Source organism: Cryptomeria japonica, chromosome 4 (assembly GCF_030272615.1).
Source record: "Cryptomeria japonica chromosome 4, Sugi_1.0, whole genome shotgun sequence".
NCBI classification, from domain to species: Eukaryota; Viridiplantae; Streptophyta; class Pinopsida; order Cupressales; family Cupressaceae; genus Cryptomeria; species Cryptomeria japonica.
This window is the reverse complement of record NC_081408.1, coordinates 181568825-181640913: the sequence shown is the minus strand read 5'-3', so window position 1 is coordinate 181640913 and position 72089 is coordinate 181568825. Positions and strand designations below refer to the sequence as shown.

Below are 72089 nucleotides of genomic sequence, written 5' to 3'. Positions count from 1 at the left end.
ATTTTTTATGCCTTATCCTTCCTCCTCTAATCCTGATTGATTAACTTGAAGGGGTGCTCCTACACCATACTCCCCGGAAGAAGAAATCTCAAGTCCACTTGAGATGAGAGCCTGCAAGTTTGCACCATGGTCTTTGATCTATTGTTCTGTCATCCAGACTATTTCAAAATCAGGTTGTCCCTTCCAAGCCATCAAATATTCCATATAAATGTTGTTCCTTGTTCTCTTTGCAACCTTGGTGTCTAAAACCTTATGCAACTTTGGTGGTTCATGTTTGGGAATGTCATCATCTACAATAACCTGAATTGTGTCTTCTCTTGAATCAACACTACATTTATAAAGAGTTAAGTCACAGGCATTAAAGATAGGTGACAAACCAAGATCAGGTGGAAGTTGAAGTTCATAAGCATTTTGGCCACATTTTTTCAATATTTGACAGTGGCCAATCTTTCTTTGCATAAGCAGATGCCTCTTAGAAGTCTTTCCTTCTTCAAGTGAACCCACACCAAGTCTCCCACATCAAACTAGACATCCCTCTTCTTCTTGTCAGCATGAGCTTTATATCTTTCTGCATATTGTTGAAGGTGAGTTTTAACTTGGTCATGGATCTCTTTATGGCGGTAGCAAAGGTTTCCCCATCAACACTAATGACTTCTCCTTGAGATAGTTCTCTTAACTCCAACACACCCCTTGGGTGGATGCCATACACAACCTTGAAGGGTGACTTACCAGGTATTCTATTCACTATATCATTAGAGGATAATTCTTCCTAAGACAATATGCTATCCCATCTCTCTCCATGTTGTCTAGTCAAACACCTTAGTAGATTTCTCAATGACATGTTTACAACTTCAATTTGGCCATTTGTTTGGGGATGGTAGGCTGAGGAGAAGGCTAAATTTGTGCCAAGCTTCCTCCAAAGGGTCCTCCAAAAGTGTCCAATAAATTTCACATCCCTATCAGAGACTATGGTCAAAGGCAAACCATGTATCTACACAATCTCCTTGAAGAATAAGTCTACAACATAAGAAGCATCACAAGTGGTTTTACATGGAAATAAATGTGCCATTTTACTAAACCTATCCACCACTACAAAAACACTATCATATCCTTTCCTTGTCCTAGGCAATCCTAAAACAAAATCCATACTTATGCTTTCCCATGGTCTTGAAGGAATGGGTAAAGGTTGATATAGGCCTACATTTGTGGACTTCCCCTTTTCCTTTTGGCATATCACACATGTCTCCACAAATCTCCTAACATTTGTCTGCAGTTTGGGCCAAAGCTAGTGCCTCTTCACTAAATCTAGTGTCTTGTCAAGGCCAAAGTGGCCTGCCATTGCTCCACAATGTTTCTCCCTGATTATATTTAGTCTCATAGAGCATTTGGGTGTGCATAACTGTGCACCCTTAAACAACAATCCATTTTGAATAAAAAATTCAGAGTAATCAACGTGAAATTTCTCATCAAATGAAGCACATACCTTATAGATCTCTCCAAAGTCTTCATCATCCTCATACATGGCTTTTAAGGAGTCTATTCCCACACTCTCCAACTAGATCTGATTTGTAGTTAGGACTCTTCTACTCAAAGCATCTGCCACCTTACTCTTGACCCCTTTCTTATGCTTAAGAGTGAAAGTGAACGCTTGTAGAGTCTCCACCCACTTCATATGCCTATGATTCAACTTTTCTTGGCTATTTATAAAACTAAGGACCTGATTGTCTATGAAGACTATGAACTCTTTTGGTAGCAAGTAGTGTCTCCACTTTTTCAAGGATTGTACTAAAGCATACATCTCTAGGTCATAGGATGAATACCTCCTCTTTGCCTCAGTTAACTTCTCACTGAAGAAGGCAATAGGCCTTCCTTCCTAACTGAGCACTACCCCAATAGCCATGTGACTGGCATCACACTCCACTTGGAAGATCTTGTTGAAATCAGGTAGGGCAAGGACCAGCTACCAAGGACCAGCTACTCTGCAACTTTTCTCTTCAATGTTTCAAAGGAGTTATCTACCTCTTCTATCCAAATGAACCTGCATTTTTGTCCTCCCTTTATTTTATCAAGCATAGGAGCACAAATATGTCTAAAGCCTCTTATAAACTTCCTATAGAATGTGGCTAAGCCATGGAAGCTTCTAACATCATTCATTGTTCTAGGTGTAGGCCAAGACAATATGGCACTCACCTTTTCTTGATCCATTTTTAACTCACCATAGGAGATTACAAATCCTTATTAGATGATCTCTTCCTTCATAAACAAACACTTTTCCAAATTGATCATTAATTTCTCTTCATGCAATCTCCTTAGGACCTAGTCTACATGTTTTAGGTGCTCTTCTTTGGTTTGACTAAAAATCAAAATGTCATCTAGGTAGACTATGACAAAATTTCCTATGAAAACCCTCAAAACCTCATTCATTAACCTCATAAAGGTACTTGGTGCATTAGATAAGCCAAAGGGCATGACTTTCCACTCATACAACCCCTCATTTGTTTTAAATGGAGTCTTCCACTCATCTCCCAGCCTAATCCTAATCTGATGATAGCCACTTTTCAAGTCAATTTTTGTAAAGTATCTAGCACCCCCCAAGCAATCTAACAAATCCTCAATCCTAGGCATTGGAAATCTATACCTGATAGTAATTTTGTTGATAGCCCTTGAGTCAATGAAAAGCCTCCAAGTGCCTTCCTTTTTGGATGCCAAGACTACAGGGACTGCACATGGGCTCAAACTTTTGCCAGTCAATCCGGACTCCAATAATTCTTCAATCTATTTTGCCATCTCAACATTCTGATTAGGTGTGATCTTGTATGCTACTTTATTAGGCAAGGTGGATCCAAGTATAGATCTATGCAATGGTTTATATCCCTCATGGGAGGTAGTGACCTTGGCATGCCATCAAAGATGACACCCTTGTATTTGTTTAGTAGTTGATGCACTGTAGAGTCAGCCAACCTCAATCTGTCTCCTTTCTTATCTTCAAACTTCTCCACCTTTGTCACTATTGGAATAGGAATAAGGGAATAACAAGCAATGCCTTCATTTGCTATGTTCTTCATGAATTGCTCTTCTTCTAACATCAACACCTTGGCCTCCTTTGGTTTGGTTTCCTCCTCACTCTCCATCAAAGGTAACAACTCAATCACTTTACCATCTTTGGTGATGTAATATGTGTTCCTAGTACCATCATGTTGTGCCTTCAAATAAAATTGCCATGGTCTCCCAAATAGGAGATGGCAAACATCCATCTTTGCAATGTCAAACAACAATCTATCCTTATAGGTTCCAATCTGGAATTCTACCCAAGCCTGCTCTTCCACAACAGCTTGTTGACCTTGGGCAAGCCATGAGACCTTGTAGGGGAAAGGGTGAGGTAGTCTCCTCAACTTTAGCAAATCCACCATTTCTAAAGACACAAAGTTTTTAGTTGAACCAGAGTCTATTAGAACCTTGCATACCTTTCCACCCACTTTGCAAGTGGTCTTGAATAAAGACTTTCTCTATGGAGGCTCTTTGTCAGCCATCTTCATGGTAGTTACTACTCTTCTGATCATCAAAGCTTCACCTCTTTCAGGGTAGCCATAACTATCAGGGGTATTGACACTTTGGTATGTGTTTTCACTTGCCATACTTTGGCAATCAGCTTCTAGAACCAAGTTACTTCTCCTTTCCCCCATGGAACTAGTGGGCTTGTCAAGACATCTATTGGCCATGTGCCCTTCTTGACTGTAGTTATAACATCTGATTGGACCTCTACCTTGAGATCTTCCCCTGAATGGTGGTCTTCTTCCTCTGAAGTTACTTCTTTGATTGTATCCTCCATTGTTATTGGAACTACTCTCTCCTTTAGTGCCTTCTTGATTGGTTTCACCTTGGTTTCCAAAACCATTTCCTTTTACCTCTGGAAAAACTTCTTCCCCCTTTTTGTTGTCTTCCTCTTCCTCTATTGTTCTTCTCTTGTCTCCTCTTGATCTTCTCTTCCACCTTGATGGAAATTTGATGGAATCTACCAACGGTATCCAGGCTAAGGAGGTTTAGTTCTTCTTGAATGTTATACCTTAATCCATTTAGGTACTGGGCAACTTTTTCACCTTTGTCTTAGACTTCATACATAGCCTTTGGAACTCCTCAGTGTAAGAGTTCACATCCATCTCCTTCTGCTTGAGATTTTGTCTCCTCTTATGAAGTTGAATTCCATAATCTTTGGGTACATAGGCCTCCTTTACTAAGGCAGCCATCCTCTTCCAAGAAACAATCTTGGGTTTGTTGTCCTTCTCTCTTTCCTCTTGGACAAAGTTCCACCAAGTTAGGGTGGCTCCCTTCAACTTGGACTTTGCAATCTTCACCTTCTGGTGTCCTGGAATGTCTTCACATTCAAAGAAACTAGACAGGGAGTCTATCCAATCTACCACTACATCTGGTTCCATCTTCCCAGTGAAAGTTCAAAAATCAATCTTTTGCTCCATGGTTCTCCTCTCCATGGATTTGAGGGTATTAAGGAAGTGCCTCTAGTCAGGAGGAATCACCTCTTCCTCTGGCATACGAATCTCATCTTCATCCCCTTCTTCACCACTACCAGTGCCTCCATCTTCCTTCCCATCTACTCTGCCCCTCAGCCTCTCTAACTCTCTCTACATTGCCTTGCAAGTAGTGGCTTTCTCTCTCACAATCTTTGCCAATTCCATGTTGGTGATCGGTCCTCTAGGGACTTCTTCTTCTTGTCCCTCTGTCATTTCTCAAATCTCTATCTCTTTACCAAAGTCGTTACTAGCTTTGATACCACTTGGTGCATAGGCCTCCTTGTATATTGCCAAACACTCCAAGATGTATGACACTGACCCCTCAAAACAACAGTAGGATCCTATCAAGGCAAGGCTCTACAACATTAGTTCAACATCTCACAATCTCCTAGACTCATACTTACTCAAATTGGGAAATTTGTTCCATCATACACCATGAATCCTCCAAGGGTTGTTGACCATTACTACACCTATTTTGGGTTAGACATGACTCACATGGACCAGATCAAACACTGGTTTTGATGATTCAACACAATATCCTATAGCACCTTCACAATTAGGCCTATTTGCTAGTAGCCCTTTGAAACGGGTAAAGGGACCTTAAGTCCAAACTTTCCCAAACACCCTAACAAAAAAATCATATATTCAAATACCCTTTTAGGTCTTACACAATTCCCCAAAAGGAAGGGTCAAGGTCTGACAAACAAAGGTCTGAAACCAGTGAAGGTCAACTGTCCTAAAGGGCTAATTAGGTCTCCATTTGTGAAGAAACTATGTCCAAATGAACAAACCATACAATCACAACCCCATGAGAATGATGGGAACCATAAACCATCATGGATTCTAGGGTTACATGCCTAGAATCTTCACCAATTGCATTCTAGGGTAACTTTGTTGTTTAAGGACTACTTAGCCACATAGAGATGTCTACCTAGGGTCAATTCAAACACACACCTCCCTTGTTCCTCCTGCAAAATTCTCTTGAAATATTAGAATAAACTGGCCATACTTTCATTTCACCCAATCCCATGAGTCTCAAATTGATAAATTGCAAGTTATGGCCATGGAGAAACAAAATCCTAGGTAAACCCTGGTTTTCTGGGCACCTACAACAAAATTGGAATAACAGGAGGAAAACAAACAATCTGAACCTCAAACCAAAGCCAAATAAAAGGTGACTCACTATTATAACAAATTCACATCATTGGAAATTGATCACAATCCGTACAATGTCGTACCCTGTACCAAAACTCCAGAATTGCAGGAAAAACTCAGAATTTCATTAGTTTGCAGTCATCAAAAATTTCCTCCGTACAGTCTAACATTAGTGTAGCGTCGTAAATTGTACGCACTCGCTAGGGTGGTACAATTTCACACCTAGTTTAGCACCTGCCTTAGTGCATTTTACATTCTGCATTGCATTTCTCCTTAAGTGCTTAATTAATCAAATTAATTAAGTCTAAGGTCCTATTTCATCATTCTCTACATCATAAGGTTGGGCCCTTTCGCTAAAGCATGCCCTTCGCATTTTATTCCTCCAATACATCACTCAATCAAAAACCCTAATTAAGTCCTATTTCAAACTTGGGGGCTTGGTTTCGGGGTCAAAACATCTCGAAATCACCTGTAACTTCAGGATTCTCTCTAAAATTATCATATCCGACGGCCCTGAAAATTTGGTGAAAAGTTGTCAGGACCGTGGCGCCCGGAGTGCACATGGTCCCAGACATTTTTCTCAAAATTTTGGGAGCATGATCCAATCATAAAATAAAGCTTAACCCCAAGAAATTGGCGGGATATTCAATCTCTAGGTTGGCCAAAAGACGAATTTACGATCTAGGGTTTCCTACATAAGAGCTCTCTTTCTTTGAAGGGATCCAATTTTTGTTTTCATGAACTTCATATGCAGTGAAAGAGCAGATCTTTGAAGACTTTAACAACATTCAACATCCTTCTATCAAACACTTATCAATTTCATTCATCCATTTAGGGCTTGGAAGACATTGAAGAACAATAGGAGATTACCGACTGAAGATTGGCTTGTACTCCTCCCTTGAGGGTTGGGTATGATTTCATGTTGTTTTCATGTCTTAGCATAAGCTTCAATACATCATTTATTCATGCTTTAGATCACATTTCATCTTGATTTAGAGCATTTACATTATCATTTACAAGCAATTAGGGTTTACTTTCTAGGTTGCTCTAGTTTGCTTTCTTGCATTTTAGGACCTTGCACACACACTAGGTCTGCACACACAATACATTTTACAAAACAACTTGGCTATTCGTGGAGTTGGAAATCACCGAAGCAGGGGTTTGACTAAGGCAAAACCCTATATAGCCGCCCATACACCCTTTTTCAGATATCATTGCAGGTTTCGGGATTCGGACAATGCCGTGGGATACAGATCCGGAGAGAGAAGGTCGAGACAGTACTCTGTGTCAAATTGCAGAGCAGAAGACTGGGACAGGGGCGCTGGGCACCCTGGTCCTGCCAGGACAGGGGCGCTGGGCACCCTGGTCCCTGGGACAGAGGCGCTGGGTGCCCTGGTCCTCCGGACAGACAGCTTTCAGACAGCTTTCCGACAGTGTTTCAGAGTGTGGAATGACAGTTTCCAGTGCAGTTTTCAGGACAGTGGCGCCTGCGCTCCCGTCCCGAACATTTTCAGTCCGATTTTGACTCCAGGTACACATCTACATTCTTATTTCATCCTTGTATTTACAGTTGTTCATTGTTTAATCTCAATTTTGCAATCTTGTTATTAGTTCATACTTGCATTTTGGGATTAGGGTTTGAACTTGCATTACTTGATCTTACAATTTCAACAAGGGAATAGAAATCCTAATAGATATCCTGTGGCTCTCTCTTTCACAAAAAGAAGTAGCCAATTGTGCGATATCTCTAGGCTCTTTCGTATTCCGTAATGTGTGTCAAAAGGTAGGATTAGGGCATGTTAACCTAGTCTCGCTTTTTCCCCTACACATTTTGGTGAACCCGATGTGAAACTATCATTGCTTCCTCTTGCATTGCATTTGTTAGATCTAGATCTAGATTTAGTGTGTTTTCATTTCATTTTCATTAAAAGAGAAAAAAAAAAAAAAAAAGTGTGTTTCTTTGGATTGTGTGTTTAAATTTTATGCAATCTTTTCAAAATGTCAGATTTTTATTTGCAAAATGTTCATGCTTTTGATGATTATTATGAGTATAGCCAAGATGAATTAGATGAAGCTTTAGATGAGTTTTTAAACCCTAAGGATGCCAAACCTTCATTTTACCAAAAACTCATAAACCTTGTTACTATGCCATTTAGGTGTGATGAGAAAGATAAGTCAAATGATTCCTCTCAAGGATACATTCCTATCAACTCTTCCCCTGAAACTAGTAACATGGTTGTTTTCAATAATCCCCCCTATGAGGAGATGTCTCCTTTTGAATCAAAAGACAAACCTTTTAACCGATATGATCATGCTTTATTGGATGATTCTCTTGATGACTTTGTGGCTTTGTCGAAATCTTTAAACAAGAACAAGACCTCTAAATTGGTTAACATGATAAACTTGAATGAACATAATAAGCCTCTCTTTGAAGTCCAAGGTGCTTATCCTTCTCCCACCTTTCAAGTTCCTAAATCACCTCTCCTTACTGTTCAAGGAGGGTATGATCATGATTCCTTTTGTACCCCGAATAAACCAATCATCACTGTGCAAGGAAGAAAACCTACGAGTCCTTACAGTTATGCTAAGCAAATAACTAGAGAGAGTTATCATGCGGTTGCCCATACTTATCATACCAGAAATAATAGGCAACCTAATCCTCCTCCTGTTATTCTAGTTTCTCTTCCTAATCCTCAACCAATCCTTCCACAAGCTCCCCGTATTTCGCAAGTTATGGGTAAGGAATATGATCTCATAGAACAACTTAAAGCTACCCCTGCTAAGATATCCCTTTGGGATTTGATTCAAACTTCTTCTGCTCATCATGGAATGTTACAAGATGACTTGAAAGATTTGAATGTTCCTCCACCGAATACATCTAGTAAAATAGCATCTTTTGTTAACTCTGTGATGAATCCTAAAGCTCAAATTGTGTTTACCCAAGATGAGTTGCCTACAAGTGAAATTCAACAACAATATGATCCCTTGATGATTGTGGTTATCATGAAAGACACTGCTATAAGACGAACACTAGTAGATAATGGCTTTGGCCTTAATGTGTGTAGTATTAATCTATTGCATAAGATGAATGTGGATACGTTTCTTATTGAGCCCGACTCTCGTCCCATTCGTGGCTTTGACAATGTGGCTAAGACTTCATTAGGTATCATCACCTTACCTCTCACAGTGGGACCTGTTACTTTGCCTACTCCTATCCATGTTATGTCGGGAAATTTAACATATAACTTGTTATTAGGGAGGCCTTGGATTCACAGCATGCAAGTTGTCCCCTCTACATTGCATAGACAAGTTAAATTCATTTATAACAATAAGACATACACTTTGATAGGTGATACTAATTTTCAAGCTTGTCTACAAACATCTAATTCCAAAGGAGATTCTTCTAAGCCATCCTCGTCTAGTGATGACTCTTTAAACAAGAAACCTAGCGATGAGTCTTCGCTCTCTGATGATCAAGATTCTTTGAATGAGTCTGGAACTCCTGAAGAAGATCCTTCTCGACTTGAAACTACACATAAGAAGGATTTTGATCCTGAGAAGGTTCTCACAGAAGATGATTGGGGATCTCTTGATTTTAACCCTACCTTTGTAGGTGAATATAAGGTTCCTTCTAGAGAAATTAAAGTTGAAAAGAAGGAAGAAGCTGAAAATCATAAAGTTGAAAAGAAAGAAGAAGCTAAAAATCAATCAACTTTACCTGAATCTATGAGTAATAATTTTGTGGCCGCTTCTCAAACTTCCTCTCCTCACACCTCCAATTATGAAGAGTTTGATTCTTTGTCTTATGAAAAACCACCTTCTCTTCCTGAAATGGCTGATCGTTATGGTTGTGGTTTTTGCATTTTTGCTAAGCATGGGTATCATGGAAAAGGTTGTGGTGCTCATGAACAAGGGATAAGAGTTCCTCTAGAGACTAATTTTCAACATTATGCTTTTGGACTTGGCTATAATCCCTGCAGACGTACTAAAGCTTCTAAAAGACCATGCATTAGTGTTAATGCTATCTCTACATCTCTATCAGTACAGCATCCTGAGTACATTGATGGGGATCCTTCAAGTGACTATGCTTTGGATATCTTCCCTACTGACGATGCTTTAGCTGAGTTCTTGGGAGCCTATGACACTCTCCCTCGTTATCATCACAATAGGGGACTCCCTTATTGTTTGAACACTGAAGCCTATTTTGGAAAAGAGATCGATAATGATGAGATTGTGAAAGAATTCCCTCAGTTAAAGGATACTCCTCAACAAAGTAATCTTCTCATAAGTGACACCACTGATGTTAAGATGGATCCTTGCAATAAAGAGAAAGTTATTAAAATTGGGAAATGTTTAGATGAAGAGGAACATAAACAATATGAAGAACTATTGCACAAATTCCCTGAGATCTTTGCTTGGACATATTCTGACATGCCTGGTATAGATCCTAAGATTGTTACTCATAATATTGTCTTAGTTCCTGATGCTAAGCCCGTGAAACAAAAGATTCGAAAAATGAATCCTAAGGTGGCTCTGCTTGTTAAGGCTGAGATTGAAAAATTATTGGAGGCTGGATTTATCCGCCCTATTGACTATTCCCCATGGATTTCAAATATTGTCATTGTGGCTAAACCAGACAACAAAATAAGAATGTGTACTAACTTTCAGGATCTAAATAAGGCTTCTTTAAAAGATGATTTCCCTCTTCCAAACATTGACATGATAGTTGATTCTACGGCAGGACATGCCTTGTTATCCTTCATGGATGGTTTTTCAGGCTACAATCAAATTTTTATTAACCCTCAAGATCAATTCAAAACCGCTTTCACCACTCCTTGGGGTACGTTTTGTTGGATAATGATGCCTTTTGGACTTAAAAATGCCAGTGCAACTTATCAACGAGCAATGACCCTTATCTTTCATGATTATATGCATAAGATTTTAGAGGATTATGTTGATGATATTTTAGCCAAATCCTTTCTTCACATGGATCATGTTAAAATCCTTCGTCAAATCTTTGAAAGAATTCATAAATATCACATGCGCTTGAATCCCCGAAAATGTGTTTTTGGTGTGGATAGTGGAAAACTATTAGGATTCATAGTTTCGCATCGTGGGATTGAGGTGGACACTAAGAAAATAGATGCTATTGTTAACATGCCACCTCCTAGAAATGTCTCTCAACTTAAAAGCTTACAAGGAAAGATTCAAGCCATTCGTAGGTTCGTGTCTCAACTTGCGGATCATACCTTTCCTTTTACTCAACTTCTTAAAAAGGATATCAATTTTCAATGGAATGAAGATTGTCAGCAAGCATTTGAAGATTTAAAATTGTATTTGGCTAGTCCTCCTATTCTTCAACCTGCCGAACCTTCTAAACCCTTCCTTCTATATACAGCTGCTTCTTCTCATGCTCTCGCAACATTGTTAGCACAACATGATAAAGATGGTAAGGAATGTTTGGTTTATTACATAAGTCGTACCTTACTTGATTATGAGACCCGATATTCTGCGATAGAAAGACAATGCTTGGCCATGGTGTTTGCGACTCAGAAATTGAGACATTATCTTTTAAATTCAGAAGTCCACGTCATGGTAAAGTTTGATCCTTTGAAGCATCTTTTCTCTAAAACTGATTTATCAGGACGTCTAGCTAAGTGGGTTATGATGTTAACTGAATTTGACCTTAAATTTGTTTCACAAAGAGCAATTAAAGGACAAGCGTTGACCGATCACTTAGTTGAGGCCCCTTCACCTTTCTCCTTCCCTAACCCTGAGTCTTTTCCTGATGACTTCATTCTTTCTATAGAGAAAGATGAAACTTGGGAGTTATACTTTGATGGCTCTAAGTGTCGTACGAGATCGGGGGCAGGTGTTGTTCTGATTTCTCTTACAAAGAAACCTATTCCCTTATCATATCGTCTAAATTTCCTGTGTACCAATAACATTGCTGAGTATGAGGCTCTTATAGCGGGAATAAAAGCAGCCTTAGCTCTGAATATAAAGCACATACATATCTATGGAGATTCGCAATTGATTATAAGACAAGTAACAGGAATGTATCAAGCAAAACAAGACAAATTATCACAATATAAAGACCTTGCTATCTCTTTATTACAAAATTTTGATTCTTATACTATGGAACCGGTTCCTCGAAAAGATAATTGACATGGTGACGCAATGGCATGTGTAGCTTCTCTTGTATCTTTAGAGGACCCTGTGGTCGATCTTAATTTTGTTATTCACAACCTTATTTCTCCAGCTATTGTAGACGATTCTAGCTTGGTAACATGTTGTGACTTTGTAGATTCAGATGAATGGTACTCGCATATCGTAAGATATTTGACCGATGGTACCTTTCCTGATTCTGCCAATAGGAACACTAGGGCTAGAATCCGCAAGCTGTCTGCTAGGTATATCATCCTTTCTAATGTCCTTTACCGAAGGGGTTATGATGGTCTTCTCCTTCGTTGTCTTAACAAATCAGAAATCCCCATTGCTCTTGAAGAGGCACATTCAGGTGCCTGTGGGGGGCATTTTGGGGGCAAATCCTTAGTTCATAGATTGCTTCGTATGGGATACTATTGGCAAACTATGCAGAAGGATTCTTTTTCATTTGTGAAGAAATGTCATCAATGTCAACAACATAATAATTTGATTCATGCTCATGCCCAAGAACTTCGTTCTCAAGTAGCTTCTTGGCCTTTCTCCGCATGGGGTTTGGATCTTATTGGTAAAATCTCTCCTCCTTCATCTCAAGGACACACCTTCATTATAACTGCAACAGATTACTTTACGAAGTGGGTAGAAGCTATTCCCCTTCGCTCCACTACTTCTGAAGTGATTTGTCAATTTCTTCTAGAAAACATCATTTCTCGATTCGGGATACCTTCCACTATTATCTCAGATAATGGGACATTGTTTAAGAACAAGGACGTGAAGAAATTCCTCGAGAAGTATCATATCAAACATCGATTTTCTACACCATACTATCCTCAGTCAAATGGCCAAGCCGAATCATCCAATAAGATAATTGAACAAATTCTTCGCAAAATCATGAATAAGCATGGTAAGGATTGGAGTAACTAGCTAATCTATGCTCTTTGGGCCTACCGAACGAGTGTACGAATTGCTACGGGAACTACTCCTTATAATCTTGTTTATGGTGCTGACGCTATTATGCCTTTAGAGTTAGAGATTCCATCACTTAGGGTTTCTCTCAAAGGTATAGTAGATGATGACTCTTATAGAGAACAACAACTTCAACAGCTTGAGATGCTTGATGAACAGCGTATAAACGCTCTTGAGCATATTCAAGCGTATCACAAAACTCTACAACGAAGCTATAATGATAAGGTTATTCAACGTTCCTTCTCAGTAGGTGACTTAGTCCTTTATGAGAATCAGCACAATGTGAATGCCTTACCTACAGAAAAGGGAAAATTTAGTCCTAATTGGCTTGGACCATATATCGTTATTGAGGATTATGGATCAGGTGCTTACAAAATAGCGGATGTAGATGGTACACCTCTTAAAGAACCTATCAATGCTATGCACTTGCGTAGATATTATGCTTAATTCTTCATTCTTCATCTATCTTCTTTTCAATTCTTCAACATTGGATAATATGTTAGTATCTCTTAATTAAAGCAAAATAGAATTAAATGTTATGTTGTTTAATCTATATTGCTTCGTTCCTGACAAGCGTGTCTTCTTACTTTATAGTTTGTCTTGAATTCATTTATGTAAATTGTAAAAGATTTACATTATCATTATGCTAGCATATTATATAGTGTCGTTATGTGTTAAGTAGAATTGTATCATGTTGTGTTTAAGTTCAAAAATTAAATCACATTAGTTATATGATTCTTAGACTTAATGCATATTTCTTCCTTATCATCAATGTTGTACTTGATTAAATATTTTAATTAAGTCACACATGTATCAATTTAATCATGGAGCATTGAGAAATCAATCACATGGAAATTAAATTCTGAACATACATGTACAGTTACCAAATGTATTAGATTTAATCAAAACAAAATATACATTGTTTTAAGCATTAAAGATAACACATTTGAGACAAAAGAGAAGCATGTATATATACATATATATATATATATGTGTGGATCGTATACAAACATAGGTCACTATATATCCAAAATGTGACCTCTCTTTTACATCATAAAATCATCTCCTATCCCTAGGGCTAGTGGCTAGAGAGTGTCGACTGGACGCTCCCTCCTAATCTGGCCGTGAAGGTGGACTCATGGGTGTGTAGCGCGATACAGACCGTGAGTGACTCCGAGAGGAACTCCTACGATCCCTATCCATAAGGATCGCACGATAGGTGGTAGCCTCGGCCTGAGCCGTTGCTAGATCTCGCCGCGCCTGTTGGAGGTCCTCTGATAGGACTCTCTCTCTCTGTCGCGCCTGCTGGAGGTCCTCTGATAGGACTCTCTCTCTCTCCCTCCATATATCTACCTATACTCAAAATGGGGAAAACAAATCCTCATGCCGACCCGCGTTCCCCTAAGGCCTATAGGCAATCTGTGAGGAACTGGGGATCTGTGCTATAATGGAAATGTCTGTCATTGCCTGTTGAATCAGGGAACGCCATTCCTACACATTAGCTGTGGTAGTAGAACAGATTTTTGTTAGTACCATTCTATATCATCAAAACATTAATCAATCAATATAAACCTACTATACCTGGATCTCCCTCGTGCCAGTAGGGATCATGATATGGTAGCATCTGTGCCTGGGAACCGCTAGGCTCCCCTCGCTCAAATAATTTGTGCACGACGGGTGTAGGCTGGACGGTACTAGGAACAGGTCTCCGTATCGCCTCATGTTCCCCCTGTTGGGAAATAAGAGGTGGATCCAGAGCTATGGTATCGTCTCCTGAATGGTGGGGAGCTGCATCCGACTCCTCCTCATCATCTCTATCCTCCTCCTTGTTGTCCTCCTCGTCATCCTCATCCTTGTCCTCATCCGCATCATCACCTGCATCCTCCTCGTCCTCCTCTCTATCTGTATCCTCCTCCTCCTCCTCCTTGGCACTAGGCTGATCGCCTGTAGGTGGATCAGGATCTCCCGCCTCCTCATGACCCTCTCCATCCTCTGGCTCCTCTGACCTGGATCCCTGGTCCTCGTCTCGGTCTCCATGTCTCCATGGGCTTGGATAGCCTATTGGATGATCTGGTGGAAAGATAGGACCTGGATATGATCTCATAAACCATGAGACGTACCTCCACTGTGCTCCAGGCTCTGCAGAATAATCAGTGACCACATCCTGATCAGATCCCTCTAAGTCTGTCGTCTCGATATCATCTATCGTCGGTCTCGCTACTGCTCTAGGTCTGGGAAGGACCCGTGAGTGTCGAGTATAGATGGGCACATCGGCTGGAACACACTGCTCTAGCCCAAACTGCCTTCGTACTCGGTCGAAGTAGAAAGGGACTATGATGTGTGAATATCGTCCCCGCAGTAGGCGGTTCCTCTGTAGGCATGCTAACTGTCTCTCCATACCATCCCATCTGTGCATCCGTAGGTAAGGTCTCCACACTATCACCTCGGCTGTCAGTCTGTCAAAAATCACTCTCCAATATAACAAATCTCCAAACCTCCACTCGCTGGTAAGTGGATAAGCAAACACCCTAGGTCGCTCAATCGCTATACTCAGTGGAAAGCCGACAGGCCTGGTGCATGTGAAGTGCTCTAAAATCCACACCTGCAGAAGTGTGCATGTCATCAAACTAAACCCCTGTCCGAATACGTACTCCTCAAGGTCGTGATAGAGATGTGCAAGCATACTCCGACCCCAAGCATACACTCTCCTGTGTCTCTCCATCGCTCTGATACACCATGTGAGGCCCCCATGCATGTGTGTCCCTCGCCCATTAGGGCAGACAGCTAGTGCTATGATGGCTATCATAAGGTGTCTCAGAAGGGGTACCTCCCCTGTAGGATGTAAGAGCCAGCTGACCATGATGCGACCTCTCGTCTCGCTCGGCATGACTCTCCCTATGCAATACACCTGCTCTCTCTGATGATCCTCCGCTGACCGATCGGTCGCGTATGTAACAGTCGCTCCTCTGATAGGAAGACGAAGTATACAGTACACATCCTCGAGTGTAAGCCGCGGAATTTGATCTCGCAAACTGCGAAGAATATGTCCCGCTGTATGCTCTCTCATGTACGGGAGACCCTGCAACACAAAATCATAACCGTAATCAGTACTCGATCATCAAAATAGCTCATGCAAACTGTCGAACATTGTCTGCCAGCCCTGAAACCCCTCGCCAAGCCCTGATTGGGGACCATGGTGCCCTGTCAGGGACCATGGCGCCTTGAGGGGACCATGGCGCCCTGAAGGGACCATGGCGCCCCTGTCAGGGACCATGGCACCCTGAGGGGACCAGGGCGCCCCACAGGGACCATGGCACCCTGGGTGGGCCCCGGTCAGCCTTCAAGGCCCGCATACGATCACAAAAAAGTCAAACATGTGAAAAATTAAAAGTCAAATGTTCAGTCAACTCACCTCGTCCAGTGGCTCGTCGTCGATCATGGCCTGGCGCAGGATCTCGATCCTCGTGGGATGCTTCGATCGTCGTGAAGGCATGATGATGGCTATGTGGGCTCCACTGCACTGAATAGTATTCTGAAATCAACAAAGTGACAAATGTAAGTGTCACTTTCAAAGTATATACTCTCATTTGTTTATCTTCACTTTTTGAAACCCTAATTCTCCTCTGTCATTCATTTTATCATAACTTGGGTTTGGGAGATGCGATTTTCGAGCCGTTTGTTGTGTTGGAATTGTATTTTCCTTCCCCTACTCTCGGGATGTTCCAAAAAGTGCTCTGATGAAGCCTATTTAGTGAACACCCCTCATCAATACTCTCTTACATAATTTGTCGCAAGTAAACATGCTACCCTGTTTCACCTCCCTAGTAAGCAAGTCGAAACAGGGGGGGCATATAACTACTCATAGATTTCATCACTTTCCCTAGTAAGCATTAGGTGATTTTGTGATCTAACGTGTGTTTTGTAGGGTGCGGTTCCTAACTGTGTACTGCAGATACCGCTGGGGGCTTCGTCCGACAACTTATGGATATATCCTTTTTCAAATAATGTTTTACTTTTCTGTACTTTAGCTTGCATATGCACGTAGTACTCATATGACCGCTAAAGTGGGGGCTAAATGTAGCGTCGTAAATTGTACGCACTCGCTAGGGTGGTACAATTTCACACCTAGTTTAGCACCCGCCTTAGTGCATTTTACATTCTGCATTGCATTTCTCCTTAAGCGCTTAATTAATCAAATTAATTAAGTCTAAGGTCCTATTTCATCATTCTCTACATCATAAAGTTGGGCCCTTTCGCTAAAGCGTGCCCTTCGCATTTTATTCCTCCAATACATCACTCAATCAAAAACCCTAATTAAGTCCTATTTCGAACTTAGGGGCTTGGTTTTGGGGTCAAAACATCTCGAAATCACCTGTAACTTTGGGATTCTCTCTAAAATTATCATATCCGACGGCCCTGAAAATTTGGTGAAAAGTTGTCGGGACCGTGGCGCCCGGAGTGCACATGGTCCCGGACATTTTTCCCGAAATTTTGGGAGCACGATCCAATCATAAAATAAAGCTTAACCCCAAGAAATTGGCAGGATATTCAATCTCTAGGTCGACCAAAAGACGAATTTACGATCTAGGGTTTCCTACATAAGAGCTCTCTTTCTTTGAAGGGATCCGATTTTTGTTTTCAGGAACTTCATATGCAGCGAAAGAGCAGATCTTTGAAGACTTTAACAACATTCAACATCCTTCTATCAAACACTTATCAATTTCATTCATCCATTTAGGGCTTGGAAGACATTGAAGAACAATAGGAGATTACCGACTGAAGATTGGCTTGTACTCCTCCCTTGAGGGTTGGGTATGATTTCATGTTGTTTTCATGTCTTAGCATAAGCTTCAATACATCATTTATTCATGCTTTAGATCACATTGCATCTTGATTTAGATCATTTACATTATCATTTACAAGCAATTAGGGTTTACTTTCTAGGTTGCTCTAGTTTGCTTTGTTGCATTTTAGGACCTTGCACACACACTAGGTCTGCACACACAATACATTTTACAAAACAACTTGGCTATTCGTGGAGGTGGAAATCACCGAAGCGGGGGTTTGACTAAGGCAAAACCCTATATAGCCACCCATACACCCTTTTTCAGATATCATTGCAGGTTTCGGGATTCAGACGACGCCGCGGGATACAGATCCGGAGAGAGAAGGTCGAGACAACACTCTGTGTCAAATTGCAGAGCAGAAGACTGGGACAGGGGCGCTGGGCGCCCTGGTCCTGCCAGGACAGGGGCATTGGGCGCCCTGGTCCCTAGGACAGAGGCGCTGGGCGCCCTGGTCCTCCGGTCAGACAGCTTTCCGATAGTGTTTCAAAGTGTGGAACGATAGTTTCCGGTGCAGTTTTCAGGACAATGGCGCCCGCGCTCCCATCCCGAACATTTTCAGTCCGATTTTGACTCCGGGTACACATTTGCATTCTTATTTCATCCTTGTATTTACAGTTGTTCATTGTTTAATCTCAATTCTGCAATCTTGTTATTAGTTCATACTTGCATTTTGGGATTAGGGTTTGAACTTGCATTACTTGATCTTACAATTTCAACAAGGGAATAGAAATCCTAATAGATATCTCGTAGCTCTCTCTTTCACAAAAAGAAGTAGCCAATTGTGTGATATCTCTAGACTCTTTCGTATTCCGTAATGTGTGTCAAAAGGTAGGATTAGGGCATGTTAACCTAGTCTCGCTTTTTCCCCTACACAATTGGGAATTGGATTCTCAAGGTGTATATACCTCTCCACAACTTCTCTCAATTGAAAACAAGAGGTTAGAGCCATTGGAGGAGTTCAAACAAACAAAAATGCAAAAATTGCATAAAAGTTGCTTATGACAACTTTTGACAAAGTTGTCAAAATGTCATTTCTCGCCTCCTAATACCTTGGGTAAAGAATAACCCCTCCTAAAAAACCCTAGAGCACTAAAAATACTAGGATAACTATGTCCTACACACAATTGATCCCCTTTTTGTCTAAAAGTCCTAATTGGCTTATCAAGATGCCAAAATAGGAGTTTGGCTCACAAGATGGGGTCTTTTATTACAAACACACAATGCATGACTGAAACACATGTAAAACATCCTAAAGACATGTTTGATTCCTTATCGTTCCTCCTCTGAGCCTGATTGATCAACTTGAAGGGGTGCTCTTGCACTAGTAATGCTGATAGTAATTTATATTATAAGATCACTGATGATGATATACTTATTATTGAAGTATTTGTTTATGACATTATTTTTGGAGGTGAAGATAGGTTGTGCATAAAATTTTCTAAAAATATGGAGAAAGAATTTGAAATGTCTATGATTGGGAAAATAAAAAATTTCTTAGGTTTGCAGATTACTCAGACTGACAAAGTTATCTTCATCTGTGAAACTAAGTATACCAGGGCATTGTTGAATAAATTTGATATGGGAGATTCTAAACCGGTAAGTACTGTGAGAATTTTCCAAGATCAAGAGGCAATGTAAAGCACAAATAAGAGAGAACAAAATAGATGATAGGAATAAACTGTATTCTATCAAGATGCAAAATATGATCAACTGGATCATTACAAGATATTTAATGAATGTTTGTGATTGTCCATACAAACAAAGTAGATGAGCCTGCTTATATAGGCAAGGCTAGGGATATGTGAGCACACAAACATGACATGTGGCTCAATAAGAAACAAGGGTAGGTAGGAAATAGGTGTGAGTAGGTAGGAGAAACAATAAAATATTCCACGTGAGGTGGAATGTAACAACAAGATAAGATCAACACCATAAAAGGTGGAAATTCTCCTACACACACTATCCCAATGTGGCACAAACACCCAAGTGTCTCATACCCAAACTATCATGAAATGCATTTCCTAAGTAAACTTAAGTAAGGTGTAATAATATCCAAGATGAATAATTATTTAGACCAACACCCCCCCTTAAGTGCAACTTAGGGGAATGAACTAAAGTCTACAATGCAACTAAGCAATGCAAGATGGGTCGCGGCTACTAGGCCATGTTAGGTACCCATGTACAAATGCAAATGCAATCTCCCATAAATAGAGAAAGAGAGAAAAACCCAATGGGAAAAAACTCTCCCCCAAAAGAGAGATGATGAAAGCACACAATGCTCTCAATGATGAATGAGAAGAACAAAAATATGTCCCTCACATAAGAGAGAAGAGAAGACCATGAAGCCCCCCCTCTATGTCGAATCTCCTGCAAGGATGGTCCAATTATGGTGACCAAAATACCTCCCCATATGGAAGAAAGAGAGTCAATGCTACACCAATAATGTCAAAGTGTGACAAAACTAGGTACCAAGTCGATGACGATGAATCACTAGCTGCAACAAAATAAAGATCAAGCATGGAGACAACCTACTTTGAGCATCATCTGGATACTCATAAATGGCAGAAATACTGGTACAATCCAAGTCTCATGAGAGCCATGCACAAATGTGTACAATCTAAGTCTCAATTGGATCCATGCACCAAGTCTCACAAGATAATCCTAATCTAAGTGTACAAGAGGATTACATTAAATAATCAACAATGATAAGATACAAAGAGGTGTGGCAGTTTATGATAGTGCAAGTACAACATTGCTCAAGCAAGAGCATACATCATGATAAAAAATTCAAATGTGGAAACATGAAAATGATGCCACCAACAAAGAAGCCCTATAGAATACTACAGATGAAGATGCCTCCGAATGGAATTTCACCAAGAGATATAAATGAACAACTAACCCCCCATAAAAAGATCATGTTGGCACTTGCAAATAATGGCAAAGTGGACTTCTGATTTCACCTTTACAACTTCTCAAAATGAGATATAAGAGACTTCAAGAAATACTGCTAGTGATCTAAACTGAGATCCAAGAAAAATACAAGTACCAAATATGCCAAAAATGGCCAAATACTGAAAGTACAATTTCTACTCAAAATCACTGCAAACTAATGGCTGATTATTAAAGTAGATGAAAAATTATGCACTTTCAAAAAAAATGGCACCTAAAAAGGAGTTCGTATGAGCCCAAATGAAGCCTCCAAAGTTGTAAAAATTGGGATTTCATGATTTCGGAAAACCCTATATTCAAAAAATAGAAAACCCTTGCACCACTGTATAGATCATGAAATTCTACCCCAAAACAAAAAAACATTCTCAAAAAAACAAGTCTGGATGAGTGAGATATCGCTATTTGAAAATTGCCTGCAAAATTATAATTTCTGGAAAATTTCCGCTGCAGCTTCAAACTTCAAATGCCTCTAGATTTGGCCTCCGAAGTCCGATTTGGATGAAACAAAAGGCAAAACTGACTTTCTTGGACCTCCTCAATCCAAAGGTTACCGCATATTTGACCCATCAAGCTTCAATAAAAACTTGCAATAGAAAGCTCCAAAATGCAAACCCCAAATAGCATCAAATTTCTCTCAATTAGCAAACCAATGACACTCTAATGGCTCTGATACCATGTGAGATTTTGCCAAGATCAAGAGGCAATGGAAAGCACAAACAAGAGAGAACAAAATAGATGATAGGAATAAACTGTATTCTATCAAGATGCAAAATATGATCAACTAGATCATTACAAGATGTTCAATGAATGTTTGTGATTGTCCATACAAACAAAGTAGATGAGCCTGCTTATATAGGCAAGGCTAGGGATATGTGAGCACACAAACATGACATGTGGCTCAATAAGAAACAAGAGTAGATAGGAAATAGGTGTGAGTAGGTAGGAGAAACAATAAAATATTCCACATGAGGTGGAATGTAACAACAAGATAAGATCAACACCATAAAAGGTGGAAATTCTCCTACACACACTATCCCAATGTGGCACAAACACCCAAGTGTCTCATACCCAAACTACTATGAAATGAATTTCCTAAGTAAACTTAAGTAAGGTGTAATAATATCCAAGATGAATAATTATTTACACCAACAAGTACTCCTATGGCTACAAGTGAGAAATTTTCAAGGAAAGATGTTTCTGCACCGGTAAAACTACAAGATACAAATCTATGATTGGAGGTCTGCTTTATTTGACTCAGACTAGGCCTGACATAATGAATGTTGTTTGTATTATATTAAGATTTCAGAGTGATCCTAGAGAAAATCATGAGAGTGTGGTGAAAAGGAATTTTAGATATTTACAAGGTACATCAGAATATGGTTTATGGTACCCTAAGGATGATAACTTTACTTTATGTGCATATATAGATGTTGATTGGGCTAGAGATGTTGATGACCGGAAAAGTACTTTCGGTGGAGTTTTCTTTCTTGGGAAGAAAATTGTTTCATAGATCAGCAAGAAATAGTCATGTACTTCTTTATCTACTACTAAAGTTAAGTATGTTGTTGCTGCTACTAACTATACATAGGTTTTATGGATGAAGCAAATGTTGAAGGATATAAAGGTGGATTGTAATGGACCGGTAGTTATTCACTGTGATAACTCTGTTGCTATTGATATATCAAAGAATCTAGTATTTTATTTTAAGACAAAACACATATCTATCAAGTATAAGTTTTTGAAGGAAAAGGTGGAAGCGAATGAAATTAGACTGGTTTATGTGAACACTAAAGAGCAGATTGCAAATGTTTTCACTAAACCTTTGCCTAAGGAATCATTTGAGTACTTCAAAGACAGATTGGGAGTTTATTCCCCTTCGGTGAAGAGTTAATTGATGCGGTTTGGCATCAATCCGGTATGCATTATCAGAGATCCTTTTCATTCTAGCATTGATGTGGGGATGCTACTGCTCAGGGGGAGTAGTTAGCTTTGTGTTTTAGTGGTTTATGTTTTTTTTACTTTGATATTTTTGTCAGATTTTTGGCATTGATGTCAAAGGGGGAGAGATACTAATGTGAAAAATAAAAGTGAAAAAGAAAGGATTTTTATGCATTAGAGAGAGATATATGTGCAATTCAGAGCTTTACAGAAATTTCATTCATAGGGGGAGTTTGGTCTTTGTTTCAAAACTTCATTGCTATATCTTTGAGTGGGAGATTGTTGGTTATCTCCAATTGGGGGAGACTTTTTGGCATTTATTGGTACTTAGATTATTTTCACATCTAGTGTTGCCATCAATGCCAAAGGGGGGTATTGTTGTCCATTTGGAGGAATTGATTATGTGTTGCATTGATGTTTTGTCATTGATGTCAACACTAGCTATTTGGATGCTTTACCGACACCCTTCTAGTCTCGATAGGTTGAGTGGTTTCTGGTTGGTTTGGATCCGACATGGTCTGGTATGCTCTGGTGTATTTTGGCTATGGAATTGGGTTTTTCATGATACTCATGTTCATATTTAGTCATTTGGTTTTGGTTTGGTGATCAGATGCTATCATGTTTGCTTAGAAGCTTGTCTTGCGGTACTGGCAAGGGTTTCACCGACAGAGATTTAATGAAGATCTTTGATGATATGCATAAGTGGTGTTGATATATCTTCTGGTGGTGATTCAGGATGTTGTTGGTGATCATATTCAAGACTTGGTAGTTGGAGATCATTGCTTTAGCGTGTGGACCTATATTAGGTCCCGGTTGATCTAGGTTATGGACTGATTTAATGTAACATGTGGATGGGACTTCTCGATACGTCTCCGAGAAATTTTATGTGTTGGATATTATTTGTTTGGTCTAAGGCCAATATGTTTTGTAATTATGTAATTAGTTTATTGTCTGGTGGCCGACCTGATTGTTTATGGTTGAGGGTTTGTATATATATGTAAGATCTCATTGTAGATTATATCATAGGTTATGGATATGGATATGTAATGTGCGAATAATGTAATAACATTCAGGTAGAAGATTTGGTCGATCATTGGATATCGAATTAGGTTTATGTAAGAGGATTTAGTCCTCCGGTATTGAGCTTAACCGAAACTGTACTCAAGTATAGGATATGCTATCTTTGCAGTTCAAACACTTCTCTGGATTGTAGTCTAGATTTATTTGTAGTCAGTGAGACTCCTTTTGTGATGAGCAGTGCGCACTAGTCTGTTGGCCTTCCTGCAAGTGCAAGCCCCTCAATTGTAATTCACATACTTACTACAGAATTATTATCTGACTTTGGGTAGGCTTCCCACTGTGGTTTTTCCCTTTACCAGGTTTTCCATGTATATATCTTAGTGTCATGTGGATGGTATTTATTCTCTCATTATAATTTATGCTTAATTGGTTTAACTGTTATTCTAATATTTGGTTTAAGCATTCTTGTATTGATGTTTTGGGTTCCGGTATTAAAGCTATAAATGCTAAATGTTCATGTAATTTGTGACAACTGATTCACCCCCTCCACCCCCCCCCTCCTCAGTTGTTTTTCAGTTATCTAAACTATCTAACAACACCTTCCTCATCTGAATAGTAACATGATTTTTTTTATGTTTCTCCTGTACTTATACTTGTTCTAATAATCATGGTTAGGCCTAAAAGATCTTCTAACTTTCTCTTCAAATCTTGAATTCCTTTCAAGACATATAGATGCAAAATGACCTATCTTATTACATGGAAAACATTTAAAAGGTGACTTTCCTTTATACTTACTTCATGTCGGACCTTTAAGTACTCTTCTATAAAATAGAGCTTCAAGTTGCTCAAACTCATCATCTTCTTTCTTCATTTCCTCCCAGTTCCTTCGCATATAAAACTTTCCAATCACTCTTGTCGGTTGATGATGCAGATGTGTGAAAAATAGATTTAGTCTTTACAACTCCTTGAGAACCAAATTCTTCAAGCTCAAAAGAAGATAATTTCCAACCAAAGTATCCCTATTAACAGAAGTGTTATCCATTGTTCTTAGCTCATTAATTGAAGTAGCCTTCATCTTGTAAGCTGGTGGCAAAGCTCTCAATACTTTAGAAACAATCTCATCTTTGCTCAAAGATCCACCACAACATTGAATTCCCATAACAAATTCATTAACTCTTTTCATAAAAGCAGTAATCCTTTCATCTTCTTCCATCTTCAGATTCTCATACCTTACCTGGTAACCATCAAGCTTAGCAATTTTAACATTAGGGTCACCTTCATTTAGAACCTCCAACTTATCCCATATAGCCTTCGCAAATGATTGGTCTATAAATCTCATAATTTGCTGATTAGAAAGTGCACTTAAGTGTGCTTCTCAAGCTCTACAATCATTCTCAATGTCCTTATCCAAGGTTGTCAGAGGAGGATTGCCAGATATCAGATTATGAGGACTATAGCCTTTCTCCGTGACCTCCCAAATTTCTTTCCCAATACATCTCAAATGAGTTTCCATCTGAATCTTCCATACCTTGTAATTTGTTGAATCGAGCTTAGGGGTTTCTCTCTAGAAAATAGATGCAATTGAACTATTAGTTGCCATAGGATCTTTCTCAAGCGGTTAAGCTTCTGTAGAGAGGACCAGCTCTGATACCAAATGTTAGGATAACTGGTGGACAACTAAGAGGGGGGTGAATCAGTTTTCAAAAGATTATAAAACTTTAAGCACACAAAACCTTTAACCGGAATGCATAAGCCAAATACCAGAATATAAGATATAACAATTAAGCATAAACATAAATCATAGAATAATTACCAACCATCCATAACACATAATACCATGATTTGTACGTGGAAAATCTGGTAGAGGGAAAAACCATGGTGGGAAGCCTACCCACAGTCAGATAATACTTCTATAGCAAGTATGTGATCATAGAAGGAGCCTCGTTGACTACAAAATAAATCGAGACTACAATCCAGAAAGATTAATGAACTGCAAGAATAACATCTGCTATGCCTAAGTACAGTTCTAGTTAAGCTCAATACTGGAGGTATTAAACCTCTTTCACAAACCCAATTCGATCACCTATGATTGACCAAAACCTCTACATATGATTACAACTTTATTTGCACGTAGATAATCCTATAGCCTTAATCCCACGATCTACAAAGAGATCTTACATCATATTTATACAAACCCGAGACCTAAACAATTAGGTCGGCCACCTAAAAGATAATACAATAGATCCATTACATAATCCTACAAACCAATGATAAACCAAGTTGGCCTAAGATTGAAACAACATAAACCAAACAATAAATCCAACCGATGACGCATCGGGAGCATCAACCAACATGTTACATAAACCGATCGAAAACCTAACAGAATAACACTAGACCCAAAATAGGTCATCATAAGCCAAATGAAACACCACGATCAACTAGAACACGAACATGATAACCATCAGCATCTTGATAAACTTGTATAAGCCACACCAACACCACTTATCGGATTCACCAAAAGATCTTCATCAAAGCGTTGTCAGTAGAACCCTTACCGGTAACCAAAAGGCTTACTAGAACATATGATAGCATCCATATCATCAAATCATGAACCAACTGAATGTGATACACATCAAGAACACATGAATAACCAATCCAAACCAATTCCAATAGCTTGATCAAAACCGGAGATAAATCTCCAAATCAACATGATAATCCAACCACTCTATCAGAAGTTGGTAGACAACAAAAAAACTAGTGTTGACATCAATGACAAACATCAATGCAACACATAATTAATTCCTCCAAATTACCAATATCTATTATGTTTCTCATCATTATGAGACATTGCTAACTCGCTTATTGGGGGCTCATTGTCATTCATGATAGTACAATTTCACGTGAAATCATACTTTGGAAGCAACATAATAGCCTATATGTGTCCCATCTCTTGTCTCTATGTATGGGGGCAATAATCATTTCAAATATCTCTCCTTCTTAGGATTAAACTTTCCCCTTTGTGAAGTAGTGTCTAATATAAGGATCTCTTATTGATTGTAGAGGTGCATATTCCTATTGGGAATTCCCTCTCTCATATTGGAACAAGTATCCCTAATGAGGATCTTAAGTACATGTCCTTAATTGGACCTCTTCCTTCATGTGGAAGTCTATAATCATTCATCAAATTCTTTTCTTCTTTGAGAGATATCTTTTATAATGAACCCTTCTATGTTGTGAATGTGCTTATCCTTGATGAGGATCTATTTCCTTCTTTTAGAAAAGTGTTTATTTTACACATGATCTCTCTTTTATTTCCTTGTCTCTATACTTGGGGAGAAATAATGGCATTTCTATCTTCTATCTCTTTTTCTAAGGATTCACCTTTCCTTTGTGGAGTTGTATTTTTTATTTGATATCATCTCTTGCATAGAATATGTGCATTCCTTATTTAGGACCTATTCTCTGTTTGAAATGGTACGTCATTCATAAACAATCTCTCCTTACTGAAAGTATGCAATCCTTTGCTAAGAACCCTCTTTTCCTAAATATTCGAGAAGGTGTGTATTCTTATTTTCCTTCTCTCCTTCAAGATGTTATCCTTATCAAAGATACCCTCTATTCTCGAAGGTGGATGTCTTTGGATAGGGATCTCTTCCTTCTTTTATTCATAAAAAAGATCCCTAATATTTAAAAGGTAATTCTTTTTTTAAACTTTGATTCTACATTTTTTTTCTGCTTAATCTTTTATCTTGTGTTAGAGAGCTCAAATTCTCACACTCTTGGTTATGTTGGAATTGTGGTTTAGTTATCTTTCTTACCAAATGATTCTCCATTAGCTTTGATCTTGTATCAAACCTTGTTGTGAGCATTTATCATCAATTTTTTTTCAGAATTCGATGTGTTAAACATGATACCTTGTTTCAACTCATTAATTAGAAAGCCGGAACAGGGGGACACATAGCTACCCTCGAATTTCATCACTTCCTTAGTAAGCATTTAGGTGATTTTGTGATTATATCTAACAAAGTGGGTTTGTAGGGTGTGGTCCTAATAGTGTACTACAGATACCATTGGGGGCTTTGTCTGACACCTTATGTGTAAAGGACGCCATAATTTGAAAATACACATAATCAAGAATAAATCATTTCCACGTGTCTAGATACACAAGGTTAGAAACATAAAATTACATATTTTGACATCAAGTTAGAGTAAGAAAATAATAAGAAGTCTGCAACCAAGGATGAACATGAACGGTCCTTGGCGGCAGGTTGGCTCTCCACTCGGGGGCTCCCAGACCTAGTGGGAAGCCCCCACATTTATTCCTGCTTGTGCCTCCATTAATGGAGAAGAACTCCGATGGCACTAGGATTAATACCCACCAAAACACCAACAATGGGTAAAAACATTTAGCCAAGTCATCCAAGGGCTCTGCACGGCCTTCCCAGACGAGGCGAGGTTCGAACCAGAGGTGGCCCAAGATGCAACAACAACTTAAACCCATGAAGAAGGTGAGGTTGCCTCGGCCCCAAGAGTCATCATTAAACCTAATTCCTCTATGACTAAATGCATTTCTAAAGAGATTTCTAGGCTTAGGGATTCTGGGATTTTTTTAGCAGCCCTTGATGTAGATAGAATACCATCTAGATAATATTTGAATAAATGGTTTCAAGATACTTGGTGTATAAAATTTGGAATTCAGTTTTCATTCTGTAGAATGTTGCAAAAAGGGTTATTTCTTTTTTTTTTAATGATAAAGAAATGCAAAGGAAGGTAGTCGATAAACAATTATGGAGTATAGGTAACGCCTATTTTAGGGTCGTTCCCTGGACCCCTCTTGCATGTAACGAGGAAATAATGGCACTCTCCAACCCTTAATGGGTAGTTATAAAAAATGTCCCCCCATTTTTATGGAACTGTATCACTAAAATCACTGAACCTCTAGGAAAAGTAATTAAAATTGATTCCTCGGCTACATTACTACCCCATATGGATGTGAGGGTTCTCATTGCTTTCAACCTCGGCTCAACTTTCCCCTCTGGAATAGATATATGTATTGAAAACCAGTTATTCTCATGTCCCTTAGAGTATTTGGGAGGGATTAATGCATGCCATAAATGTAGAAGAAGTGGGCACTTCCTTAAAAACTGCCCTCTGTTGGGAAAGAAAAATGGTACCTCCTCCAAGAAAACCTTTGTTCGAAACCACCTACACCCAGCCTCGGAAGACCCCTCGAATTCTAAACAGATTGACCCTACTCCTCACCCAGTGCACTCTACACCTCCACCTCTCGACCCATCTACTCAACCTATTGCTACTGAATCACTACCCCCATCCGAACCTACCCCCCCAACTTGTCAACCACAAGCTTGCCCTTGTCCTGCTAGTGCTCCTCCCTCAATTGCCGAATCCTTACTCAAGTATCAATTGGCCCTGAAAGAAGCTAATTTGGCTGCCAGTGAACCTAAATCACTGGAACCAGATGTAGTTAAAATCTCCACTAATAAAGGTGGACCCAGAACTCAAAATGCTCAGCAAATTGTCATGGAAAAGCTGAAAATGGCTGCAAAACATAGAAAACAGCTTGAATTAACATTAAGTAACCAAAAAAAGGAGATTGAATCCTGTACCATACCCTTCCTCCAAGAGTTGATCGAAGGGGAAGATGGTGGTGCTCATGTTACCACTAGTGCTACCGATGTGGTTAGTCACTCCCCTCAAGGGCCTGAATGTCATAAAAATGACCCTTCTGGGGATATGAGCATTCCTCAAATTGAAAATACTTCATTGGAGACTAAGGATGGAGGTGATATAGCACCACACCCCAACAAACCTCCTAAGAAGACCTCTGATAACACTGACGGGGAGATGGGGCCTACCACTTCTCCTTCTGACCAACCCCTAGAGAAAGGGCATGGTACTGAACCTGGGTTGAAGTCTGATGAAATTGTGACTAGCAGTAATGAGGGGGATACTTAATTTTCCCCTAATCCTAGAACCTTTGAGGTTGGAGCTAATAATGGGGGAGAAGACCTAGCTAGTAATAAAACAACAAAAAAAAGGAGAAAAAGGTCTCCTAAGGTCAATAAAGACACTATAGCTAGGAAAGAATCATTGGGACCTGAGCAGCTCTCTGAACTCAGGAAGAAGAGAGGTAGACCACTCTCAATAGTGGCCTTTGATGTTGGCCATCTTTCTAAACCTGAGGAATGGCCCAAGTGTTTTAAAGGGTTTAAATCCCTAGTGGACACTCCTGAATTAACCTCCTAATGCTTAAAACCATTTCATGGAACATCAGGGGATTAGAGGCCCCTGACAAGAAATATGTGGTCAAAAGATTTCTAAATATGCACAAGGAAATTGACTGCCTTATGCTCCAAGAACTAAAATCAGTGGGGTTTACCTTAGAAATTGGTCTAAAATCCATCTGGAGGGAGGCCACCCCCTTCTTCACCAATCACCCTAAAGGAAAGGGTGGAGCTGCAATATTATTAAACCCTAAATGGGCAAATAAAGTTGTCAAATGGGGACAATCCCCTTGTGATAGGGCAGTATGGGCTATCATATAGAATGAAAATTCTACATTTGGTCTATGCTCAATTTATGCATCTAATGACTACCAAGAAAGGGGGGCGATGTGGGAATGGATTACAAAATTGGAAGACATCCCCTGGCTCTTGGGAGGGGACTTTAACATGGCAATCAATGCACAAGATAAACAAGGAGGGAAAAAGGTGGAATGGAAAGGTGCTGAGAGAATACACTGGGAAAGGATGGTTAACAAGATGAGATTGACTGACCCAATAGCAGGAAAGAAGGGAGAACATAAGTCAATATGGTACACCTAGTCTAACCACCAATAGTACAATAAGAGAGTCTATTGCAGACTGGATAGATTTTACTTCAACAAAGACTTCTTTGAAATTGTTAAAAATGAGAAGGGTGTTCAATATGTTGTCATACCATATACACTATCAGATCATCACCCTATTATGATTGGGCTAAAGGTAACTAATAGTAGAGTGCCCCCACCAAGCCCTAGCTCGAACTTTAGAATGAACATTAGTCTTCTAAAGGATGATGACCTAAAATGTGCACTGTGTCTGGTCAGAATGTATAATAAGTATGGCAACAGCCATTTGTCAAACATTGATAGATGGAACCAAAATGTTATAACTTGGAATTCACTTTGTCAGGTTGTGGGTAAAAAGAAAGCTAAAGATGTCAGAGCATCTGAGATGCAATTGCATAATGCCCTACAAGTGGCTGAACTTGATCTTCAAGGGGATATTGAGAATGTAACACTCACCAATCAACTAATTAAGGCCAAAAATGACCTTAGAAGACTGCAAAATCAAAAAATCAAAGGATAGAGAACTAGGGCTAAGTTAAATTGGTTAGATACTGGGGATCAAGGATCTAAATTCTTCTTCCAGATTCTTAAAATGAAACAAGCAAGAGAGAAAATAGACACCATATGGGAAGAGAATAAAAACCTCTCTGAGCTGAATGAAATTCTAGAGTGCTTTGCTCAGTTCTACAAGCAATTGTTCTCTCCAGAACCAGTTAGGGAGGAGCAGGATAATGCAAGAAAGATAGTCATGTCTTTGGTCCCCAATATTCTTAATGAGGAAGATAGTAAGATGCTTGAAAGAACTATTTCTAAAGAAGAAATCAAGGAAGCTATATTGGCCCTCAATAATGACAAATCCCCTAGCCCTGATGGATTTTCGATAGAATTCTACAAAGAAAATATTGAATGGGTTGTGGATGATCTTCATGCTCTATATAATGAGGCTATCCACATTGGATCCCTGGGAGAAAACATTAACCAAGGTCTAATCAAGCTCATCCCTAAAGAGGGTGACAGAACCCTAATTACATTGTTGAATGTGTCATATAAAATCTTAGCAAAATTGACTGCAAGCAGATTGGAAAAAATCTTACCTAATATTATCAGTACTACTCAAACAAGGTTTGTCAAAGGATGGTATATACTGGAGAACCTAATCACATGTTGGGAATCACTCCATTGGGCAAAGGAATCAGGGCAAAATGGAGCTATGTTACTCATAGACTTTGAGAAAGCTTATGATAGAATAGAATGGGAATATATCATTTAGATGCTTCAATCACTAGGATTCCCCCCTAGGTTTTGTAAATTGGTCAAAACACTATTATGTGATGCCAATGCCTCCGTTGAAGTAAATGGGATAAGGTCCCCCAATTTTACACTGACCAGATCTATCAGGAAAGGATGTCCCTTAGCCTCAGCCCTATTTGTTCTAGTTGCTAATGCAATGTTCTATTTACTTAAAGACTCCTCTATCACTCCTCCTATTAGGGGCATGTCCTTACCTAATAGAAAGGAAATCTGTAATGTTCAATTTGTTGATGACACTGCAATTTAAATTAAACTCAAGGAAGAAAACCTTGCTGCTATGCTGAAAAATATAGATATATTTTGCCTAGCCTCTGGCAGTAAGATAGCTATGCACAAATCCAACCTACTTGGCTAGGATGACAACCCCCTGAACTGGCTTTCAAAATTTTCTCTCAACTGGTTGGGCCCTACACATATTGTAAAATATCTAGGCATCCCTTTCTCTGTCCTTCCAAATTTAAAAGAAATGTGGGAATGGGTAAGAAATAAGATAGAGAAGAAGCTCTCTAAATGGAACAGAAACTATTTGTCTTTGGCTGGAAGATTTCAGGTCTGTCAAAAGATTTTGGCATCATATAATATCTATTTCTCCTCTTCTTGGATCTTTAAAAACTACCAATTCAATCATATACAAAAATAGATTAGGGAATTCCTATGGTCAGATGGAAAAGGTACCAGGAAGCAACATGCAGTGAAATGGAAGTGGTGCACTATGCATAAGCTTTCTGGTGGGATGGGGTTAAAAGATCTCAAACTACAGGGCATTGCCCTCGCCTCCAAATGGATTCTCAAGGCCATGGATGGGGATGAGCCATGGAAAATTCTAATAAGAAACAATATTTCATCCTCAATCCCTAAGAAAGCCAAGAAATGGAAGGATCTCTCCATGATTGACTTTCTTCTTAGACAGATAGAGGTGTCCCCAGCTGGGTCTGGGGGATTTAAGTCCCTATAGAAAGCTTGGGAGTAGGTGAAACACTTGGTACACTTCAAAGTAAATGGAATTATACAAGGGCAGATTGCCAGTAACAGATCAATATGGTGGAATCTTTTTCATAAATGGGAAACCATTAGCAGCTCTTCAAGGCTACTCTGCACTAAAATGGCACAATATGGGTATTAAATGTTTTGATCAGATATTTGAGAATGGCCAAATGAGAACATGGGAGGAGCTGAAACTTACCTTCTCTATACCGATTTCCTAGAGCAAAACCTATAACATCCTTAAAATGGCCTTAGTTTCTGTTTTCCCCCCCTCTCACCCTCCTCTCCCTCATTCCCCCATCTCTGCACTCTGTTGGGCTGATGGCACTCCTCTCCCCTCCCTTAAAGCCAAATGCATATATGATTCACTTACCGAGGTTGATACCATTTTTCTTCACCTTAACAGATGCTGGGGTCTAAAATGGAAACCAAAGGAATGGAAAGATAGGTTGGGTAAGTTTTGGGTAAGTTCTGGATGACTCAAAATGAACCAAAAAAACAATTCTTTGGTTGGTGCCTACTGTTAAATAAACTCCCCATAAAAGATAAGGAGGATAATTACCTAAACTGCAAAATATGTAGAGTACCTGAAACCGTGAAACATATTTTTTTTTAATGTCACTTTGCAAAAGAAATATGGAGTTTGTTCGGCCTTAATCTGGAATCTAATTTTGTTGAAATCATAAATGTTGTTTTAGGCTACATTAAGGGTTGTAGGAAAACTGCAAATATCTTTTGGTCTTGTTTTTCTTTAGAGGTTCTTTGGCTCATTTGGAAGTACTGCAATGATGATGTCTTTAATAACAGCACTAGGCACCTCACTGAGTCTCTCAGGAGACACATTTTTTACACTGTCTCGATGCAAGTCACTGTGGTAATAAAGTTGGATTCAGACAAGTTTGATAGATGGATAAAGGAAGGTGCCACCACTGTATACATCCGAGAGTTGTCTCACGGCTTCACATGGGAGAGAGATGAACCAGGCAAGGCCACATTTGAACAAGCACTTATGGCCTTCATGAGGCAAATGGATCGTAGACACCTACACATGGAGATCTCTCGGGAGGAAGCTGACCTATTCCATGAGCGCACCTCACACCCCCACAAACAGGACATACTTGATGGCCGAGTGGAACTATGGCAGGATGGAAACCTGGGTTGGGTGGCCTGGATCCCTCCATTGGGAGCCAACTCTACACCAGAATCTGAAATCTCATTTTCCTAGTCCTTTAGGATTTGTCTATTTTGTTTTTTGTTGTTATAATTAAGATGTATCTAATGTAATCATCTTCCCACAAGTGAAGGTGCTCGTCAACTGTATATTTTTTGTGTATGCACCTTCCTTTGGTGCCTTGATACTGCTAAACTCGAACATTCTTGATGATATGTAATGTTTATATGATATCTAATCCAAAAAGAAAATAATAAGAAGACTAAACATAGAGAAAAATATACCTTTACAGTACTCCACAAGGTGAAATAAAATAAATGCATAAGCAACAAATCATGATGACCCACCTAACAGGAAACTCCATCATCTGTCTCCCTCATGCACATCACGGGCGAGAATATTGTCGGAGCATGTTTCCACCCTACCACGAAGTAGTTACACTTCCCCATAATCTTTCATGACACGAAAGATACCCAGCCCAACACAAGGAAGACTAGCAATGCAATACTGGCAAGAGAAATGGAATTTGTGCAATATGATACATTCACATTCTATCACTAGTGTATTGATATCATGACACACAAGATGCAGATGTATACATATAATGATAGATACAACAATGCTTGCTTAACCATCTAGAATCAGATTGAGTCTCAACTCTATCTCAATCACATCTATTTCAAGGGGTAAACATAACATAAATTTATCTCAACATGGAGAAAACACGATAATTCATCGATGCATATATAAGCAAATAAAGGCTACCAGAATATTAAGAGAAAGTAAGAACACATATGGCCAAACAAATGCATTAGTCTATTATGGTTTTCAACAACTCTACTTAACAAGAATTGATTTCATCTTCAACGAGCAATTATTCTAAATAGATAAATATCTAAGATAATTTACACAAGATCTTCTTCACGTTATCAAATTCACAAATCAAAACACAATCCAAATGAAATCATCATTATCATAAAAATATAGATGGACATTAATCTTCCATATTCAATGATTGAATCTTTTTTTATGTTAAACATGTATTCTTCTACACTTCACCTCTTTCTAATTTTTCAATATTAAAAATCGCATGCCTTTGAAATACTACATACATGGGAGAAAGGAGGAGCTTCTTTTGGGATAAAGGAGGAGCTTCTTTTAGTTTTGAAATAAGCATGTGCTTTTAAAAGCACTTAAACATTCACTTTCTTTAAGTTTCTTCTTATTTTTAAAGTATAATTTAAACACTTTAAATTTACCATGTGCTTTATCAAGAAATGCATGCCCTTTAAAAATCTGTCCACTATACTTTAAACTTGACTTTTGCTTAATTTTTATTTTTTGAAGTTTTAACTTAAACTTTTACGTGTGCACGTGGGCTCCTCCTAAGTCGGGCATTCCCACTTTATCACTATTTCCTTGACTTGGTTTCAAAAGTAAATAAATAAAAGTCATGCATTAGTATGAAATAAGGTAATTTAAAATTTTGTTTTATTTAGACTCAACATGCCTTTTAAGAAAAACAAATCGTTTTCTTTTTTCACTTTCTAAATAAAAGATTTTGATTTATTTATTTTAAATTTTAGTTTATTTAAAATGAATAAACATGTAATTAAAAATTCATTCTTTTCATTTAAAATATATTACAAATAATTTTTTTAATAATATTGTTAATAATTTTAAATATTAATATAATTATTTATTTTATTATATTTAGGATAAAATCAATACATATATTTATTAAATATTAAAATTTATGGAATAATAAATCATATTTTACGATTAACTAAATTATAATTAATTTAATTTATAAATTAATAAGTTTATGAAAATAATAAGGATCATGACATACTTCCCCCTAAAAAGAGTGAGGTGCTAATGAAGAGAAGGAGAGAAGACATCATATAAGGAGAGAAGACGTCATATAAAGAGATAGAAGACAACAAGAAGAAGACCCTGATGGTTTGCAGATACTAGAAGGCAGTAAAGAGATATCGGAGGGATAATATAACAAAGCAGCAGGGTGTGCATGTCAATTAGATTTTAAGTGTTACAAAACTCATCTATGACAAGGTGTCACGTTGTTTTAAATCTAATTTTCAGTCATTGTAATTTCTCTAAGTGGGTGCTCAGAGCAGGGGGGCAAGTGCTCCTTGAGTAGATGCTCAAAATTTCAGGGGTTGGTGCCCAAAAGTATATTGTAATAAGACATTTCATTGTGAGGCTGGATTGGAGTAGTAGACTCCAACAACTCTTCTCATCGAGGTTTTTCCCACAATGGGTTTCATCGTAAATTCTCGTGTTATGAGAGTTGTCTTTGTGTGTGTGTGTTTTTTATCTATTTATATTTGCACACTTTGATTTAAAATTTTAGAATATCACGGATTCACCCTCCCCCCCCCCTCTTAGTGATCACTTGTGTTCTTCAAACCCTTCATTCTAAGGCTAGGCATATATAGCCTAGGTATCATTTCATACTATAAATGTTAGAAGATGCATACTTGAAGCTTGAAAATGTACACACTAGTGAAAATATTGTAGATATGTTAATGAAATTAGTAAGTTGGGAGACACTTATGTCCTTTTCAATTTCTCTTGGTCTTCAAGCATGATAATAGAAATGAGAAACAAGCCAAGTCCAGGTGCATCAATCTAGTGGGATATGTTTGGTATGAAGTCTTATTATTTTTTAAGTGGGAGATTATTGGTACGTGTTGATTGATCATGTCATAGAGCTTAAACTTTGGTGTCCCCAAATCAATTAATGGGGGAGTGCAAGGGGGTAGAGCTTAAACTTTGGTGTCCCCAAATCAATTAATGGGGGAGTGCAAGGGGGTAGAGCCCCTCATGTGGGTTAAGGGGCCTATCCTCCTAGTGGGGGCTCAAGGGCAGAGCCCATGGTAGGGGTCTTGGGGTAGCCCCCTCAACTAGGGGCTTGGGGGTAACACCCCTAAAGTGAAAATTGTCCATAATTTTATAAATGATTCGGTTTTTATTTTGGCATGTAAACCCATCTTTGTAAACTGCCAAGCGTGACTGAAAAGTGGTTGTGGAATGTGAAAAGACATAAGATTGTAATTTGTTTCTTCACAAGATAATAGAAAAATGGACAATTATTTCTTTATGGACGCTGCACACACTGGGTGAACAACATTAAAGTTGTGTGTTTTTTTGATTTTTTGTGTTTAATTTATTTTAAATTATATTTAATATTTTTTATTCCTCTAGTCTACTTAATCCCTAACAATTGATATCAAAGTCTTGTATTTTAGTCATTTAGTAGGAGATTTCAAATACGAGTGGGAGCAATGGCAAAATAAGACAAGTGGTGATAGAAGATGTAAATGGAAGTCTATCTATAGTAAAAGGAGTGTTTCTTACCATTGGGTGAAAAATTAAAGAATCCAACAAATGTGATAGATCTAGAATAGGGTATTATTGATAGAAAGGTATTAGGAACATAAGTCTATGCCTCCCAACATTGGTGGCTTTCAATATATCAAAATAAACAATGGTGAACCTAATGTTAACAAGGTATTTCTAATGAAATATTTATTTAATATGAATATGTTAGAAGATGGGTCTATTGTTGATCATTTGAATGAGTTTAATATGGTCATTAGCCGATTAAGTTTTATAAAAGTGACATTTGATGATGAGGTTAGGGCTCTTTTGATTTTGTGTTCATTACCAGAAAGCAGGAATAGCTTGGTCACGGTTGTTAGTAATTCTATCTCTAGTTCAAACACTTTAAAGTTTGATAATGCTATTAGTGTTATCCTTAGTGAAGAAATGCAATGAAAAAGAACAAGTGAGACATTAGGTTATGCTTTGACTATGGAGAATAAGGGAAGATAGGGGCAGAGAGGAAAGAGCTCAACAAATTGTGAAAAATCTACGAAGGGTAGATTCAAATCTAGAGTAAAGCGTACGTAAGTGTTGACATTTTGAGAATAAAGGATACTTGAAGAAAAATTGTTGATCTCGAAAGACAAAACAAGGAAATGAACAACAATAAAATAATGAGAAAGAAAAACTAACAAGTAATGTTTAATCCTTTCTTTAGATAATATTACTAATTCTTGGTATATGTTCCAGTTTGGTATATTGTATAGAGGATATATGTTTTGTATTGTTTTTGTATTGTTTGGAGTTTTGATATGACATTTCGGTGTTATGGAGTCTTCATTTTAACCTAGTTATGGAACATGTGATGGCTAAGGCAGTTGCTATTGTGATTTTGCTTAATATTTGTAATATGCGCCCTTTTTGGTTATAAAATTGAGCGATGGTATGGACTGTTGATTTTGTATCCTCATTTTGTTTGGGCTGATAGAGTGGTTCTATTCTTTTGTTGCTATCTTTGGTTCCCATTTTCTATCATGATGTGCTCAATTCTATATTTGTAAACTACTTCCAATTAATTTATGCTTTTTAACATCTGTTTTATAAAATGCATTGCTAAAACTCCTTCAAGAGGTGCATTGGTGTGAAAACATGTTATCTTTTATGAAAGGCATTCTCATAACTTATCTATAAGATATGCATGTTTCTGCATAAATCAATTTTTCCAGTGGGAAGAAAATTCTTCTTTCCTCTAATTCCGGTGGTGAATCCTAGGAAGCTTCCTCTCACTGGCACATGCACCCAACTATTCAAGATGGCACCTCTTCCTGAGTACCTTGCAATCTCTTAAAGAATGTAGGTTAAAATGATGAAAATCAATTACAATCACAGATATACCTTCAATGTAATTTTGGACTACAGCCAGTGCACAAGTTTTTAACCATGTTTTAAAATAACTATTTTTCTTAACAGAAAAGAGTTTTTTAGATCCACTCCAGTTTTATATTGCTAGAAAATGCTCTTTATACATCCTAGAAGCACGATTATCCTGACGATTTTGTTGAATGTTAGGCTATGGAAAATACCAAGGGTGGAAGCATAGGAGGCAGAGTTGAGATGAAATCTCTTTGGTGGATTTTGTCATCTAATCTAATAGAATGAATTTGAGTTTCATACGCAGTTCAATTTATAGTGAGAGGAACATTAGTGCTACTGTATCCAATGTCCTCTTGGGCATGCAAGAACATTTGCATCTGAGTGATTCAATTTTTTTTTAATGGTGTATTTTGAGCATATTATTATGCTATAGAGAAAACAGTCTACATGCCTATGGTTAAGTGATTAGGAGTGCTGGCTATGACAAAAACCATATCAAGCCTATTTATTGATTAGTTACAAACAAGTGATATAAACTAGTTCCATTGGACATTTTATATCGAATAGAATGTGAGCATTGAATTAACTTTAGCTACGTCAATGCTGAGGAACTAGAATAATCATAAATTACAAATCATTATTTCTTACAAATGAAACAGATCTCACACAAGCCTTCTTCATCAGGCTCATCCTACAAAAACTCAGACTAATTGACAATCATTACAGTATATAGAATAGAACGAGAATATTTTTTATGATATCCTAGACGTGTGGGATAGAAAAGATTTTAATGATTTTTTTGACGTTTATATGCAGTTCACATAGTTGTTGCAAACAAGTTTGAGTCCATTGTATGAAATATATATATCTGAAACCCATATAAAATTCTCATGTTTCAAAAGACACCCTATACGCCACTTGTTGAATGACCAATGTGAATTATTTGAATTGACTTAATTGCAGTTGCCCATATATGACACTGCAATATCACATATTTATGACATATGTAATATAGGATCTAGCTAACTTGATTCTTGTTTATGATTCAAAACATCTACGGATACCATGCTTTTTTTCGAGGCTACTTATAAAAAAGGGAACCACTCTATTAAAACTGAGCCTCATTGACTAGAACAGTACACTGAAAATATTTTCCAGCTCCAATTTTATTCATCATCTTCAAATGCTAGATTTTCAGAGTAATCTTCCATTAACATTGTCAAATCCTTTCCCAGGCTCTCCAGTATTAGATCTTCTCTTTTCCCATCTTCTCCTTCAGAGAAGAATTGCATTCCACCACTTCTTATTAGCATTCTTTCCTCATCTCTGTCTGCCTTTGCCCGGACAACATCTTTACTCTGCAACATCATAACCATGGGGTGATTTTTATGCAAAATGTGCACAAAAATCTGACCCCCCTCTACAGTTTTTGAGTGGTTAACAAGCCTGGTATTGAAAATCTCCTTGCCATCTCTTAAAGTGCCTAGTTCTACAGCGACTGAACTAATCCCACCCTTGAACCTCACCACAAAGCATAATATAACCCCTGAACATTGTTCATTACTGTCCAATGTAACATAGAGTAAATCATCACCATTTGTTTCCATCTTCTTTTCTAAGCACTCTGGTACCCCATTTGCAGAAAAACTGAGCAACTCTGGACAATGCGTTTCCTGTGATTCCAACAGAAGATAATGGTGATTAGTATACAAGACACTATCATATTTTGAAAATGTAAATAATCTATCTTAGATGCATGTCAATCAGAATGGAACTCATCACTTTGTACTTATATATATGGTCTATGTGTCCTTAATTAAAAGACGAAAAGGTAGTGTGTGGCAAGGTACCTACTTTCCATGTTCGATATCCAAGTTGGATTCTTGGATGTCTCATGTTAGATTCTTAAATTTCCCATGTTGGACACATGAGACATCCCAAGTTGTATGTGGGGTGCTTGTCCCATAAAGCCGTTGGGTTTACTAGCTAAAACTATGAAGCTATCCATATAACCATGTGTCCTACTCCTGGATCCTTTTTACGCCATATCTCTAGGGGTTTATTACTGAAGAAAAGATTTCTAGGCCCGCTACCGATAGAATCTAGTGCTCTTGATCTTTCTTTTACTATAATATTCTGAAAGTAGTAACCAATCTATGTAACTACACTGCAAGTGGTTTATATTTGATAATCATTAGATTAAGAGGAAAATGAGAGATACCTTAATTAATTGGCAGGGTTTCAATATTGAGCTTCCTGAACCGGCCAATCTGCAACCTGTAACATGCACTCTTCTTAAGGATTTCAGTCCTTCCATTCCTTGAATACGCTTAACATTCCTACATTCTGATATTGAGAGTTCTTGCAATGACTGCAGGGACCCAATGTCAGGCAATTCAACAAGTTCCCTGCAGTTGTGTATCCTCAGAAGCTTTAGCCTCTTCATCTGTTGCATGTTAGAGATTTCCTTTAGTCCCAAACAGTCTTCAATATACAGTTCAATGAGTTCCTTTGGAAGATATGGAAGTTCTGAAAACTCCGTGCAGTGATATAGGTAGAGTTTGCTTAGTCGCAAAAGTGAGACAAAAGTTGGTGGCAAAAAGGTCATTTTATAGGATTTAAGATGCAGAATTTCTAATGATGAAAAATCTCCAACACGCTGTGGTAGAGGACAACCACTTGCTTTTAGATGCTTTAAGGAAGTAAGTCTTGAAAAGCTGGGTGGAAGACAAGATAGGCTGTAGGTTTCTTCCATTTCTAGAGTCTTTAGGCATGAAAGATTCCCAATGCTTTCTGGAAGTTCAAATAGATTGTAGCATTCATTTATCAACAGTTCTTCTAAATGGACCAGATTTCCTAACTCCTCTGGCAATCGAAACAAAGAAGTGCAGTGGTTCAGGTTCAGATGTTGTAAACAATTAAGTTGGCCTACTGTTTTAGGCAAGCTCCATATTGCTGCACAATTACTTAGAACCAACCTTTTCATGCAAACAAGATCCCCTAGCTCTGCTCCTAAGCTGATTCTTTTGCACCCAGTCATATCCAACCGGCATAAGCTTTTAAGTTCATACACTGAGTCAGGTAGAGTCTGTAAACTAGAACAACCATGTAAATCCAGATACCTCAAGTGATTCAGCTCTCCTATTGGAGGAAGGCTTCTTAATTTATAGCAAAAACGAAGAGAAAGCTTCTCCAAGGAGAACAACCATCTAAAGGAACTGGGCAAATTCTTCAAGGGTATTCCATCCAATTTGACTTTTTTTAAAACTCTTAGATGTTCAAATGAGTCAGGTAACATTCTGATGCTGTGACAATTAGATAGAAAAAGCGCCTCCAGGGATTTCAGTTTAGTTATGGTTTCAGGAAGTTGGATTAAGTTGCAGCAGTTTGACAGATCAAGGTACCTAAGCTCTGTCAGAAATTCAGTGGACTCTGGCAGTTCCCTCAACTCTTTACAACCACAGAGCTCCAGTTGTATGAGAGATCTGTGGTTGGCTAAATCTGGAAGGACTTGAAGACTTGTGCAGTAATTTAGCTTAAGTACTTTGAGGTTTTTTGGCCCCTGCAAACAAAGAAAACATATCATTAAGAACGCATCAAGCAGATATTCCTATCTATTTTTTATATCGTTAAAGCTTTTATAATTTTGCTAATCAGTGGAAAAAAGATTAAAGGATCAGTTTGTATCTGCAATATCTTTTAATTAAATTTTGTTTCTGGAATTACCTCCTTATTGGATGATTCTGGCCACACTGCCTCAATACCTTTGCTGAAGCTTAGATCGAGAACTGCTAGATGTTTCATATTCCATTCACATGGCAAGCATTTTAGAGGGCAGTTTTCCCATCTTAGCCACTTCAAATCTGGAGGCATTTTTGTATAGTCTCCCTCTATAAGAGCTCCATCAAGCCAAAGCAATTGCAAAGCACACATTCTTTGCAAATTATGAGTTTGAAGTTTTACATCTTGCTGAAGGTGGGTAATCATAAGACATCTCACCCTTTCTGTTCCCTGATCAGATTAAAATTGATAGAAATTTATAAGCATCATTATTGACCTTGAATCATGCTATGGAAAATAAAAACTACTTTTTTCCTATGTTACCCCAAGTTTTCGGGACGGGGGGGCTGATTTCCGGGATGGATTTTTTTTTGGCTATTTTTAGGGATGGTAGGGAACGGCAATAGAAAAAGTAGGAAAATTTAAAATATATAGGGAAATTTAAAATATTCATAGGACAACATTGATAAATCATTCATCGTATACATTATGCATAGCAATTGAGTTGAATTGAGAGTTCAAATGAGAGTTGAAATTCATAAATTCATATACATAATGTAACTTAATAGTTAATAGATGAGAGGACATCCCCCACCCATCCCTAGGATGTTTTCGTTTCCAGGATGCCTGGTTCTACCCAGGAAATGTGCCCCCGGGTAAGACTGCTACTTTCCTATGCAACATGTCGATAAAATACAGTGGGAAGACCAAATACAAAGATAAATTAGCACATCTCAAATGTTGAAATTGAGTGCTTCTGAATTAAACTGTGAGTTTTTTCTTATCATCAACATTTTGGATCACATTACATAATCCATCATCATTCGTTTTGCTCCCTTCATCTTATCGATAGATTGTGTAGTGTGATCTGAAATGTTGATGATAAAAAACTCACAGAATTCAATACAGAAGCACCCAATTTCAAAAATATGAACTGTGAATACATCATATTTCTGATCTCAAATACTGTCTTCAATAACATTTGGTCCAATCCATAAGGAAATTGATATCCTATCACTTCTCAGATTTAGTTTATGGACAAGAAAATATTGGGAGGAAGAATAAAGTAAATAGAATTGAAAGCCTCACCTTTCCTTCCGTCATAACTAGTTCAACCTCTTCTGGCTTCCATAATCTGCTACGCTTCCCTGGTTCTGCTGATTCCTCTTCTACAATAGCTCGTCCCATATCCCTCAGCTCACTATGCATTACAAATCTATCATGCTCATCTAATTTAATGAGTGATTTCAGCTTCAATTTTGTGAGGCCTACATTCGGACACAAATGACTGGCTTCCCAAAAGCTAATCACACTTTCCCTCTTTCTTCCAATGAATAAACAGGCCATGTCTAGAAACATCTCCTTCTCTTCAGATTCGAGGCCATCGTAACAAAGTCTAAGAATGGAATTCTTGCCATGGTAACTTGAATATTCTAGTGTTTGAATGGCTTGTTTCCAATGGCTTAAATCTCTATTATACAAATGAGCACCCAGAACTTCAAGTGAAAATGGCAACCTATTGCAAATATCCACAGATTTAAATGACAATTCTTTATAATCTTCTTCAGGTTGATCTCTCATGAAAGCATGCCAGCTAAAAAATTGAAGAGCAGGTTCCTTAGCCAGTCCCTGCAATTCATAAACAAAACTTCCATTTTCATTCTTTAGCATGTCAGGGTCAAACGTTGTTACAATCACTCTGCTACCTGGTCCAAACCAATCCCCTCGTAGAGCCTCCAACTGCTTCCAGTCATCAACGTATTCCAGAATAACAAGGGCCTTGATGGACCTCAAATGGCCCTTCATCAACATCTTTCCTTGAACCTCATCATTAACTTTATCCTTGAACTTGACAAGGTCTTTCAAGATCTGGCGCTGCATTTTAGCCACACCATTTGTATTTTGGGCTTTATGACGCACATCATATACAATGCAGGTAGCATCAAATTTGAGATAAATGTGATTGTGGATGGCCTTTGCGAGTGAGGTTTTTCCCACACCCCCATTTCCATAAATGGCAACTGTGAGGGCATTCTCATCAGAATCTGTATTGAGCATTTTTATAACTTTACTCATATGTTCTTCCATACCCATTAAGATTGTCTTTGAAATTCTAAGTGGTTCATTTCTGATCTCCTGGGGTATTGTATCTGAGGGATCTTCTTCTAAGGGCTGGGGTAGAGCTTCCTCCAGTGGGGTTGCATTTTGATCTAGTCTCTTGAAAACATCCTGAACTATAAGCTTGACGAGTTGTGCTTCAAACCTGAAAGGCAAATGAGTTTGCAAAGTAAGATATTGCCAGGTTTTTGTGCAACAACTATTTATATGTTTCCTATAACAGTTAAAAGCTCTCTTAGACTGGTTCTAATTAGTAAAATTCTGTTTAAACTGAGAACCCCTAGGACTTGTGATCTTCAAATTATACCCTTATTCTGTTTAAACTGAGAACCCCTAGGACTTGTGATCTTCAAATCATATAAGAGAAAAATTTTCTTCATCATCACTTTTAGTATACTATATTGGAAATTTTACAACATACAACAGTACCAATGAAGAAAAGGCCAATGAAAAACTTACTTCTTCTCTCTTATATTTCAATTACACCAATATATAGTTTTCATAAGCCCTCTCAGAAGGGGCTATCCATAATAATACTGCACTAAAATAAATAGCATTCATATTTTGAACTGCACTAGTATTCTTACTGTAATAAATCTATGGCTCACAGTGTAGCATGATTGCATCTTAAAGTTAGTTCTCGATGCATTTCTTTCTAATTTTACAAGAAGCAATTTTCTTACATACAAGCAACACTGATCTTACTAAGGTAAGAGTATTTGGGCATAGGTCCAATTGGGTAAGGCAAATGCTTTTTCCAGATATTCAGAGCTAGAAACTTTTGTGATTTCATGGTTCACAGAATGGAATGATTCCACCTGTAGCCAAAGGTTTTTTCTATGGCCCTTGACATCGTTAACGGAGCTCGCACATTTGATGAGTATCATCTGTCTAAGAATTTATCTGCAGCTGAGGTCAAGTAAAGGAAAATTTTTTGGCAGTTGACTTCAAAATCATGAGTTCTAAGAGCTGCATCCTAGCATTTGAGCACTGAGCCTGACCAGCTCAAATTAAATATTACCAAACTTTCCTACAATTCTTCAGAGAAGCATGAACACAATTTCTTAATACATTTCTTTCAATAGTTAGTATGACTAACAATTTTCACAAAGTAAGCAGTTAGCTTCCATACCCGGATACGTCATCTGGACACCAGCCAGAGAAAGAGGAAACTTTATGAAGAGCGCTTTCCCACTCACTTATTCTTTCCGGTATGTATCTTTGTTTCTTCTCCTCAAAAGCCTTGGCAAAGGCACCTCTCCAAGGATTCCTTACTTCTGTTGGCTTGACATCATAGAATAAGGGTATAATTATACCATTTGCTTTGCACATGTGAGTGACCTCGTCCAGGCACCAATGGGACTCTGCGAAATTCTTGGAGAAAATAGGAATGAGAATGTCACTATTGCCGATTGCCTTATTAATAGTTGAACTGATCTCATCCCCCCTTTTAATATCATGGCTATCCAGGAATGTATTAACCCCTGCATTTTTTAAGGAAGCATATAGGTGATCTACAAATGTTCTTCTCAAGTCCTCCCCTCTGAAACTTAAGAAAACATGGTATCTCCTTGATGTAGACGACAGAGTCCTGGGTGAGGGATTGTCGCTAGTCAGTGACATAATCTATCAGATTAATTACAAACAGATCACGGCTTATTGCAATGCTCTCTTCTTCTTCTGTGAAAACAAAGCACAATTCCTTTTTCCTAGTATGTAGAAATGAGAATATTACGATTCTAGTATTTGCAAGGTTGGATGTCTGTAATCTCAGAGCTTGAGATTACTGGGCTTTTAATCTTTGCAAGGGTGCTACCCATAATCTCTGAGCTATAGACTATTGGAATTCTACTGTTTGCAAAGTTGGGGTAATTTCCCCTGTCCTTAATAAAATCTCTGAGTTTGAGACCATTGGGTGGTTACTCTTGAGAATGGCTAGGGCGTTTCTTCCTGCTATTAGGTGTCATCTCCGAGTTTGAGTCTATGAGGTCTTACTATACGCAATTCTAGGGCAAATCCTCCTACTAGTAACTGTCATATGCAATTTCTGAGATGGAGTATTGGGATTGTACTCTTGGGTGTCTTATCAGTATATGTGTGATAATTGGGCCTTTACCCGTTCCCAAGGCTGGGGTGATCCAAATTAAACAACCAGATTTTTCCTTTTATGTACTGAAGAAACCAAATATGACCAGCATACAGAAAACAGCAAGAAAAGGATCACAAATCAGTTCAGCAGAGCAAATCTTTTGCCATGCTACTCAAACATCATTATATCAACATTTATAAAACAAATACCTATGATCCCAAAGTATAATTTGGAATATTCATGGAAACCCAAATGGAATATCAACTAATAACTTGTGCGGGCTGTAGCTCTATCAGTTACGCAATTTGGAACACTTACTGGGAATCTTCCCACTGGGAATCTTCCCAGTAGAAGACCTTGGAAACGGGTAAAGTGAAATTGTGGATCACAAATCTTCATGGAATCTTTAGACAATGCGATTACGTTGTATAATTTTGAATTTTCCAAGTTAGATCAAGCATTGTTGCTGCTGAAACTTCAGCGAAGTCTCCAACGAAGGGCACAGACTTCTGTGGCACCAAGATGTTCATTAAATGGACTGAAATCCAAATGTATGGCAAAGATGTGGCCTGTCCCTATCAATAGTTTATGCCATTTTCATTATGATTTATGTTTCAACTACGAAAGGTCTATAAAATCGATGAAGGTTCACGAGAATATAGTTTTCTTAGGCATGAAGCAAAAAAATGTGTATTTGAGAGAATTTTGTTATATTTTATTATGGTTAAAAAGGAGTGGAAAATTAATATACAATCGGGGAAGGTTCAAGATAATTTGTGTTTTGGGGATATTAAGCTAAAATTGTTTATTTAAGTGAATTTTGTTACAATTTATTATAGTTAAATCGGATAAAAAAGTTAATATAGAAGAGTGATAGGGGAAGGAAAAATTAGAATGATGAATACTAAGTTAAGAATTGTTAGGGTTAAAGAGGATGATGAATCTTTTCTAAGGAATTGTGTTAAGGTGTTGTGCATAGTCTATGTGTCACTGTCGATTGTCTTTTACCTTCAATACTATTTTTTTAGCATGATTTAGCATATGTATTAGTCACACTTGGTTATTATTATTTTTTGTTTCTATAGATTATAGTTTTATTATTAAGCATGACACTTTCATACTTTAATAATCTATCTAATTCACATAACACGTATAAAATGACCAAACTAATTATTATGTTCTAGTTGTTGACTTTCCTATGGGCATTTTATTGATAAGAAATTCAAGCATCGATTTTTCAATATTTTAATAATCTATTCTAATTTAGAAAGGCCAACTCTATAACTTTACCTATCCATGATAATGTTAGAAATCCTTTAACATAGACTTATGTTAGCACTAAATATGGTAAGCTATTTAGATCATGTCATGTCCCTAGACCAAGACCTATGCCTTGAGGATTCATTCAAAATGGCCCTACCTATGTATCTCTTTCTAGGAATCAAAGACTGTGTATTCCACATTAGAACTCCCGTTCCTTCCATTCCGAACAAATTTACACAACAACTCTACTATGTGAGGTTAAGAATTCAAGTTAACAATAAGTATCATAGCCCTACAATTCTATGGGGACCGCTACATTTCTATGGCTAGCGAGTTGTGGTGTTTAGTATAATAGAGGAACTACAATTCATGCCCAAAAAGATAACGTTTCCAATAATAGGTGGCAATTTTAACTTCTTGGAAGGACTATAATAGTTATAGTTGAGAATTTACTAGCTTAATTGACAAAAGTAACAACCATCAACAAGATTAGGAAATATGTTAAGTAGTAAAGACTAAGGTGCAACTACAATAAAATTATCATCATTGAATATACATAAAGTAAATGTGATAGAATTTTGATTCGACCATAATGCCAATAAAAGGTGCCTACCACCTTTCATATTCTATTCAAAATGTGTAATCTTCTATTCAAAATGTGTAAGTTGCTAAGTTAATTTTACCATGGTTGTAAGTATAAGCTTTTATTGCTTATAGACATCTTCATAACACATTTACTCTCTACTTAAATCCTCACTAAGTTATCATATGAATATAATACAATTTGTATGGCATGGTCCTATGGTGACATGGAATAGTCAATCACTAACTAAAAATACTAGCCTTAAAATTCATCTTCAGATCATAATATTTAACAACTTTTTAAAAGTACAAAGCTCTTGTAAGCAATAGCTTAGAAATCAAATTAGGAAACAAGTGCAAATGAAAAGATTTATATTCTAAACTACCATAAACCTCACATAAAGAAAATTAATTTTTAATAAAGAAAACAAATATTTCCATAAAGCTCCATTGTTGAGTATGATTTTCTCCAAATGATTGGGATGTGGATGATCTTTTTGCACATAAGTTACTTATTTTGATCTCACATTAGTTTGGATGATTAGTTTACATAGCATAATGTGTCAATTTATAGATTTTTAGGAGGGAAGATGAATGATGGAGATGAGATTATAAGATCAATAATGGATGATGAATGAGAAGCTTTTCCTAGGATTGAGAAGAGGATGAAAGGTCAAGATTAAGTCTTGTTTGAAATAAATAGTTAATATTGCATTTATTAAAAATGGTAATTTGTTGCAACCATAAGAATTTGAGAAGGAAGAACATTCAGTGGCTCCTTTATTCTTGGAAATGGTGGAAACAAAATAGCTAAATTAAATAATAAACATAATTAATTATTTTAACTACAGTCAAGGTGGAAAATGAGATAATCAAACAATAAAACTGAAAGGAAATGAAGGTAGCAAAACAACTTCCTACACTAACCTTGAGAGGAGGATTAAATGCAAAAATTTATAGATTTTTACAATAGTTATAAAAACTCAAAATAATTAAACATAAATAGCATGCATACCATAACACAATAATTTACTTGGGGAAAACCCTTTGGGAGAAAAACCCCACACTCCAAAAGTTGCCCAATATATTATTCAGGAATCAATAACAGATTACAATATACTTACAGAGCAAGTTTGTCATAGGAGTATTACCAATGAAGATATAGAGGCAAATCAACAACTATTAGACTCTCAAAATACATCACAATATATAGCCATAATACAATGCCCTCATAAGATAGGGCTTCCTTCTAGGGAAATCAAAGAACACAAAATATCCACTATTAGATATGTGACTTAATGATAAACGGTCAAGATTTAGAACAATAAATTATACATAAAATGTGGCTTTTGAGGGTGTTACACCTAAATCCTCACCAAGGTGCACGACCCCTAGACCCCACAAAGGGGATACCACCCCTCCCCCTACTCCTTGCAACCCCCTACACTCATTTATCAACATCAGCCTTTTGACATTGCAAAGTTGAGACACCATTTTCTTAACAAAAAACATGTATTTATGTGCAAGAGGAAAAATGACTACGTAAATAATAAGATAATTAAATAATAAATTGATTAATTTAATTAGGCATCAAATACTTACAAGAAATAAGTGGGCTAGATTGACTTAATTAATAAATAATTTGGTCAATGTTGTACTAGGAAAAACTTAAGTGTCTACAATACTTTCATACAATTAATGGGAACATTTATTTAATGGATATAATACAATAACAAGTATTAACGTACCACACTCTAATGAGATCATATTATTTTAGGACATCACAAAATCGCACCCAAAGATATTAAGAACAATGATCCAAAATCACTTCATTCAAGAATCTATCATAATAATATATTAGCCTAATACAAAGAACTCAAATTGCACATATATGTGTCAAGGTTTACCTAGTACCTAAGTTATTCTTCATAAATTTACCATCACCTTCCAATATTTCTATTCCAAAGAAATTAGTAGAAACGTTCCTACTATGGTTTGAATATCACAAACCCTACCTAAGTGTTTTATGCTCCCAAAGCAAGATGTCTATCGACTAATACAAATAGAACTCATGTGCCAAGCTTAAGCAATATTTGGTTAGTGTTCATTCACTAGCCTCCCATTAATTTCTTACCATATATATGAATTCAACATATCCTAAAATGTATTTATTACCTATTACAAGTGTGCTATTAGGCTCAACAAGTGAGAGGGATCTAACCATTTAACTTTATTTCTATTATTAAAGCTTCTCAACCAAAGATCCCACAAGTTAGGATGTGTTTCTTAAAGACATTCTTTGTAATATTTAATGTTATGAAATCTCATATAAGGGATAAGGAGTTTCATGTAACAATGCTTGGTGATGACATGAATTTTATCATTATGTCATACACACAATATTCATTCTTGAAATAAAGTATTTGTAATAATCCTTGTTAACAACTTTTCAATGTAAATTTATTAACGTTGAAGACAATAAGATTATGATATCAGCTCAAATTGGTGTGTTTAATTATCCATATAATTGTATTTGAGGTATCATGCTTCGAGCAACCTATAATAAACAAATATGTACTTTAATTTTGTTTACCAAGTAGAACATCCTTTAATTAATAGGAAATGAATGTTTAATATTATCTAGCAAGATTTATTTAATTTTTAATATACATTAATTAAATTTTGACAACCCATTTATTAATCCATTTTAAAATTCAAATCACTTGATTATAAAATAGAGGAGTGTGCAATTAAGGAAGTGTCACCATCCTAAAACTCTTTGGATGTCACCTTTATCGTTTGATTTTAATAAAAAATGACATTATTTCTTTTATAAAAATGTTTTTTATTAATATAAATATATTCTTTGTTAAAGAACATAAATAACACATATTTATAAACAAATTAATATGTATTTAGTTTCCAAACATAGTAGATGGTTTATGACACAATACCTATGTAAAGAGATCTTTTTTAGTGAAGACGTACATAGCCTAGAAACACCAAAACTCTACCTCCCAACTAGTTTCCTTTCTATGGAAACACCCCATCTCTTTTTAGCATTTATGACACCCTCATTTTTCCATTTAGTCAACAAGAACCCCATTTCTTTCTCCTCACCTCCCTAATTGTATTACACTTAATATACACTAATGCAATAAGATGCATACACATGAGCATAAATCAACCTAGAATAATTATTTCTAGCTGCAAGAGTAGATAATTCAAAATGAAATATATTGTTGGTAAGCACACAAAAAGGGGTATACTTAGCTATAGGAATGATGTTGAAGATATTTCTAATGTGAGCACTAAAATCCACTCTTTATCCCTAGAAATAATGAAGATTATTAGTAGAATAGGGAATGTATATTGAAGACTTGGGTGTATATGCTCTTCAAAGTTATTGTTTATAACCAAATGTAAAGGGTTAAGAAGAAGGATAGAAATTATGCAATAGATTATAGATTAAAATGGTAGGTTATAGTATATTGTAATAAATTCCAACATACATCAAATAAAATAGACATATATTAACTTGGATGACATTTTGATTTTTAGTAAGATTAAGGAGGAACACCTAGAACATGTATTAGATAAAAATTATAAAGATTGAGGGGATAAAGGTTGTTGATAAACATTAATAATAATTTAATAAAGAGTTGGTGTACCTGGGATTTCTAATCTTGATTGAAGGATTGAAGATGGGTTTGCAAAAGGCAAGATTAATATTCACTATTGGCTTCCATTAGACCTCCCTTTGAGGTTTTCAACCTAATGCAAGTTACATGCCCTTGTCTTGCCAACTAAGATATTTTTTAATGTAGGCACGAAAATTTACTCTGTAGCTCTAGAAATGCTAAGCCCATAATTTATATTAGTTCTTCCAAGAAAGAATTTTTGCAATGCTTAGGGGTTGTATTCATACAAAAATATTGACAATGGGAATGTGCACAAAAATGGGGGACAAAAAAGTGGTCAACCCACTTTTTGGCCCCCTAGAGACAATAACTCAAGTGCATTTTAACATGCTCACATTATGGTCAATTTTGACCATAAAAAGTAAAAACATCCTCAAAACCCTCTTCTTTTGTCTTTCCTCTCTACAGGTTGCAAGTTTCATGGAGTTTCAATTAATGTTCTTAGTGCATCAACAACAACCTTGTCTTTGTGTGGTAGTCTACCCGAGAACAACCAAAGAGAATTATTTTTAGGATCCTCTATTACCTCCTGCCTATCTAATGCTTTACGTAATGTTGTTCTACTTATTTTTAATGACTTACTTGTTTTTCTTATCAAACGGTCTTTTTTTTTTCTTGCTCACTGTGGTTGATGTAATAACACGTCTAGTAACATTAGAATCTTTAGTACATGATTTTGAACTAATAGCTTGATATGCATCAAATAGATTTCTCACAATAGTTCTTTTGCTATTACTTTCAAATGATCTTAGGCCTAGAATTTTCATTCTCTCTAAAATTCAAATTTTTAATCATTTCAACAATTAATTGGCCTTGCAGTTTGATTTAAGTTTTCAAAAATGTTTTGCCATATTATTTTAACCATTCTCCTACAAGTTTGTTCATTCATTTTATCGAGCATTGGCTTCAAAATATTCTCATCGATGTCAATTAGATACTTTGGTTTCCTACAAATGATTCTAGGAGGTGTTAACATTGGTGCATTGTGTGCATTATGTACATTCATCACATCAAATAGAGACGGTGTATGTTCATCATTGCATGCATTAGGTACATTCATTGCATTAGGTTCATACGGTAAATCAAATGTTGTTGGTGCATCTTCATCGTTTGTTTTATTATTCATTGTGATCTCTTCTTCAATTGCATTATGCTCATTTCGTAAATCGAATTGATATGTTGAGGATGACGTACCTTCTTGTCCCATTTCTTCATACACTACCTTTGACTTTCCTTATCATCCTCTCGTTGTCCCACTATTCCTCGCTTGTTATTTCCCATCGTTAATACCTATTGTCTTAAATAGAATCATTTTACATATATAAGTAAACAAAATTTCTTAAACAATCAAATAACCATAAAATTGAGCAATCATAACTATTAAATAACATATTATGTAAATAAAAGTTCTTAATCAAAATTATTAAACAAATCACAACAACATTGACCAAACTAATAAGAACACCAATTCAAACATTTGAAACCATGCAAAACAAAAATTTCACTTACTTCTACATATAAAAATATCACAGAAGCACAGTAACAGTTGCAGTGGGGCCTTCAACGACCTCAAAAAATTATTTTGAGGTCGTTGAGGCTATTTGGCAACTAAAACTATGTCCAAGAACCGCATACGCACTATGTTTAGTAACCTCGTGCACATTTTTAGTACCTAAAAATGTTTAGCAGACCAACGTCCATATTCCCAATACCCCGTACGTGCTTTTAACTTATCAAAACCCTGTACGCGTTACTTCTAATAAAAAAATGTGAAGGAAAAGGGAGGGAAGGAGAGAGATAGAGGGAGAGGGAAGGAGAGAGGGGTAGGAGAGAGGATGGAGAGAGAGAAAGAGAGGAAGAGAGAGGGTCAGGAGAGAGGATGGAGAGAGAGAGAGAGAGAGAGAGAGAGAGAGAGAGAGAGAGAGAGAGAGAGAGAGAGAGAGAGAGAGAGAGAGAGAGAGAGAGGGAGAAGGAGAGGGAGAGATGATGGAGAGAGAGAGAGAGAGAGAGAGAGGGAGAAGGAGAGGGAGAGATGATGGAGAGAGAGAGAGAGATAAGATTATTATGTTCCAAGTGGTATATAACGAGATGAGTAAACATAATATAGTGATGAAAGAGGCGGGAGGAGAAAGTATTGTGTTATAGGTTGCGGGTTTCATGGAGAATGACTCAAGAGTAGAACTAATAAAGGAGGAGGTAGGAGGAAAAAGCTTGAAAGTGTTTTTGAATTTTCTCTACACAAGAAAAGTGGGTGATAAGAGAGAGAGGGATGGGGTATGGAGGAAGGGAGAGAGGGGGAACATGTTGGTTTGTTATTTTTGTAATCAGTATTGGTAATTCTTTTTATATTGTAATAATGGTTCATCTTGCCACCTTACGACATCCTAATGCCATCTTGACCCCTTAGGACATCATATACTCCTAAAGGGTCATGTGGTGTTATGTGGGGTCCTGAGAGAGAGAGAGAGAGATATGGGGAGAGAGAGAGATGGGAGAGGAAGGGATCAAGGGAGGGAGGGAGAGAGAGAGAGAGGAATAAAAAAGGGAGGGAGGGAGAGAGAGAGAGAGAGGAATAAAAAAGGGAGGGAGGGAGAGAGAGAGGAATAAAAAAGGGAGGGAGGGAGATGGGGGGAGAGGAAGAGATGTCACATGATGTCGTTAAGGGTCAAGTGGGGTCCTAATTGAGCCACGCATGTGTTACAACACCATATGACCCCTTAAGACACCATATGACCCCTTAAGATATCATACATCCGAAGGGGTCATATGACATCATTGGGGGTCATGTAGGGTCATAATGGGGCCGCACATGTGTTAGAACATCATATGGTCTTAAGGGGTCATATGTGTGCTAAGGGACCTTACATGATGTCATTAGGTGTTATGTGGGGTCAATAGAGAGAGAGACAGAGAGGAGGGTAGGAATACAATGTACAATAAGATATCAAAAGACAATATATATCAATATACATGTACATGCACATACACATATACATATAATACACATAAAATATCAAAAGATAATACACACATGCATATTATATATATATATATATATATATATATATATATGTATGTATGTATGTATGTATGTATGTGTATATATTATAAACATACATATATGTATACATACATCATACACATATTATATACATATACATACATAGGTGTGTATATATATACACACATATTATATATACATAAAATATATACATATATACATATTATACATAAACACGGGTATGTGTAGGATCATGGTGTGCCAAAACAAGCCCTTAAGTGGCAATAAAATTTTTGAAAATCAGAGTTATGCAACTTGACATGAAAATTTGAATAAGTTGTGAACATTATTTTTCAAATATGTAAGAAGAGAATCTATAGAAAATTGAATGTAGTTTCTAAGCTACTAGTTGTTATTTGGAAAAAAAAAATCCTATTTAATGAAAATTTCGAATTTCAATGCAGTAGTACTAAAATTTCAGGAAAAAGATAAGAAGTAGACGTATGTCTGACCACCCTAATCACAATAAAATCATAATATTTTTTTATAATATTTATAATATAAGTATTAGCCTCGTGTCCAAATGTAAAATATTTTTTTATAATTTTTTATAAAGTAAATAATTATTTATGAATTTTTTACTACAGCTTTTCAGAAATTCAGAAACTCCTACGTCTGACCACCTTAACTTGGTCGAAACCTTATGAAATTTAATTTTTTTTAATTTTTCCCTATAGTAGATGAAGCATAGGATGTGATGCATGTTTCAGATTCAAAAATGTTATACCGTTTGAAAGTTATGAGTGTTTTTCAACCAATCTATCAATCAGGACTATTGTCAAAATTCAATTAGAAAATAAATTATTATTATTTATTAAAGTCAAAATAAGACAAGCCTTATATTGTTGGAAAGCTGAGAACGTACTTAAAAAACCCTTTTTGTTTTATCAATTTTGGCTACAAAAAAAGTCGTCAACCACCAGTGTAAAGTCTGGAAAATCTAGGAATACTGAGAAACACGTGTTTTCAGTTAACTTTCCTAGCTTGTCACTTCCAAGCCAAATCCCAAAGCATTCCTGAGCCGAAATTTGAAATTTGAAAATTTTACAACACAAATCGGATATCTGATTTTAATAAGTAAATTCACTAACTAAATTTGCACATAATTAATCTAATGTTTATTAATATATTAATATATAATATTTTAATATATTAATTTATAAATAAATTAGTATATGATATTAGGGAGAGGGAGAGGGAGAGGAGGGAGTGGAGAGAGAGAGAGAGAGAGAGAGAGAGAGAGAGAGAGAGAGAGAGAGATGGGGATAGGGAAGGGAGAGAGATATAGAGAGATATTAGGGGAGAGAGAGAGAGAGAGATGGAGAGATTAGGGAAGAGGGATAGAGAGAGATTAGGGGAGAGAGAGAGAGAAGGAGAGGGAGAGAGAGATTAGGGGAGAGAGAGATATTAGGGGAGAGGGGGAGAGAGAGAGATTAAGACACCAAATTGTGTTGTTATGGGTCATATGGTGTCCTAAGGGGTCGTAGGACACAATATGACCCCTTAGGACACCATAGGACCCATAAAGACCCAATATGGTGTCATAAGGGGTCATATTGTGTCCTAAGGGGTCTTATAATGTCTTAAAGGGGTCATATGACCCATTAGGATACAATATGACTCATAACGACACAATTTGGTGTCTTAAGGGGTCATATGGTGTCCTAAGGGGTTGTAGGACACAATATGACCCCTTAGGACACCATAGGACCCATAACGACCCAATATGGTGTCTTAAGGGGTCATATGGTGTCCTAAGGGGTTGTAGGACACCGTATGACCCCTATGGACTCCGTAGGACCCCTTATGACACCATATGGTGTCGTTAGGGGTCATATGGTGTCCTAAGGGGTCATAGGACACAATATGACCCCTTAGGACACCATAGGACCCATAATGACCCATCATGGTTTCTTAAGGGGTCATATGGTGTCCTAAGGGGTCGTAGGACACCATATGACCCCTATAGACACCATAGGACCCCTTATGACACCATATGGTGTCGTTAGGGGTCATATGGTGTCCTAAAGGGTAGTAGGACATAATATGACCCCTTAGGACACCATGGGACCCATAACAACCCAATATGGTGTTATAACGGGTCGTATGGTGTCCTAAGGGGTCATAAGGGTTCATAGGACACCATATGACCCCTTAAGACACCAAATTATGTCGTTATGGGTCATATGGTGTCTTAAGGGGTCATAGGACACAATATGACCCCTTAGAACACCATAGGACCCAAAGCGACCCAATATGGTGTCATAAGGGGTCATATTGTGTCCTAAGGGGTCATATGATGTCTTAAAGGGGTCATATGACACAATATGACCCATTAGGACACAATATGACCCACAACAACCCAATATGGTGTCTTAAGGGGTTAGATGGTATCCTAAGGGGTCCTGGGACACCATATGACCCATATGGACACCATATGACCCCTTATGACACCATATTGGGTCGTTATGGGTCATCTTGTGTCCTAATGGGTCATATTGTGTCATATGACCCCTTTAAGACATCATATGACCCCTTAGGACACAATATGACCCCTTATGACACCATATTGGTTCGTTTTCGGTCCTATGGTGTCCTAAGGGGTCATAGGACACCATAGAACCCAAAGCAACCCAATATGGTGTCATAAGGGGTAATATTGTGTTCTAAGGGGTCATATGGTGTTTTAAAGGGGTCATATGACATAATATGACCCATAACAACCAAATATGGTATCTTAAGGGGTCATATGGTGTCCTAAGAGGTAGTAGGACACCATATGACCCCTATGGACACCATAGGACCCCTTATGACACCATATGGTGTCGTTAGGGGTCATATGGTGTCCTAAGGGGTTGCAGGACATAATATGACCCCTTAGGATACCATAGGACCCATAACGACCCAATATGGTGTCATAATGGGTCGTATGGTGTCCTAAGGGGTCATTAGGGTTCATGGGACACCATATGACCCCTAAGGACTTTAAGACACCAAATTGTGTCGTTATAGGTCACATGGTGTCCTAAGGGATCGTAGGACACAATATGACCCCTTAGGACACTATAGGACCCAAAGTGACCCAATATGGTGTCATAAAGAGATCATATTGTGTCCTAAGGGGTCATATGATGTCTTAAAGGGGTCATATGACCCATTAGGACACCATAGGACCCATAATGACCCAATGTGGTGTCTTAAGGGGTCATATGGTGTCCTAAGGGGTCCTAGAACACCATATGACCCCTATGGACACCATAGGACCCCTTATGACACCATACGGTGCTATTAGGGGTCATATGGTGTCCTAAGGGGTCGCAAGACATAATATGACCCCTTAGGACACCATAGGACCCATAACGACCCCAATATGGTGTCATAATGGGTCGTATGGTGTCCTAAGGGGTCATAAGGGTTCATGGGACACCATATGATCCCTAAGGACAACATACGACCCCTTATGACACTATATGGTGTCGTTAGGGGTCATATGGTGTCCATAGGGGTCATATGGTGTCCATAGGGGTCATATGGTGTCCTAGGACACCATATGACCCCTTAAGACACCAAATTGTGTCTTTATGGGTCATATGGTGTCCTAAGGGGTCGTAGGACACAATATGACCCCTTAGGACACCATAGAACCCAAAGCGACCCAATATGGTGTCATAAGGGGCCATATTGTGTCCTAAGGGGTCATATGATGTCTTAAAGGGGTCATATGACACAATATAACCCATTAGGACACAATATGACCCATAACAACCAAATATGGTGTCTTAATGGGTCACATGGTGTCCTAAGGGGTCGTAGGACACCATATGACCCCTATGGACACCATAGGACCCCTTATAACACCATATGGTGTCATTAGGGGTCATATGGTGTCCTAAGGGGTCATAAGACACAATATGACCCATAACAACACAATTTATTTTCTTAAGGGGTCATATGGTGTCCCATGACCCCTTATGACCCCTTAGGACACCATATGTCCCCAAACGACACCATATGGTGTCATAAGGGGTCATGTGGTGTCCATAGGGGTCATATGGTGTCCTAGGATACCATATGACCCCTTAAGACACCAAATTGTGTCGTTATGGGCCATATTGTGTCCTAAGGGGTCATGGGGACACCATATGACCCCTAACGACACCATATGGTGTCTTTAGGGGTCATATGGTGTCCTAAGGGGTCATATGTTGTCCCATGACCCTTTAGGTCGTTAGGGATCATATGGTGTCCTAAGGGGTCATATGTTGTCCCATGACCCTTTAGGTCCTAAGGGGTCATATGTTGTCCCATGACCCCTTAGGTTGTTAGGGGTCATATGGTGTCCTAAGGGATCATATGTTGTCCCATGACCCTTTAGGTCGTTAGGGATCATATGGTGTCCTAAGGGGTCATATGTTGTCCCATGACCCTTTAGGTCCTAAGGGGTCATATGTTGTCCCATGACCCCTTAGGACACAATATGACGCATAACGACACAATTTGGTGTCTTAAGGGGTCCTATGGTGTCTCATGACCCCTTATGACCCCTTAGGACACCATATGACCCCTAACGACACCATATGGTGTCATAAGGGGTCATATGGTGTCCATAGGGGTCATATGGTGTCCTAAGATGTTATAAGGGGTCATAGGACACCATATGACCCCTTAAGACACTAAATTGTGTCGTTATGGGTCATATTGTGTCCTAAGGGGTCATATGTTGTCCCATGACCCCTTAGGACATAATATGACCCATAACAACACAATTTGGTGTCTTAAGGGGTCATATGGTGTCCTATGACCCCTAACGACACCATGTGGTGTCATAAGGGGTCATATGGTGTCCCCTTATGACACCATATTGGATTGTTATGGGTCATAGTGTGTCCTAATCGGTCATCCATAGGACCCCTTATGACACCATATGGTGTCGTTAGGGGTTGTGTCCTAAGGGATCATATGTTATCCCATGACCCCTTAGGACACAATATGACCCATAATGACACAATTGGGTGTCTTAAGGGGTCATGGCGTCCCATGATCCCTTATGACCCCTAATGACACCATATGGTATCCTAAGGGGTCCTATGGTGTCCTAAGGGGTCGTAGGACACAATATGACCCCTTAGGACACCATAGGACCCATAACGACCCAATATGGTATCTTAAGGGGTCATATGGTGTCCTAAGGGGTCGTAGGACACCATATGACCCCTATGGACACCATAGGACCCCTTATGACCCATAACGATACAATATGACCCATCTCTCTCTCTCTCTCCCCTAATCCTCTCTCTCTCTCCCCTAATCTCTCTATCTCCCCCTCCCCCAATCTCTCTCTCTCTCTCTCTCTCTCTCTCTAAAATATGACTAATAAAATCGGATATCGAATTTTAGCGGATATCCAATTTTTGCCATTGCCATTAATGTGGCAACAATAAAAAAAAGGCGACAATGGAAAATTTTTTTGGACCACAAATTTATACATTAAAATCGAATATCCGATAAAATAAAATCAGATATCCGATTTTTTTTGTAAATAAAAAAGAGCCTTGTGGGCCATTTTGTGGATTCCAGTGGCCCACAGTTTGCATATTTTGTTTTCTGTCGACGATTACTGATTTTCAGATAGGTTGAGACAAATTTGTGCTTTTGGGAGATTCTTAAAGTCAAATCATTTAGGAGCATCTTTGTGGAGGTAAATGGGGAGTAGTAGTCATCGGAAGTCTAAACGCAAAAGAAAACTTTCAAATGAGCAAATTGAAGTGTATAGAGAAAGAGATAGAGAAGGTCATAGGAGGAGAAGACAAGGTATGTTAAATATTGCTAATGTTACTTCAAGTGAAGAGTAAATTGATATTGAAAATGTGTCACAAGTTATTGAAAATGAAAATGTATATTTTGAAAGTGAAAATTTTGAAAATGTTGAAAGTGATAATGAAAATGCTCAACATGTGGAAAATGTTGACATAGGAGGTGAAAATATGGAAAACTTTGACATTGAAGGTGGAATTGCTCAACCAAGTGAACCATATGTAACATCTAATTACTTTAGAAATGAAGACTCTCTCATGGATGAAAGACAAATTCCAAATCCAAGACCTTCAAGAACCCCAAAATGGTTATTTGAAATCGATGAGAACATTATTGCGAATCTTGAAGGAAAGAGGTCAACAAGAACCGTTCGGTTGTGGGCTACACAACTTTTCGACCAAAATTTTAGCAATAAGGCATTGACCGAGCAATGCCAACTCTTTGTTCAATTGCTAAAGATGATAAAGATGAGACCATTTCTAAACAAATTGAAGATTCATATGAACAAGAAGATGGAGAGAAATGCTATTATTGCCAAAAATCTATTTGACGCTCTCAATTCTATTGGAAAGAATACCAAAGAAATAGATAAGAGAGCCACTTGAAGAGTGATTACAACCTCCTTAGTAAGCCATAAATTGAGGAAGGCTCGTCAAATGAGACAAATTTGTGTTGATTTTGACATAAACTGTAAAACTTTGGATAGAGCACTTGCACGAAGACAAAGACTTGATGATCCACTTCAACAAGATACATGGGCTTTTGGTGGGAGGCTTCCATGTGTTGATAGAAAGTTGATTGACAATGTGAAGGAGGAGATTCAACAATTTTGGCACTCTAATTCTAGAGTGTCACCCAATGTAAAGGACGTTTTGAAATTAAGAATCAGCAACCGAGATCACACACCGCGTCCCAAACATTTCTTGGAATCAAGCCAAACAATGTTGTACAAAAAAAATTGTGAAGTACATCCAACTTTGAAAATATCACAAAGGGCCTTTGAATCTTTGAAACCATTTTATTGTGTTCCTCTTAAGATTCACAATACTTGTTGTTACAAGTACCATGTGGAGTTTTCAATGTACCATGAACTTTTATGTCATATTCATTCTATGATGCATACTAATGAGATGTTGCAGGAGAGTGGTGCAATTCTATTTCTGAGATCATCAAGAGACTTGCAAGATCTATTTTTATGCCCTAGAGATGATGGCTACTATCTCTATAGAAATGATTGTTTGAATGAGAAGTGCTCAAAATGTGGTGGGTTGTCAAAGTTTGTTTCATGTTTTCATGAGGGCAGCGAACACAAGTTTGGAAAGAATTATGTAGAGAAAAAAGATATGAGACAGTGAAATATACTTTGAAGAGTGGAGGTGAAGGTTCTAGATGCGAATTAGTCTCAAGAGAAGTGAGTATTGTTGATTTTATTTTGGATTTTAAGGAAAATATTTTCTACAAGCATGCAAGGCACACCCATAGGTCTCAGTGGTTGGATCAACAGCTCAGGATGTGTAAGAACTCTTTCCCGGTTGGCACTATTGTATTGGTGGTTGATTTTGCAAAGAACTATACATTGCAACCACAAAATGAGGTACACTCTTAGTACTACAATTCTATCCAGATTTCTATTTTTGTTCACATTACATATAGACATGCTCCTGATAGTACAAAAGAGGACAGGAAGATAATTAGGGAGTATCATTTTTATATGAGTGATGATAGATCACACTCCTCCGAGTATGTGCAACATTCTTTCAAGATTTTTTTTGAGTTCTTGCATGAGAAAGATATTGCAATTGATCGACATATCATATGGCCAGATAACTATATGGGTCAATTCAAGAATGCCCGTATGTTTTATTGGTTGAGTAGAGTGCGTGTAGAGAGACGTATACCTCATATTTGGTGTTTTTTTGAGGTAGGGCATGGGAAGGGGGAGCATGATGGAGCGGGTGCATGTTTGAAGAGAGCTCTAGTTAAGGAGCAATTAAGGATTTCAGGTGCAAATTTCTCTGATGCACGTTCTATTGTTGATTGGTGTAGTCCAACATTGTCACATGGAGGTACTCTTGATTCAGCAATGACTAGATTATTTTGGTTGGTTGAGGAGGGCACAATGGGAGATAGATTGGATTGTCAAACAATTAAAGATTCTTCAAATATGCATTCATTTCTCAGCTCGTATGCAAGTACATGGACCATTTGGACACGAGTGTTGACTTGTTTTTGTCAGAGTTGTGTTCGGTGTGATTGGGATCAGTGAAATTCAAGTGAGTGGGTTGATACGTGGGTTTCCCAATATATAACTCCTTTATCTCAAACAATATCCTTGTCAAACAATGACATGGAAATTTCACTTGAGTATGACCGTCTATCGGATCTTGTACAACTAGGACATGTTTTTACAGCTGTTGCACCGCAAGGGAATGGAGAGAGATCAAAATATTGGTTGGCATGATGTGTACAGGGAAAACAAAAGCTAACACAACCAGTGACAGATGATGACGGGTTCACATATCCTACAGGTTCAGTTGTTGTGGGAACTTGGTTGCGAACATACATGATTAGAAAGAATGGCATACCTGCATTTGAAGACTATGAGAGACACAAAACCATTATAATGTATTCACACCTTATTATAGATACAAATGTCAAGTTGTTGAAGCATCAAGCAAAACCGAAGACCAAAGAGCCATGGACAGTGACTACTGCTGATCATGAAGCAATATTGGATACTCTTAAGCAAAGAGATGACCCTTCAGGCATACTTGAGTAGTAGGTCTTTAATGGTGCCTTATTTTTTTTATCATGAATTTCATTTCAAATAATGATCATTAAACCTTAATGTTCAAGTTTGTTACGTGTATATTAAGGATGTGTTCAAAATGCAGGTCTATTGATGAACATTTTTTTTGGCAACACGGTTTTTGCATGCACATAGCGGGTACACTTGATATAATCGAAAGAGATGTATTTTTGCAACACGACTTATTATCATGCATTTGATGAGCTTTACAATTTTTGTTATTAGAGAACACTATTTGACAATTTTTGATGATATAATTATCGCAAAAACTTTATGCTCATGCAAGTCTTTTTTGATGATATACAATAGTATCACATTATCATTTTTGCATCAACATAGTGGGTTATGTTGATATAATTCTAAGGGACGTATTTTTATGGTATATAATCCCACCTTTTCATTTATTATGCATTTCAGTTGAAGTGATTATCATAAAGCCTTTATGTTCATCCATGCATTTTATGTTTAGACTAACAATTCTTAAAAATGCAAGTTCATGCTAGATCATTCGCCATTGACAAGACCCTCTCTTGGTGATGGTACATATTCCTTTGTGCATTAATGAGATTAAATTTTGTGCATAAACATTAAGTCAAGTGAATGTATTTCTATTTAGAAATGATCATATCTACCATCGTCTTCAACCATGCAGAGAAATGTAGTGAGAAGGGCTTTAATCAACATGCGTCTTTCTTCAAAGTTATGCTTGTATACTTTGCAGAGAAACTGGTAAGTTTCATAATTATACAATCTTCTACGTCTTAAAAATGTTTCAAATGATCTATTTATAATTTGACAAACTAATTTGTATTAAGTGTTATAATTTGTTTCTTGTAGCACATTCATTCCGCATAAAAAGGTTACTTATTTTGGTCTTCATTTATATGCAGGCATTGTTGTACGTAAGCTTTTCTCTTAGGACATGAGGATGTCTGATGCAGATGAAGTGGGATGTTGTATTTGTATATTGATGTGAATTGATGTAACTTTGTTGTGATGACATACAATGTCCATGAGCAAATTGGTTTAGTTATATTGATGATATACAATATATCTGTACATGAGTACATTGGTGTAGTTGTATTGATAATGAAAAAAAAATCATGTTTGCATATCCCTTCATGGATGTCACATGCAAGTGTAATGGTAATTATGTGTATACAATACATGAAAATATTGATGATCATTATGTGTCTACAGTGTAATGCTTGTTTATCTATATTTTTCATTGAACAAGATAGGGCCACAGATTCTGAGATAGGATTTTATAGGGACCCCTCTCATGGCCCCGTAGGTTCAAACGGATCATTTGCAGGTGCCATAGATTTCGAGTTAGGGCCCGTCAAAGTTTGACAATTTTGAGCACTTAGCGCACTCAAGCGACGACGTCGGTAGGGTATGACCCCGAGCGTTTGACTGAATGGGGGGGCAAAATAGGAGCATGCATAGGGTAATAATGCCTAAATAGACATGTTGAAGCTGATGGTTCATCATCGTGATGAGTAGAATGAGAAATTGGCCACGAGACAACTTTCGAATGAATGAGACTGATGATTTTTTTGCCAACCGAAAAAATTGCTGCCCTAATTAAATCGTAGGGAAAATTGAAAAAATGAGATAGGATTTTGTAGGGACCCCTCTTGTGGCCCTATAGGTTCAAACAGATTGTTTGCAGGTGCCACAGATTTTGAGTTAGGGCCCGTCAAAGTTTGACAATTTTTAGCACTTAGGGCGCTCAAGGGGCAACGCCTGTAGGGTATGACCCCGAGTGTTCGACCGAGTGGGGGGGAAAAATAGGAGCATGCATAGGGTAATAATGCCTAATTGGACATGTCAGAGCTGATGGTTCATCATCGTGGTGAGGAGAATGAGAAATTGGCCATGAGACAACATTCGAATGAATGAGACTGACGATTTTTTTGCCAACCGAAAAATTGCTGCCCTAATAAAACCGTAAGGAAATTTGAAAAAAAGAGATAGGCTTTTGTAGGGACCCCTCTCATGGCCCTGTAGATTCAAACAAATCATTTGTAGGTGCCACAGGTTCCGAGTTAGGGCCCGTCAAAGTTTGACAATTTTTAGCATTTAGGGTGCTCAAGGGACGACGCCGATAGGGTATGACCCTGAGCATTCGACCGAGTGGGAGGGGAAAAATAGGAGCATGCATAGGGTAATATTGCCTAACTGGACATGTCAGAGCTGACAGTTCATCATCGCGACGAGCAAAACGAGAAATTGGCCACAAGACAACATTCGAATGAATGAGTGACGATTTTTTTGCCAACCGAAAAATTTCTGCCCTAATAAAACCGTAGGGAAACTTTAAAAACCAAGATAGGCTTTTGTAGGGACCCCTCTCATGGCCTCATAGGTTCAAACCGATCATTCGTAGGTGCCATAGATTCTGAGTTAGGGCCTGTCAAATTTTAACAATTTTTAGCACTTAGGGCACTCAAGGGACGACGCCAGTAGGGTATGACCCCGAGTGTTTGACCAAGTGGGGGGGGAAAATAGGAGCATGCATAGGGTGATAATGTCTAACTAGACATTTCAGAGTCGATGGTTCGTCCTCGCGATGAGCAGAACGAGAAATTGGCCATGAGACAACATTCAAATGAATGAAACTGATGATTTTTTTGCCAACCGAAAAATTGTTGCCCTAATAAAACTGTAGGGAAACTTGAAAAACCAAGATAGGCTTTTGTAGGGACCCCTCTCATGTCCTCGTAGGTTCAAACCGATCATTCCCAAGTGCCACGGATTCTGAGTTAGGGCCCGTCAAAGTTTGACAATTTTTAGCACTTAGGGCGCTCAAGAGACGATGCCAGTAGGGTATGACCCCGAGCGTTCGACCGAGTTGGGGGGGGAGGGGGTTGGTGGGAAATAGGAGCATGCATAGGGTAATAATGCCTAACTGGACATGTTAGAGCTGACGATTCGTCATCGCAACGAGAAGAACGAGAAATTGGCCATAAGACAACATTTGAATGAATGAGACTAACAATTTTTGCCAACCGAAAAATTGTTGCCCTAATAAAACTGTAGGGAAAATTGAAAAAATGAGATAGGATTTTGTAGGGACCCCTCTCATGGCCCCGTAGTTTCAAACCGATTGTTCGCAGGTGCCACAGATTCCGAGTTAGGGCCCGTCAAATTTTGACAATTCTAGCACTTAGGGCGCTCAAGGAACGACGCCGATAGGGTATGACCTCGAGCGTTCAACTAAATGGGGGGGCAAAATAGGAGCATGCATAGGGTAATAATGAATTGTATCAAGTATTGTTCATTAAATTGATTGTATTGTATTGTTCATTAAATAAATTGTATTGTTCATTATACAAACAACACTTATGATGAAATGAAATGAATTATATTGTTCATTAAATAACCATTATTAACCATTGTTAATTATTGGAATGAAGATTAAAGATTTCAGTGATAACACCATGCACAGATGAGCAACATTTTATATGATCAAATATCAACTTCTGTATATATAAAAATGTCAAATGATTACAAATGTATGTCCATACACAAATATGGCATAAACGCCAACTCAAACAAAATGTATGTCTAAATATGTGAATGTATGTCCATATATAAAATATACATGCCAACTAGACATGTAATCATCCCAGAACTATCTATAACATCCTAAGTTGTTGATAGATCATCAAAATCGATCCTCTTCGCCACACTGCTCGGCTCTGAAGGATCCTGCACAAGAAAAACAAACCACGATTAATATTAGTTATATTATATAATTCACAATCGAAAAAACATAAAAATGAACTATAATTGAACTATTCATGTTTACCTCATCTCCACGTTTTCTCTTCGGCTTTGCAGGACTCTCAATGTATGTCTTCAGTAGAGGAGGTATACAATATTTTCATACACAACCTACATATGTTCAGAAACATGACATTGATCTACAAGTTAGCATATAATTGTGACTGATAATAACAGATTATATCTACTAAACACAAAATAAAATAGACACACATCTACTCGAGGTATCTCTTCTTCTTCTTCTTCTTCTTCTTCTTCTTCGTCTTCTTCTTCTTCTTCATATTCAGGTATACTAGGTGTAGTCATCAAGGATGTGAAGCAAACAATTCTCTGTACATATACACAACAAGTATATGAAACTATCAAACTATTCATTCAATCATATTTGCATTCAATTACCTTTCCCTTGTCTCCAACTGCACTACCAGATCCTAAATCACACTGCCCCGCACTCGTGTTGCTTGTGCCCTGCAAGAGTAAAATAAGATATACATGCAAGTTAATACATAATCTAATTAATACCAATATAAATGATGAGCATGTATGTACAATAAAATGCAAACGATTAGGTGCAATAATATATGTACCGTCAAGCTATCAAGGCCAAATGAAATGATCGACAAGGTGCCCTCCTGAATCTGTCTCAACTCCTCCTCGGTCATCAACTATTAAATAGACCATGTAAATAAAAATTAGCACTTAATATTATCTAGATTATAAATATTCATTTAAAATATAGCCTGAACTGTGAAAATACAAATCTTACCACTACATCATCAATGTATGATGACGGTGCCTCCTCGCCTCTAGCATACGAGGACTCCCCAGGGTATCCTCCAGTCTGTGTCATAACATCTGGTGCATCATGCATCTCATGCACCTCATTATCTGCACTGTCTATAGGAGGATCAACAAGTTGTCCAATTGGACCCATGCATACGTGCCCACACATGACACAACTATGGGGCACACATATGTGTGGAACCGAGGATGATGTGTCAGCGCTACCAAATACACCGCTACCATCAAAAGTACACTGAACTACTGACCCAACCTGAGAAACCAAAAGGCTAATCAAAGAGTGAATATCCAATATGGTCTGTGAAGCCGCCTCACAAATGATATATGGATGTTGCACTAGAGGTGGGGGATCAATGGGAGGAGGGGGGACATATGGGCCCTGGACTACTCTGACTGCCCCGGGTCTATTTTGGGGCATACCTAAACCCACACCCTAGAAAGGTTGGATGTCAAAGTAGTTCACATGTTTGCATAAAACAAACTCAACATACAATTTTTTTATGAAGTAGAAGGGGACATCAAGATTGTTGTTGGGTGGTTTGTCGACAACCATCCACCAGCGATCCCAAAAGTTTTTCACAATACCATCATTTGTGCACCATTTAATAGAAAGTTTTATTTTTTTTGGGTCTATGGGTTGACCAGTGCAAGGATTCACAAACAATGAGGCGATATTGGCTTTCGATATCTCGAGATGCTTGATCTCCTTATACGACAAGCCATCTGCATATTGTTCCCTCATAGAATCTCGCCACAAAAGGGCGACATTGTTCTCCTCAGTCATGGTTTCCTTACTCATTATGATTGACATGAGAGGATCAAACATTGGGTTTAGATGAGGGATCCTACGATATACATTTGCAATCCCCCTCAATTCATTCAAATTTTGTGCAATCAAATCCTGAATTGAGGGGGGGGGTTCGGCAAAATAGGGTTTGGTTGTTGCAGTTGTGGTTGATCAATGTTTTCATTACTATCCCCCATTTTTAACCTAATTGATTGTAAACAATTGAATTTAGTTAACAAATTTAAACAATTTTGTATTTGATTTAAAAAAACCTAGTTTTCAATGAAAAATCAAATAAACATTAAAAAAAATACAAAAATTAAATGAAAATGATTGAAAACAATAAAAATCTTACCTTTCAATCTGTTTTTTAGCAATTTTTGGGCAAAACACCGGTTATCAGATTTCTACAAAAAATCGCGTAGCCTGTGGGTTAAAAATGACTCACAGGCTGTCACAGTCAAAATATATTGTCTCAGAAAATCAGATATCCGATATCGGATTTTTATACTTAAATTATTTTAAAATAACATTATATTATATAATATATTATTATATAATTATATAATTATATAATAATATATTATATAATACCTATTATATAATATATTATATATTATATTATATTATAATATAATAATATATTATATAATAGGTATAATAATATATTATATATTATATTATAATATAATATAATACTATATTATATAATAGGTATTATTATAATATATTATTATATAATTATATAAATATATAATATATTATATTATATAATATATTATTATATAATTATATAAATATATAATATATTAAATATAATGTATTATATAATTATATAATTATATAATAATATATTATATAATATAATATAATATAATATAGTATAATATTTTATAATCTAATATTATATTATATATTATGTATTATATAATATATAATATAATATAATAATATATAATATTACATTATATATTATACAATATATTTTTTATTTTAAAATTACAAATAAAAATTGGATATCCGATATCCGATTTGCTTAGGTAATTACCATGCCAAGGTGTACTAACACCTAGGCCAAGCAAAAAGTCAACACGAATTTTTGCGTTTTGAGGCGATTGGAGAAGGCTATTTTTTCACATTGCCACTTTTTGGCCCCCCATGATCCTGCACTAACCCACATATATGCATGGACACATACACATTTTAAACATACACATTAATTTCTTTATGGTATAGTATCACAGGAAGAACCGCGTATGCGGTATTTTCTCTTTAGAACCGCGTATGCGCTGCTTATTAAAAAAAAACTCATAGGCAGTTCTTATTCAAAAGAAACCTCATACACACACTTGTCTATTTAGGCTTGTGAATAGGCTTGGATAACAAAGCTGCAGTTTGGAAGTTTAATTTCCCTCCATTTCCCTCTTTTTTGATGTGTTTTGTTTTATGAACTTGGTTTCTCAACTTTTTGATCATCAGATTTACACTTCTTCAAGTGGGTATTAATAAAATTGCCATTATATTTTCACCCATCTTTTGAGATTTCTAACCATATAATTTTTATAAAATTTGAACAACAATAACATATTATTATTGAATTTCTTTTACCCGTGTCTCTATAGTTCTCAAAGACATACGTGTACCATTTTTTTAATAATGTTTGATCTACTTATCCAAATTTAAAAAAAAAAGATTTTATTGTAGTGCACTTGATTCTTTACAATTTAAAAAAAAATTGCATTCTTGATTGTTTTGGTGCAAGTTATGCTTCGTGCACGAACATGCACGTACCTGATTTTTCAGGATGTGCTCTATTGGAAAAATCATAAAAAAATAAATACTCAACAAAAAATACACAACTTCTAGTTCTCACTCTTATCTATCTTTCTGTCAAAGGATTTGTCAAAATACTAAATCTAACTATGACTTTTTTTGATGCGCACGTCAGACACTATGTTATTTTTTAAAGAAAAAATCAGGATCTATTTTTTGTGCATGAAGGATTTGACCCCCTTAATCTTATCCAATTTTGAAAAAAAATAGTAGCTTGGAAACTAGATTCAGAGTACTACAATCTTTGTTCTTTGAGTATCTTCATATCTTGAGTGGATGTCTCTCAACTTTCTTGTCCAAGATCAGGTTTACCTGATTTCAAAAAGAAAAAAAAAAGTGTCCACTTATACCCCCTTTTTGCACACCATCTTGGTGCACTTACCCACAAGAAACTTGGTAACTAAGCAAAGGCCTATAAATATTAATTGGTTTTCCATGAAAGGGGTGGTCATTTCTATATTTATATGCAACTTCAAGTATTGAGTATGATGAACTTGAAAAGCACTGAGAGGAGGGGGGGGGTGAATCAGTGACTCCAAATCTAACACTACTTTAAACACTGACCGATAAATAAATTTAACCAAGTAGTTAAACAAAATACATGCTATCCAAAATGAAATAACAACATCCACATAAAATAGAACATCCACCATAACACAAGTTTTTATACGTGGAAAACCCAAATAGGTAGAAACCACTGTGAGATGGAACTCACAAGTTAACTATCTGCAGTAATAGAAAACTGACTGGTTAAGGCCTTACAAAGAGCTCTGCTATGAGCGAATCTTGTTAGAGATTCCAAGCTTGATTAGAAGCTTATACCTTGTTAAGAGTACTACCATGTTAAGAGTAACCTCGCTGGAGGATTTGATAATCCAAACTAATGGATCACCTTGTTAGAGGATTTGTACAATGAAGCTTGTTAGAGCTTACCCGGTTAAGGGATTTGCACCCGTTGTAATGATTAAAAAACAACAAGAGTAGCTTAATCTGTTCTGATTAGCACAAGACTTGCTTGATAAGATCCTTCTAAGTACAATTAATAATGCTCTGCA

General features: G+C 37.4%; 1 protein-coding gene across 4 annotated transcripts; it reads right to left on the bottom strand.

Moving 5' to 3' along the window:
* Positions 1 to 39377: 39377 nt before the first annotated feature.
* On the bottom strand, positions 39378 to 47173 carry LOC131028065 (disease resistance protein TAO1). 4 transcript variants are annotated; one of them, XM_057958262.2, is made up of 5 exons: positions 46801 to 47173; positions 43474 to 44647; positions 42331 to 42615; positions 40826 to 42166; positions 39378 to 40277 (listed from the first exon to the last, which is right to left on the bottom strand). In XM_057958262.2, exons 2-5 carry the CDS (start codon positions 44476 to 44478, stop codon positions 39771 to 39773), a joined length of 3138 nt encoding a protein of 1045 aa, XP_057814245.2. In that variant the 5' UTR covers positions 44479 to 44647; positions 46801 to 47173; the 3' UTR covers positions 39378 to 39770. The 4 variants fall into 4 exon arrangements, with proteins under 4 accessions (XP_057814245.2, XP_057814243.2, XP_057814244.2 ...); XM_057958260.2 differs by having other exon boundaries at positions 46910 to 47173; XM_057958261.2 differs by having other exon boundaries at positions 46925 to 47173.
* Between the last annotated feature and the right edge of the window lie 24916 nt (positions 47174 to 72089).

What these genes read in the sequence shown, in the direction of transcription:
- LOC131028065 (XM_057958259.2), bottom strand. Translation starts at nt 46,125, where the DNA reads ATGTCACTGACTAGCGACAATCCCTCACCCAGGACTCTGTCGTCTACA. An exon ending in TGTCCAGATGACGTATCCGG is followed by an intron (nt 44,648 to 45,634) that starts GTATGGAAGCTA and finishes TTTGCCTTTCAG; the next exon opens with GTTTGAAGCACAACTCGTCA. An exon ending in AACCCTGCCAATTAATTAAG is followed by an intron (nt 40,278 to 40,825) that starts GTATCTCTCATT and finishes TTGGAATCACAG; the next exon opens with GAAACGCATTGTCCAGAGTT.